The following is a 61255-nucleotide window of genomic DNA, read 5'->3' as shown; positions in this document are numbered from 1 at the left end:
GAAAGATCTCAGATGTACTTTTTTTTTTTTTTAACATAAGTCGTTGGAGTGCGTTAGAGTGCATAATGTTCCAATTTTTAATCAATCCAAATCAAGAGTACCATACACAGTCCACATGGCCCCATCAATAATTTAGTAGGCCCGTTGAGTATAGATATCTAATTTAACTCGAGTAACAAGCAAGTTGCGTGGGATATAAACCTCGCATTTACGCCTGACCACCTTCACATCGGATATATTGCTCCGTTTGACTTTACAATCGCGTTTTTAAAATTTTAACTTTAACTTTAACTTTACTCACTATATGAAAAAAATCAATAACACAATTATTATTTTTTCATTTTTCTTCAATATTTAATTCAATTTTTAATATTAAATTCTCTCAACTATCCATTACTTTTTTCACAATTCAACAATACAATTATTACTTTTCTCAACTATTCATTACTTTTTCACATTTTTTCTCATAATTTAACAATACAATCATTACAACCCAATTAAAATCAAAACTCAACTCTACTTAACTCTAAAACCAAACACATAGATATCATCTCCTCCTCCTGCTTCAGCTCCTTTTTTATACTTCTCCCCGGCTAGCTCTTATCATCCCGCTTGAACTCAAAATCTCTGGATCAAAGATGAATTCTCATGAATGTTGACCCGCTACATTAGGTGGAAGGAAGGACAAGGGATCCGGAAACACGATATAATACTGTTCCACCAACATGAATTTTTCTAACCACATGTCACCGTGTTTCTGGATTCCTCAACCTTCTCTCCACCCGAATGTGGCGAGGACACTCGTGAAGAAGTTACGTTTTGTATCCGAGCTGTGTTGGAGTTCTTGTGGGATGGATCAAAGGAAGTCGAGAAGGATCAAAGCCTCACCATCACTTGAAAATTCTGTTTCCTGCATTAAAAAAAAATTCCTACAATTGGTAAAAAGAAAATTTATTGAACACATCGGAGAATTCCCTCATTTATAGGCTACATAAAATTTTGGTAGATGCAAAATATATTAACTAAATCAAATCTAAAATATCTCAATGCTATGTAAGATTAATCAACGCGATTGGAAAAAATGAGAAAATTAAAGATTATTAATAAAAATAATAAGCGACTCAAGTGGGTTTGGCGTTTAAGCAAGGTCTCGGATTCAAATCTTTGTGAATGCAGAAAATTCACACCGGGAAAGTTTTACCTTTTAGTGAACCGACCCGACTCGACTAGATTAGTCGGGGATTTAATTGAGATTCTAGATATGAGGATTCACACGAAAGAACAAATTTCTATACAAACCTGCATATAGTGCAAGTTCTATAGTTTATATGTCCTATTCACAATTTGAAAGGTCCTCCTAATATCATTTTCAATAATAGTGGGATACATAATTTCATTAAATTTTAAGAACATAATATAGTTTTCTTCCTATAAGTACCATTAATAAGAATTTTCAGGCATGCGTTTATAGCTAGTGATTATTTTTTTCTTAATAATGTCGAGCAAACAAATATTTTTCTTAATTCAAAATATATGCTGCTTAGACTAAATTGTCATATCTTCTTTTCCTTAGAAAATAAAATGTATATCGTATCAGCACACCGGAAAAAAAATATATATATATATATATATATTTATGTATCGTTTTACTCGTTCTAGAAGAAAGCGCTGCAAGACAGGCAATGAGGAAAGATCTCACATGTACTTCTTCTGTATAAAAGTCGTTAGTGCATTGAGGTTCCATTTTCTTAATCAATCCAAATCAGGACCACATTCAATCCACATGGCCCCATCATTAATTTAGTGGGCCCCTTTTACTACGTGGAAGCTCCTCCTTGTCTTCCACATGCCGGAGCTTATTCAATAAAAATGTCCCGCATTGCATTGCATTTGCACTCCTTATTATACAATTTTGTATTAGAAAACGTATATTATTATAAAGAAATCGGATCTAGAAAATCAACTTCTTTCGAAAATATATTGCATGGATCAGTCCTTGAGGGTCAGACTTAAGGTAATTATACACAAGAAAAGAATAAAAAAATGAATTCCTCAACACAAATAAATTATGTATTTCTTATAAAAGAAAATGGAATAGAAAATTTCCAAAATATAGTACAATTTGGATCCGGGAGGTCAAATCTTAAATGAAAATATAGATGTCAATCTTTTAACCAAAAAATATGTATATATAAATAGACGTCAATATACAGTATATTCTATTCAATTGTCGCAAAAAAAATAAAAATACAATTTAATTACATCGGTTCATATTGTTCTTCTAGTGAAAAAAAATTATTTATTTAGAACAATATCGGATGACTCATATGAGTCCCGCACCACATAAAATATATCGGAAAACTTAACGTATAAGAAAGACTGCCCAATTTATACATCAAGCTATTGACTTCGTATGTGTCTTAATATATATATACATGAGCATTCTAATATTTCTGCTATGGATTGTTTCGAGATCTGAAGAAAATATAAAAACTATTGAGAAAGTATATTGTACATACGGATTTACAATGTACACTATAATATATTATAGTCATACATTCACCAAAAGAAAAGAAAAAAAAAAAAATTACGGATATGCTTTTCATGAAAAGTCACGCTTATTTATTATATTATATTTATTAAAATTAAAAAAAAAAAGGAAAAGTCGCAGGGCCTCTGTAATTTTCCCACCCGGCAAGCTGCGCTTTCGCATTTGGAAATTTCCGACTATTTAATTTTCTTGGTTTAAGTTAATTAAATGGCGCGTTTTGACTTTAAACAAGGGGGGCGGGGCCGCGTTCGCTTGGAGCTATTCGTCGTTTCAAAACGGCCAGGGCTTTGATATTTTCATGTTTTGTTCCAGAAAGCTTAACCAGAAAGCAATATTCCAAAAATATCTGAAAACGAAAGCCCCTCAAATTCATAGCAAAAATAGACCCCATTGTCACTTCTACAATTAGCAGAATTTTCTTATAATCTGTCCCTTTCCTTTATAGTTTTGGTATCCATGATCATATCTGAAAATTTAATGGATTCAAACTAACTTAGTTCGAACTTTTGATCCACTAAAAGGTTAAATTGACCCAATTAGGACTCGAACTCAGAACTTTATTTATTTAATAAGGAAATCAAAGATCGAATTCCCTAAACCCAATTTACATTGACTGTCCCTTTCATTTCATTAAAGAAGAAAACAAAAATCCTGACCTCTTCTGGACGTTGTTCTTCTTTTCATTTTACTTTGAAAATGTTTCCTAGAAGCAAGAATTCACGTCGGTCTACTTTGAATAGTATTTCGTAGGGCGTTAAGAATTTTTCAAGAAATTCATCAGATAACGGAGAGAGTTATTTTTATTGTCGATTCGTTTTATATAATTATAAGAATAACAACAGCATGTATAAACGTAGACAAGTCTTCTATATAATTATCGTAGACAAGTCTTCAGTTGAGACGTTTGGAACGATGATGGGGAGCTTGACATTGAACTCCACCCCATCAACTCTTTGCACGAGGTTGAATTGCAAATGGTGCGACCACTTCATTATTATAAAAAATTCACGCAGTGAGAGTTTTACACTTTAGTAAATTTTATATAGTCCGACTGAATTAGTCAAGAGTCAATTGGACTTTTCCGAATATCATGATTCACACCGAAAAAATTGACATAATTTATATTAGCATGCATCCTAACAAAATAATTAAGACGTGGATCGTTTTCTTGGTTTAGTTTAATATAAAAATTTAGTCTACAAATATCAAGACGATTTAGAAGCATATTCTCATCATTTAAATATACTTGAAAAATAGTAGCAATAACCTCTATCTCCATTTAAGTCGATCAATTTAGATCACCTAACATACAATAACAACAACAATCAAGTAGCCTTATATCACGAATCAAAAGTCTGACAAACGCAATGCCTATGTAAATATTATTAAATTAAACCTCTTCGATATTATCCTTCGTGGTATGAGAAAAAAAAATGAAAAAAATTAAGCACGAAAGTAAGTTTAGAGCATTTATCATATACTTCTCATCTTATTTTATACTTCTCATCTCATACTATTATTTATTCAAATAAGGTTTTTCCTTATTTATGAGATGTGATTAAAAAGTAAAAAATCCCTTATTTTAATTTTAAATATGACACAATTTATAATTTTTTCTTTTTTTTTCCATTCATCAACCTCTCATCATATTACTCTCTCCTCTAAACCTTCAAATTCCGTTGTATCACTTTATTTTGTTTCTTTTTCAAATTATATTTCTAATTTCTAATTTTTATTTTTCCAATTCTTAATTTTGTTCTTCATTTTTTAAATTAATACATCTATGAGTATATTGAAAGAAAATCATTATAGTCGAAATATGGTATGCGCAAATTAGACCATGCTATATATGGGTAAGTTTCTAGTAGAAAAAGAAAAAGGAAAAGGAAAAGTAAAAAGGAAAAAGGAAAAGAAAGAATCGGTTGACATGAACGACGTATTAGAGCAAGTCTAGTGGTCGGCACTCTCTTAGATGTCAAGTTGGGCTCCAAACGTACCACATCGATGCCACATCAAAAATATAAGGCACTAATACTCACCATTTCAACGATTGATGCCTGCATTAAACCCACCGCTTTAATATTTTTTTTCTCTCCGGTTGAGGCCCACCACTTTTTTTTCCCTCCTCCTCTCTCTCTCTCTCTCTCCCTAACTCATTTCTGATTTTTTTTTAAGAAATAAAAGTAATGGGAGCAACCGCATGGGCCCGGAGCAGGCCGCGCGGCCTGGCCTAATTGGCTCGGCACTCCCTCGAAAGTGCCACAAAGCTGGAGCAAGTCCAGCAACGGTGCCTGTACTGGCGCCGCCATGTGGGGGCACTGGCACCGGCACCGAATTTTGGCACTCGCTGGACTTGCTCTTAGAAAGAAAAAATACTATTATAAGTTGAGTCTGATCTAGTCAATCAAAAAAAAAAGAAATAAGAATTATCTTACAATTTATCACTTTTTATTGAAAACATGGAAAAGAAACTTTGGGATATTGATTGGAGGAAAGAAGTACAATTTGATATTAAAAAAAAGAAAACATGTATTTTGTCTCAAGTTTTGTTTATAATCTAATTTAAAGGATTTTTGTAAAATAAATCATTATTTTTGAAATTTACATACGATCTAGTCGGGAGTGGCTGCAGCAAAAATTGTCCTATGGTCATGTCTAATACAATTGACCAGTTCCTCATTAATCTAAAAAGATACGTGGCAGATGTACTCGGACATGGCCACTGGATGGTGGTTCGGTAACGTCAAATGGCTGGTTGGTTTGGTTGGGAATTAGTGGAAGAATAATAATTTTTTTTTAAGCTAGAATAAAAATTCTTAATTCCTGCAATAACAGAAACACTGGAACTAACAGAAAGGTTAACGACGTTAATTTTGTGATTAGATTTTGAGCAAATTTCAAATCTGTATATATTTTATAAAAATAACTTTTCAAATTTAGCTATAACCATAACTATATGCAAAGTGCATGTTTCATTGATTTAAATTAAAATAAAAAAGTGCATGTTTCTTTTTTCGAAGAGAAAAACTAAAATATAAATTGAAAAAGGAGAGAAGAGAAGAGAAGAGAAGAAAAGAAGACACATCAAGACCGATGGTGTCCAAAATAACGCGCCTGGGCCCCCACCCTCCCCTCCGCTGCCGTCTTCCTCCCTCCCCCCCAAATCTGCCTGCTTGTCTGCACGTTACTCTCTCACCCGTCCCTTTCTCTCTCTAAAACCATCACTCTCTCTCTCTCTCTCATCAGCAAATCCAGCCCTGAGCTGAGAAACCCACTAACCCTAAACTCTCCCTCCTCAATTTACTCAACCCCCCCTCCAAAACCTCCCATGCTATGACCACCCGTCACCGCCACCCCTCGTCGGCCCAGCACCGGCCCGACCCCGGCGGCGACGAGGAGCCCTACAACATTATTCCCATCCACAACCTCCTCGCTGACCACCCCTCCCTCCGCTTCCCCGAGGTCCGCGCCGCCGCCGCCGCCCTCCGCTCCGTCGGCGACCTCCGCAAGCCTCCCTACGCCCCATGGAAGCCCCACTACGACCTCCTCGATTGGCTCGCCCTCTTCTTCGGCTTCCAGGCCGACAGCGTCCGCAACCAGCGCGAGCACCTCGTCCTCCACCTCGCCAACCTCCAGATGCGCCTCACCCCTCCCCCCGACAACATCGACTCCCTCGAACCCGCCGTCCTTCGCCGCTTCCGCAAGAAGCTCCTCAGAAACTACACCGACTGGTGCTCGTACCTGGGCAAGAAATCCAACGTTTGGATCTCCGACCGCCGCCAATCAACCTCAGATCCCCGACGCGAGCTCCTCTATGTGTCCCTCTACCTCCTCATCTGGGGCGAGGCCGCCAACTTGCGATTCATTCCCGAGTGCATCTGCTACATTTTCCACAACATGGCGATGGAATTGAACAAGATCCTAGAGGACTATATAGATGAGAACACAGGGCAGCCTGTCCTGCCCTCGATATCGGGTGAGAACGCATTCCTCAACCACGTCGTCAGGCCCATCTACAACACCGTTAGGGCGGAGGTCGAGGGGAGCAAGAACGGGACTGCCCCGCACAGCGCATGGCGGAATTACGATGACCTTAACGAGTATTTCTGGAGCAGGAGGTGCTTTGAGAATCTGAAGTGGCCCCTCGAGCTGGGTAGCAACTTCTTTGTGACGAGCGGGAGGGGGAAGAAGGTTGGCAAGACGGGTTTTGTAGAGCAGAGATCGTTCTGGAACTTGTTCCGGAGCTTCGACCGCTTGTGGGTTATGTTGATCTTGTTTCTGCAGGCGGCTATCATCATTGCGTGGGAGGGGGATGAGTACCCATGGCAGGCATTGAAGAGCAGGGATGTCCAAGTTCGGGTATTGACTGTTTTCTTTACTTGGAGTGGCATGCGGTTTGTCCAGTCTTTGCTGGACATAGGAATGCAGTACAGTTTGGTGTCGAGGGAGACTAAGCGGCTGGGACTGAGGATGGTGATGAAGAGTGTAGTTGCAGCTGCCTGGATATTGGTTTTTGGGGTGTTTTATGGGCGGATTTGGTCGCGGAAGAACGCGGATCGGAGGTGGTCGGGAGCAGCAAACACTCGGATCGTGAACTTTCTTGAAGTTGCGTTAGTTTTCGTCATCCCGGAGCTGTTGGCACTAGCACTGTTTATCATCCCTTGGATTCAGAACTTCCTCGAGGAGACAAACTGGAGGATCTTCCACTTGCTAACTTGGTGGTTCCAGAGCCGAACTTTTGTCGGTCGGGGGCTGAGGGAAGGCCTGGTAGATAATGTGAAGTATAGTCTGTTCTGGATCGCGGTGCTTGCCACTAAGTTTGCCTTCAGTTACTTCCTGCAAATTAAGCCCATGGTTAAACCCACTAAGCTGTTGTTGAATATGGATAACGTGAAGTACGAGTGGCATGAGTTCTTCGATAACAGCAACAGGCTTGCAGTTGGGCTTCTTTGGGCTCCTGTGGTACTCATTTACATCATGGACTTGCAGATCTGGTATTCAATCTATTCATCCTTCGTGGGAGCGGCAGTCGGGCTGTTGAATCACTTGGGTGAGATCCGAAACCTCGAGCAGCTGAGGTTGAGGTTCCAGTTCTTTGCGAGTGCGATTCAGTTTAATCTGATGCCCGAGGAGCAGCTCCTGAGTGCCCGGGGTTCATTGAGGACCAAGTTCAATGATGCCATTCACCGGCTGAAGCTGAGGTATGGGCTCGGAAGGCCGTACAAGAAGCTCGAGTCCAATCAGATTGAGGCTCACAAGTTTGCTTTGATATGGAATGAGATAATCACAATCTTCAGAGAGGAGGATATCATTTCTGATAGAGAGGTTGAGCTTTTGGAGCTGGCTCCTAATACCTGGAATGTTCGGGTGATCCGCTGGCCCTGTTTTCTTCTGTGCAATGAGCTGCTTCTTGCCCTGAGCCAAGCTAAGGAATTGGTGGACGCCCCTGATAGATGGCTCTGGTACAAGATTTGTAAGAACGAATACCGTCGATGTGCTGTGATCGAAGCTTATGATAGCATAAAGCACTTGCTGCGCCAGATCATCAAGGTGAATTCGGAAGAACATTCTATTGTCACGGTTCTGTTTCAGGAAATTGACAATGCTATGCAGATCGAGAAGTTCACCAAGTCATTCAAGATGACCGCCCTGCCTTGGCTTCACGAGAAGTTGATTAAGCTTGTTCAGATACTGGCCAGGCCTAAGAAAGATGTAGGACAGGTGGTGAATACCCTACAGGCTCTCTATGAGATTGCTATCCGGGATTTCCTAAAGGAGAAGAAGAGTGCTGAGCAGCTGAAGGAGGACGGGTTGGCCCCACGCAATCCCTCTTCTAATGCTGGATTGCTGTTTGAGAATGCAGTCGTGTTACCTGATTCCAATGATGAGAAGTTCTATAGGCAGGTCCGGAGATTGCTCAGAATTCTTATTTCTCGTGATTCGATGCACAATGTCCCGGTGAACCTCGAAGCAAGGAGGCGCATTGCCTTCTTTAGTAATTCTCTGTTCATGAACATGCCCCATGCGCCTCAGGTAGAGAAAATGATGGCATTCAGTGTTTTGACTCCGTACTACAATGAGGAAGTTTGTTACAGCAAAGAACAACTGAGGACGGAGAATGAAGATGGCATCTCTATTTTGTACTACCTTCAGACGATTTATGACGATGAGTGGAAGAATTTCATGGAGAGGATGCGTCGAGAGGGAGTGGTGAAGGATGACGAGATTTGGACAGAGAAGCTGAGGGATCTCAGGCTGTGGGCCTCATGCAGAGGCCAGACTTTGGGTCGGACTGTGAGGGGAATGATGTACTACTATCGGGCCTTGAATATGCTGGCATTTCTTGATTCTGCGTCTGAAATGGACATCAGGGAAGGAGCAAGAGAACTGGGCTCAATGAGGAGAGACGGGAGTGTGGTGGATGGTCTTAATTCTGAAAATTCTCTTTCTTCGAAGAGTTTGAGCAGGAACGCTAGTTCAGTCAGCACTCTCTTTAAAGGCCACGAGTATGGTACTGCCCTGATGAAGTATACCTATGTTGTTGCCTGTCAGATATACGGGAACCAAAAGGCGAAAAAGGATCCCCATGCCGAGGAGATCTTGTATTTAATGAAGAATAATGAAGCCATGCGTGTAGCTTACGTTGATGAAGTAACTACAGACAGGGAGGAGAAGGAGTACTACTCTGTTCTCGTGAAGTTTGACCAAGTATTACAGAGGGAGGTGGAGATTTACCGGGTCAAGTTGCCTGGTCCGCTGAAGCTTGGAGAGGGAAAGCCTGAGAACCAGAACCATGCTCTAATCTTCACCCGCGGAGACGCAGTTCAAACAATCGACATGAACCAGGACAACTACTTTGAAGAAGCACTCAAGATGCGGAATCTGCTGGAAGAGTATCGTGCCTATTATGGTATTCGCAAGCCCACTATCCTGGGAGTCCGTGAACACATATTTACTGGATCAGTTTCTTCATTAGCATGGTTCATGTCTGCCCAGGAAACGAGCTTTGTCACCCTCGGGCAGCGGGTATTGGCAAACCCTTTGAAGATTCGAATGCACTACGGTCATCCTGATGTGTTTGACCGGTTTTGGTTCCTGACCCGTGGTGGGATCAGCAAAGCTTCCCGGGTTATCAACATCAGCGAGGATATTTTTGCTGGGTTTAATTGCACGCTCCGAGGTGGAAATGTTACTCATCATGAGTACATTCAAGTGGGCAAGGGACGGGATGTTGGATTGAATCAGATCTCCATGTTCGAAGCAAAGGTTGCCAGCGGGAACGGCGAGCAGGTCCTCAGCAGAGACGTGTACAGGCTTGGGCACAGGCTCGACTTCTTCCGTATGCTGTCCTTCTTCTACACCACTGTCGGGTTTTTCTTTAACACGATGATGGTAATCTTGACTGTGTATGCATTCCTGTGGGGCCGACTTTATCTGGCTCTGAGTGGGATTGAGGGTGCTGTAAGCAGTAGCAACAATAACAAGGCACTAGGTGCGATTCTGAGCCAGCAGTTCATCATTCAGCTTGGACTATTCACTGCTCTTCCCATGATAGTTGAGAACTCCCTCGAGCACGGTTTCCTTCAAGCTGTGTGGGACTTCATAACAATGCAGCTCCAGCTTTCGTCTGTTTTCTACACGTTCTCGATGGGAACTCGAACTCACTTCTTCGGCAGGACCGTTCTCCATGGTGGGGCTAAGTACCGTGCAACAGGTCGTGGTTTCGTCGTGCAGCACAAGAGCTTCGCAGAGAACTACAGGCTCTATGCTCGTAGCCATTTCGTGAAGGCAATTGAGCTCGGCCTCATTCTCATTGTTTATGCAACCCACAGCCCTATAGCTAAAAGCACTTTTGTCTACATAGCCATGACGATATTTAGTTGGTTTCTTGTGTTGTCATTTATAATGGCTCCATTTGTGTTCAATCCTTCCGGGTTTGATTGGCTTAAGACAGTATATGACTTTGATGATTTCATGAACTGGATTTGGTACCGGGGTGGCGTCTTTTCAAAAGCGGAGCAGAGCTGGGAGAGGTGGTGGTATGAGGAGCAGGATCATTTGAGAACGACTGGTCTGTGGGGAAAGGTTGCGGAGATAATTTTGGATCTTCGATTCTTCTTCTTTCAGTACGGTATTGTATACCAGCTGAATATTGCTGGTGGAAGCACCAATATTGCTGTCTACTTGCTATCATGGATTTACATCTTTGTAGCTCTCGGACTCTACCTGATCATCTCATATGCTCGGGACAAGTATGCGGCAAGGGAACACATTTACTATAGGATGGTGCAGTTTCTTGTGATAATTCTTGCCATCCTCGTGATAATCGCGCTGCTGGAGTTCACCTCATTTGTGTTCGTGGACCTATTCACCAGTCTCTTGGCGTTCATTCCTACTGGGTGGGGTGCCATATTGATTGCTCAAGTGTTTGGGCCGCTTTTGCAGAGGACTAAGCTCTGGGACCTTGTCGTCTCTGTGGCCCGGCTATATGATATCATGTTTGGAGTCATCGTGATGATCCCGGTGGCTTTCCTTTCTTGGATGCCTGGATTCCAGTCCATGCAGACAAGAATTCTATTTAACGATGCTTTCAGTCGGGGCCTGCGCATATTCCAGATTGTTACCGGGAAAAAGCCTAAGAGTGAAGTATGATTTGAGGTATTGACATGAAAAGCTTTGGTGCTTTTGTTGAAGTGTGATTTGTTTTTCATGTACATTTTTTTTTAATCTTTACGGAATGGTCACTTTTCAGTCTCTGATAGAAGCGTACATATATTTTGACTTGCAGCCGTGAATATCATCACTGTTGTACAATTACCATGAAGAGGTTGCATTTCCTGATTGGTGACTGAAAGAGTGAGTTGAAGGAGGTTTTCATTCGACACCGGTGCTTGCTATTCTTTTGTTCGTTGCGGTTGCACCTTGGAGGGTATTCTGTCTTTTGTCTCTGTTTATAAATCCATCCATTTCACTGATGTAATTAGTCTTTGGACAGAGTCTATTCATACATAGTCCGAGAGCTTCCTTTTGATATTCCTTCTTCCTCTATATATGTAAAACGCGTGCATCTGATTTAGCGTAGCTTCTCCATATCTCAGATTTTGCTGTTTCTCTTGCCTTGAAAGATACAATATAAGATTTTGCCCGGACTTACCCGTAGCAGATAGTATTCTCAGCATAGATGTCAATGGTACAGATTCATTCCTTATTCGATCTTGTTTGGTCTTCTTTTTGTTCCTTCGAACAATACCATATATGGCCCCGAATCTTTTTTCATATCAAGGATCGGGATAGATCCCGCAACAGAATCTTAGGATAGAAGGAATGAATTGTGGGCCTTATGTTGGTGCTAGTCGGAGTACATGCTAGGATGTTGGAGTGTGGTTGGGAGACATTGAAGGAGGAGAGCACAATAATCTCTTTTGCCTTTTTCATGCACTCGGCTTGGCTCGTACAAGGACATTTCCGTCTTTTCCCTTGTGTATCTGTTAGCTCGAATGAGAATCAGAACATTCGTGGGTCGGTCGAACACTTTCCACACCACGGGGCTCAGTTGAGATTGTCGTCATTTGGTTCGGTTGATCCGAGGATAACTTTTTCTCCGTACAGTTGAACTTGTATTATAGATTATACCCCAATTCCGTTCTATCTGCTGGCGACGATCACGCCACTCATGACAGTGACTTCAAACTGTCGCCTGCGTATGCCCGCTTTTTATTGCACGCTACCCTTTTGCATCTCTTCGAACTGAAATACGATTACAGTGTGTCGGAGCTCATCACCAGGCAAGCGAGGAAGTCATAATTGCGTCGACATCATAGCCCGGGGCTTAATTCTTTGGCTGCCATCTCGTCCCAGGGATTAGTGGATATGATAATAACGTGGCTGGGGCGTTACTTGCACCCAAAAGAAAGGATAATAATGCGAAGAGAAGATTAGGGTGGTCTGCTGAGTTGTAGATTGTCCATCAACGACAGTTCTGTCCGTTCTGTAAAGGTATGGACGGACACGTACAGTCTCTCTCTCTCTCTGTGAAAGAACATGTCGGCAGATAAAAAATAAAAAGTTGGCTGGACATATATTAATTTCTCTTTTATCTCTTTTACATCATTGATTTGTATATTTTTTTTTGCTACTTATTAACGGTCTGATCTGATCTGATCTGATCTGATCTGATTTAAACTGCTTTATTCATTTTTCGTTTCTTTACTTTTTTTGGTCTCTCTAACATTCATTCATCAAATCACATCTGGCAATTTAATATACCGAAAATGAAGTTGGTCCCTGTCCCGTCGTCGTGTTCAGTAACCTTTCCTCCCTTTAACCAGTCGACTGACTTCATGCATAGATACACCGCTCATCACTCAGACAGACGCCACGTTTCATCCTCCCTTCCTTCCTCAACCGTTGCAGAAGTCCTCGGATCATTGATCAGCTTCACGCGCTCCCGGACACGGCACGCGCACACACCCCTCTCCCTGTCGGTCTCTCTTTCTCTCTCTCTCTCTCTCTCTCTCTCTCTCATTTATTACATCCCATCAATCATCCCAAGGTCAAGAATCCCCCTTGAATCTTCCTATCTTCCTCTGTTTCTCTCTTCTCCATCCATCCATCCAACCATGAAATGAAATGAAATGATACACATTCTCATTTGTTTCTCCCTTTCTTAAGTTGCTGGAAGCTTTGTCTGCCTTCCTGCCTGCCTGATACATGCATGTTTCTATAAAGAAAAACACCTTGCCTTTTCCATTCCCCTGTTCTGCTCTGTCATCCTCTTCTTCCTGATCTGGAACCGTGATGGAGGACCCTTTGCTGCTTGGAGAGACCAGCCGAGGATCAGGCGGCCGCGTTCGCTTCAAACGCCGCTCCGATGCCATCGCCTACGGCTCTCCTTACCAGAAGGCAGCCGCTCTCGTCGACTTGGTCTGTTTCACTCTTGCTCCTGCAACCATTCCTAGCCTCATTTCTTTCGTCGTGATCAGCTCAGCTGCTGTCCTTATCTCGGAGTGATCCGCCTCCTAATTCTCATTTGAACTTCGATCTGTTCCAGTGTCAGATTGTCTGCTTCAGATTTGATCTTTGTTTTATCGTATAACAGCATACTTATGGCACATTTTTTGTTCCATCCTCTAAATCCTTTTCATTTTGATCGACTAAGTCTATTCTACTTTGCTGGGGTTGATGCCGGTTTATTTTTTTTGCTGTTAATGTAAAAGTATGACTGCTGTTCTACTTCTTCTTGCCGACTTAATTATGCACGCTGCAGGCTGAAGATGGTAGTGGGTTACCGGAGGAAATTCTCGAGCAACCCCACTTCGACAGGGCTGCCAAGTACTACTTCATCTTCATCAAATTCGATATCCTCTGGTCCCTTAACTACTTCGCCCTCATAGTGTTAAATTTCTTCGAGGTTGGTTCCGTTCTAAAACCTTCCCATTCAATAGAACGCGATAGCTGCTTCTTAGGTGAAGTTGGACTTAGACTCCGGTTCTTCTGCAGAAACCTCTCTGGTGTTCGGAATACTCCACAGATGCTTGCAGTCAGAGGGACTACTTTTACCTCGGGGAGCTGCCCTATTTAACTGGTGCCGAGTCCCTTATATACGAGGTAAGCGCGAGACTTGTCCAACACAATGGAAGAACATTAGTTTCATTCGCCATTTCTTCATTATTGAAGTTCAAGAAATGGACAAAAGCTTAATGTTCTCGTGCTGTTGATTAACCCGGGGACATATTTGTCTTGTTCACCGTGTTATAGGCTTAACTAATAAAATTTGTATGGCATATCCTTTTTTTTTCCCCCTGCTATTTATATTATTGTGGATAAAATGGAATAACTACTTAGGTAGGTATTCATGCAAATGCTTTCTCTTGCAGGGCATAACGCTGATCATACTTGCTATGCATATCTTTTTTCCAATTGCGTATGAAGGGAAGCATATCTTTTCGGTAAATCCTCTCAACCGACTCAAGGTGCGTAACTTCAGGCATTTTCTGCCATCTTCCCAATAATACCTTTTCTGCTGTCTAAGTTCGGATTTTAAAAAAAATAAATATATTTAGTGCTTTCGCTTATATTTGCATGCTGAGGCTGATGACGTGATTTTATTTTTTGGGTTGAATTTTCAGGTGATTTGCCTTTTGATTTTGGTCGTTGATCTACTGGTTTATGCCCTCTTCTTATCTCCAGTGGCCCTCGAATCTCTTCCATTCAGGCTTGCTCCATATATTAGGGTCGTGTTTTTTATTCTTAGCATAAGGTATAGCTGAATTCTCGCAAGCACTTATCAATAACATTCAAGCTATATGAATTGTTGGCACAGCAGATTTAGCCTTGTAAAAGTTTTGACATGTGCCATTCAACGAATTCTCATTTCTGTTCTAGGGAACTGAGGAATAGCATCGTCATTTTAGCCGGCATGCTTGGGACATACTTCAATATTCTGGTATATTTACTCCCTAGGACCTTTCATAATTGCTTCCAACTTATGCGACGGAAATTTTCCTCTTAGTTTTGATTCAATTAATTATATAGCATCTCATTTATGGAACTTACACAGTGCATGTTGTTTGTTCTTGCTTCTGGTCGCTTGCAGGCTCTATTGCTTCTTTTCCTTCTGCTCTCCAGTTGGGTGGCATATGTCATGTTTGAAGATACCCAACAGGGCAAAACCGAGTTTACTTCATATGGAGCTACATTATATCAGATTTTTGTCTTGTTCACCACATCCAACAACCCAGATGTTTGGATACCAGCATACAAGTAAGTGTCTTGTGGCGAGTATTTTACGAGAAAAGAAAGAATTTCAATTAAAAGAGTTTCAATGTACACCCCTCCATTACTTGAGATTATAACTGCTCTGTGGTGGAACATGCAAGTATTTTGATTCTTGCTGAGTCAAGAATCTGTTCTCGAGTTTCCATTGTACGCTGATGTATTGAGATGCTAAGGTTAATATTCGTTCTCTTTTGCAGATTGTCCCGTTGGTACGCCCTTTTCTTTGTTCTGTTTGTGTTGTTGGGTGTCTACTTCGTCACGAACTTGATTCTTGCCGTTGTATACGACAGCTTCAAGGGTGAGGTACGGTCTCTTTCTACGGCCTGTACGGCTTTCATGTTCTATCTATTTACCCCTTTAGGAAATAAACGATATTCGTGTTTCATTTCATTTATAGCTCGCAAAACAAGTGTCTGAAATGGATCACTCGAGGAAGCGCATATTGGCGAAAGCATTTAGTCTCATTGATGAGGATGTAAGTGCCTTTGTTTCCCCCACCCACCAATACCCTAGTTAATTTTTTCTTGTTTTCTTGCACATAAGTAACGGGCTTTTTCTGCTGCAACAGAGTGCAGGATCTTTAAACAAAAAGCAGTGTATTTCTCTTTTTGAAGAGCTGAACAAGTACCGGTAAGGAACACATTTGTATCTTGAACAGGCTTTGAGCTTCTTGAATTTCTTCAATTCTTTAATACCTTTCACTCTTTCAGTCCTAAATTTGATTTGGTTATTTTTCAGTAGAAAGCAAAGCTCTTGAAAAATATAGAATATTGAGATTATCGAAGCTCCGCGATATGTTCTCCCATCTATATCTGCTTGATGAATCTTTACCCCTTTAAGCAACAAAGGGTGATAGTATCCGTGTACATGAATATGTATGGTCTAGAAATTGTGTTTAGATCTTTCTAAATATCATTGCAAGCATACGATACTGATCTCATGGAAATTCTTCTCCAATAGGACACTGCCAAAGATATCAAGAGAAGAATTTGAACTGATATTTGATGAGCTAGATGATAGCCATGACTTCAAGGTACAACTAATTTGACTCAAGACTTTGTTTTGTGATAGTCAACAATGCTGAGGCTTAGGAGTGGATAAATTTTAAGCAGCTAGTCTTCTGTTTTATGTTATCTATGTATGCTGAAAAATTATTGTCCTGCCATAGACGTCCTAATTAGATAATCACAATCCTTCTTCTCTAGATCAACTTGGATGAATTTGATGATCTGTGCAATGCCATTGCTCTGAGGTTCCAGAAGGAAGATACCGTAAGTGGGATATTCTCCTGATCCAAAGTTGATATTTTATGGAAAGAGCTGTGGTGCCATGTTATCTTTGTTGAAGTGAGTGGTTTGTTGCAGCCTTCTTTGTTCGAAAGATGCCCGAGAGTGTACAATTCCCTGATTTCCAAGAAATTGAAAGACTTTGTACGAAGTCCAAAATTTGGATACATCATATCCTTTGTTCTCTTGCTGAATCTGGTTGCTGTGATAATAGAAACAACGGTATGGGCCTCGAATCTGCCTAGATTCACTGTTTCAGATACATGTATGAAGTTTGACGGACTGCAATATATCTTGTTGCAGATTAAACGACAAGTTCATCTAGTGCTAGTTTATACATTTTGCATGGGAATCATTTTTGACTTTTTAACATCCTCATTTCAAGTATTTGCTTGGTTTCAGCTTGATATAGAAAACAGCTCTGGCCAAAAGGTGTGGCAAACTGTCGAATTTGTCTTTGGTAAGTTCTTGCTCAGGCCCTGCAGTATTATTAATGTCATAATAGGAGCTATAATTACAATTTTATTAAAAGAAGTGACATGATTGGATATGCTAAGCCAGTGTTTTTTTGTATGCTAAGCCAGTGTTATAGGAAATCAACCTGCTGCAAACCTGTATAAGGCTACAGAAGCACTTATTTTTGGTGGAAACAACTTGATATGAACCTGAGATTGGGACAACTCTGACATGATAATCGACTTCAACACGTTATTTTGGTTAATTTTTTTAGCTGATTCACTCAGTCTATGCCTGAATATTCATTTGGGAAGCTCCACAGCATGTGTAGTTAGGTGTTCTTTTGATTTTGTTTTGACTACTTTCCGATATAGCCATGATTTGCCCCCATCAAATCCAAGCATCTTTGTGATGTCTACATCTGTTTAGATTTTCTATTTAAAAGTTTATTGTGACACACCAGTGGCTTGAGAATCAATGAGGTGCTCTGTGATGTGCAGGTTGGCTTTACGTGCTGGAAATGGCCTTAAAAGTTTATTCCTTTGGATTTGAAAATTATTGGAGGGATGGCCAAAATCGCTTTGATTTTGTGATTACATTGATCATAGGTAATCCGTTATTGGCTGTGTTTTTATGGTCCCTGCTACATGCTGGATAAATAACTGCATCTTCAGTAAGAAAATACGTGGTGTTTATTTGGCAGTTATTGGAGAAACAATCACCTTTATATCTCCTAATGGACTGCATTTCCTCTCGAATGGAGAATGGTATGGACACTTTCCGTATTTAATTTCCCAGGCACTGCTGTTTTTATTCATGATACACCGGAGAATTCTGTCTACTTCAACTTTTTGTTCTTTTATCACGACAGGATCCGCTATCTTCTTCTTGCTAGACTGTTGCGATTGATAAGGCTGCTGATGTATGTTAAACGCTACCGAGCTTTTGTCGCCACATTCCTGACCCTCATACCAAGTCTGATGCCCTACCTTGGAATTATATTTTGTATCTTGTGCATTTATTGCTCTCTTGGGGAACAGGTGAGCCTATGAATTCAATTTCTCGATCTTGAGTGTTGCCAGTGAACTTATTTTTAGATGTTTAGATGTGAATTCATCTTTAACGCTGCTACTGGAACTCTTTTTCTGAAGATCTTCGGTGGTATTGTCAATGCTGGGAACATTAAGTTGAACAGTACTGCTCTGTATGATGATGAGTATCCTTTTCCGTAATTCAGGTTGGAATATTCTGATTTATAAGCATATGCAGGTTCTCACCGAGTAGCTACTAGCTAGTATAGTTGTACTTCCTGAAATCGTTTTTCTTGACAAAAATCAGTTACTTGCTTTTCAATTTCAATGATTATCCAAATGGAATGGTGACACTCTTCTGCCTGATGGTCATGAATAACTGGCAAGACTGGATGCAGGTATGTCACTTAGCTACCGTACTCTAATCTCGACGTCTTATAGATTGGTGCAGGTAATAGCGCAGATTGTTTCTCCTTTTAAAGGACACAATGCTTGGTATTTCAGAGCTACAAGGTATTGACGGGAAGTTCTTGGACACTCATATACTTCGTCAGCTTCTACCTAATAACTGTGCTATTGCTCTTGAATCTGGTAAGTCTAATTTGATAAAATTGAAGTTGAGTGCCTAAGCTTGTGCTGTCATATTACGAGTCGTCTTGTCGATGGTTGAAATTAAAACCAATTATTTAACGTTTCAAAATTTGGTGAATACAGGTCGTTGCCTTTGTCCTGGAGGCATTCTTCGCTGAAATGGATATGGAAACATCAGAGAGCTGTGGAGAGCAAGATAAGGTCACTGCACACTATAACTTAGCAAAGATCCAAATCATATGATAATCTATTTTGTGCCTCTGTCGAGGGCGATTGCAATTTATATTTTACATTAGTACTGAGTCCAACAACCTATGTAGCACTAAGGATCGTTTCATTCTCTCAGGAATCTGGATCTGGAAAGGACCAGCGCAGATCTATCGGGTATGTAAATTGCAGTGGTTTTGCTTTTTGATAGGGTACAGCTAGGAAGTACTCCCAAAATTAACCTGTGAAAAATATTTAGGATTATGTATTGCAATTAACTCCTTTCCCAATTGTGGTTGCAGCACAAAGTCAAGGAGCCAGAGAGTTGACATGCTGCTCCATCATATGCTAAGTGCAGAGCTAGACAAAGAGAACTGCTCCAACCCCCAGCCCGACTTATAATTTCCAGTAACAAAACTTTTGTACTTTACTTGAATTTTTTTTTTCCGAAACCAGTGTTTCCTTAGGACCTGTTGCCAGCTCAAACAGGGAAACACTTTCAGGTTCTTGGCTTACTTTATAACGCGTATCAAACATTTTGGCGGGGGGAACGGAAATGAGAAATTTCAGAGGCCTCCATCAGAAGCCAATTCGCATACATGAATACAACAGCACTCAATTTGAGGGAAAGGCTCGTGTCGAGTTCCACGATGGTGCAGTTGGAGGTCCATTTTTGCGCCTTGGCCTAGATCTAGCATGCACTTGTTTATGCAAACAATCCCTATTCATTTGCTGGTATATTTGTACTGTTTGTCGCTTGTCTCCATGTGAATTCCGAGGTGGTGCAATTGAGTTACATGCTATATAGTTAGGTTTTTGCCCGTCACATTGGACGAACATATATGTAATCGATTTTGTGGTGGTTGCTGGAGTGTAATATCTTTTGAAGATGCAGGAGGACTAGATTATCGTTGCAACAGATCTTTCCTTTCATTGTGTCCGCGTTATATTTCACCAAATGAAGCAAAGAAAAGAACCGTAATATAAGCATCCTCTAACGTCTGAATGAATTATGAACTCCCAGGCAGCTCAACTACGTCGACATCGCCGTATACAGACCAAGAGCGTTCTCGGACAATCGCACAAGTGTATACGAAAGATATCGTGTTGTCATGAGAAGTAACTTGTTACGTGGGCTTTCAGTCACCCTTGTCCCTATCACATAAATAAACCAACCACCACCTGTATGTTTGTAGCATAAAGACTAGTTAAGACATCTACGCCTTTCTCTTCGCCATTGCTGAACCCAAGGTTCGGTTCTGCTGAACTTGTAGAGACAGCGCGATGCAGAGTCTGAGAGGAGAGGTGGTGCTGAACATGTCAGCAGACAAGGCATGGGAGATGTACAGAGACAACGATATTATCAGCAAAATCAACCCTCAGATGCTGTCTTCTGCTGAATATGTTCACGGCAATGGCAACCCTGGCAGTCTCCGTCTCTTCAGGCTCGGCCCCGGTACTCTCTCGTTCTGCAATTTTTGCGGATAAAAATTCCCCATAGGTTATTCGACCCTGAATCATCGACAGTAATATTGCTGGAGAAGCAGAACATCCTCTGTTATCTTTATTGGTTTGCCGTATTGAACTAATCCGGCAAAGCACTTTGATCTTATTTTTATTGAAATTTTCGTTGACCATTTGGTATCATCAAAACCTTTGCTCTGTACGCAGCTGTGAGCAACTACGTGAAGGAGTCGACTGAACAGATAGAGAGTGTTGAGACAGGACGATCCATTACATATCGTGTAGTTGGAGGCGACCTGAGCAACATGTATGATCCCTACAGAGTCACCTTCAACTTCACTCCTGTTAAAGGAAAGGAGGATGAGAAATGTATTGCAGAGTGGAAAGCTGAGTTTGAGCCGTTGGATCCATCAACACCTCCCCCAGAGAAGGCACGGGATGCCGCTCTGGGATTTCTCAAGTCGTTCGAGAAGTTCCAGTTCAGCTACTAATTTGTTATGTATGGTGTCAATGGTCTAAAAATAAAAGTTGACATGTAATGGCATACACAAAGAAGACTATATATGACGAGGAGGTCAGAATGTCCCTTTTTTCGGGAGAGTAAACAGATTCGTGCAATTAAATTTATGGTTCATAATCTGAAAGTACAAAAGAATTCACAAAACTGAAGTACCAACTGATCACGAAATCCCCTAATCACAACATAAAGCTCTATAAATGATCCATTTTGATGTAGATTCACAAGTGGATCAGCTGAGTCCGATGCGACTTACGGGGAAAGCAGCCTGTCATCACTCCGAAAACGAATGCCTTCTCAAATCCTTAGCACCGTTTCCATGAACCTATCCTGAGCTTCCAAAACCATATTTCCCTTAACAGATCCTGTAATTTACCCTTAAAGTTTAATCAATCACGCTTTCTCCCAGGAATTTAAATTGGTGCTTTCTCGAGCAAAGGATGTGATTCTACCGTCTGTGCAAGCATAAGTCCTTGATATCGCCCTTCATATGAGCCGACCCTCCGAGACTAGCCAATCTGCAAGAATGCTCTGTTATGATACGATACATAGATGGTCTCTCCCACGGGACCATACCAAAATCATCGTTGTAGTCCTCCATTCCTGCCACCAATAACTGCCACAGGAAAGTACCGGCTCCTGAACCGTTTTTCTTGGCAGACCCATAAATAACATCAAACACGACTTTGAAGAACCGGTCCCGCTGAGATGGTTCATAGTCCTTGTTCAGGTTAGAGTACCCAAACTCAGTGAACATGACAGGCTTCTTCAGTTCTTTGTCCCCGTCTTCAATGTGAGACTGCATCCACAGTGAGGTGTATTCCAGCTTATCCTCAAATTGTATATTACCTTTCAACCTGCCAATAGTCAAAATCTTAACTCGATAAATCCACCATTTTCGGGACTCCAGGATGTGTTTTGATGTGGAGAAATGTTAAGAGTTTTTTCCTTTCCTCAAAATATGGTAATAAAATGTGTAATTCAAAAAGAAGTGTTCTTGAGCCAAAACATGAAAACGTGCCTTTGTTTTCTAGAAGAAGGATGGAAGTTATTAAGATGCATATCACCATAAAGACAGGGTGTTTCCTCCAAAACTACTAGTATTGGAGGGCATAAAGTTCATTTTGCACAGAGATTCTTACCAATGGTCTGGGTAGATATGAGCAGAGGCAAAATCGATAGTTGACAGCTTGGAGTTTCGAATGAAATCAGACCCGAGTAAGGCAGCCCACTCTCCTAGTTCAGGTTGTGGATTCACAGTCAGTCTCTTGGGGCTAGTGGGACCATAGAAGCCTTCAAGTCCCACAGTCAATAAATGGTTCTTGTCAATCGATTTCATGAAAGTTGCCATCTCTTCAATCCAATCCTGCAATTCCATCCCATTCGATCAATGCAGTTTTCATGGCAACAATTAATGATTTGGACCAACGAACAAATCATGGCCAAAATGAACTTAGACGATCTTCCTCCAACAAATAACAAGAAAATCAAGACAATCTTGACGCTAACTAACAAAGCCATATTAGCTCAGAGACATAGGGAACGATAAGTCAGTATCTTACATGAAGAGTATCTCCTGAAGAATCTGTCATGCATCTTGGCTCGTTGATCAATTCCCAACCAAAGATGGTTGGGTCATCCCTATATTCAACCCCAGTGACAGTGTTCTTCCGTGTTAGGATTGTCTGCAAAAGCAAAGATGGATATGTTTACCATTTTTAGCACAATGCATGTTGGAGCTTGCACCTTCCATATCGAAGGTCAAGTTGTAAGAATACCAATAGAAACAAGAACTATACCTTGACGTAACTCTTGAAATATCGCCTGATGGAAGGATCATAGAAGAAGGAATCATTGGAAGAGCTCAAACCGACGCCTTCCTCCATCGCCCACTGGACATACTGAGATTTCCCACCATATGCTTGCAGGTTATTAACTAAGCACAGAAGCAATCTGATCCCTTGTTGGTTTGCTTCTGCAATAACTTGATCCAAAGCCTGCAAGTTATAACATGAACATCAAAAACAGCTAAAAACCAAGCTGCTAACAGGAGGGTAAATCTCGACAAGTCGATATAGAAAGAATCTCCCCTAGCTTCGATGATTCTTGCTCAGTAATTGTCCGGAGAAGTTCATGCTCATCACCGAATCGGATATGATGGAAAAATCAGAGCTTTAAGTATTAATTAATTGCTGGGAATCAAGTGAACTGCAACTAAATCTTGTATTTGGAATCAAGGGCGATTCTTGAAACACTGAAATTCATTTTATCAGATCCAACCAGATCTTAGTACATGCCCGGTTCTTGTGTTAATGAAGAGTCTGTCATTTAATTCCCTTAGTCCATACCTGGAAGATTCTCTCATCAAAACGACCAGGGGATGTCTGCAGAGCATAGTATCCACCATCATTGAATGCCCAAGTTCGGCACACGGTGAGGCCCATCTTCGAGCCGGCGCGCATCATAGCTCGGACCTTGCCGGTCCCCCGGTCTCGAGCCACTTGATCCATGAGCCAGTAAGAGTTCCACCCATTCACATAGAAAGGCCTGCCCTCCACCACAAACTGTGACCCCACTACTCTGACAAAATCAAGCTCAGGCCTTGGGGTGTTATAGTTGATGCTAAAGTCACCAAATGAGAAGTAGATGAAGACCAAGCATGAAGCGAAGGCAACGATTGGGTAGAATAGGCTGTTCCACCCCACCATCTTTGATTTAGGGTGCTGAAGCATCCTTGAGGAAGTAGTGGGGCAGCTAGTGACGGTGGAAGCTGTTCAATTTCCTCCGAATCAGAAGATTCTTTCTTGACTCCCCTTCCCTTTGGGCTCCTTTACCAAGAAATCATTGCACTCTCCATTTGAGGAAGCCTTGGATGAGATGGACTGAACCTTCAACAGAACAAAAAGGGCATCATCCGAGGAGATATCTACTGCTGGACAACGGCTGAGGTAGCAGTGTTACTAAAGTAGAATGCAACAAAAGGGAAAAAGAACAGAGCTTGATGATTGTACTGAGCCCAGTTGAGTGGGGAGGAGGTGAAAGACAGCCGAGGCTGCAGTGCAGATATCAGCCGAAGGAAGGAAGGTAATAAGACAGGGTCAGCTGGTACCTTACTGAGTGGGGACTGGCGAAGTGTGTGGAGTAAACTGTAATTCTTTCCCTTATTTTGGGGGGCAAATAGTAACTAAATGGATTGTCAACTCTCGAAATTCATTAAAGAATATCTTGCGGTCGGGACAAACACGAAACCTCTCTTTCAATAAACTTTGAAAATATTCGTGTCGGGGTCTCGCAGAAAATGGAAAAATGACTTTAGCATCAAGGTGGATTTTGCTGTCAAATCATTGTGTTCCTTCACAGCTATTTAGCGCCCATTATTAAGCTTTTTTTTTTTTATTTTTTTTCCCGGTAGGACTTTATCAATCTATTTGATGCTGATAATATCAACCAGTGCTATATGTGGACAAAAGCTTGATTTAATGTCATTAGGTCTGATAATTATATGAAATGGCCATTTGGGAAATGAAAATAATAGATAATCAGATTATTAGGTTGAATTCGGACTCACCAGTGGCCTAATCTAAGGTCTGGGCAAAATCTAAGGGTCAGCGACGCGATGTCCCTGTCGGCTGTCACTCACAAATTAAGTAAAAAAAAAAGAGGATGAAAGTATGGGGTAGTCGAAAGGAAATTAGGGGAAATCTTGTCCTTACGTGCTAATTTACTATTTCAGTTCACAAGCGATGCTCTGCCATTTAAATATATATATATATATATATATACACATATTTCTTTTGATTAACTTCTCGGGGGTATCGACCAAAACTCGGGCCATCGTTTGTAAGCCGACACAGAGATACCCTTCATGATCTATTGATGGGTGGATGAATGTCATCGTTTTCAGGGATCTCGTCCCTTTCAGTTAGATCGATATTGCGAAATAATTGATTTATCGAGAGATCGTTAAATAAATCGTTGCTCATTTCAGAACTGGGTTGAGCAAACGTTCACGCATACTAACATGACCTCGATTTAGATAATTGAATAGAAAAATATATATATACCCAAGAATTTCTCAGAACTATCATATGAGACCTATCTACCAATCTTATGAGTGCATCAACTTCATATATAGTCACATATATATACATATAATAACAGTGCAGTGCATATTATTATATTTGGAGGATTAAGTTAAAAATAAGATGTCGTCCTTTTCCTTCTGGGGAAAGGGAGACCACGTGACCTGTGCTTGGATTTGGTGACCAAATCCATCTGTGCGAGCATCTGTGGTGGACCTTGTTTGTGTAAGCCTTTCAGCACACGACACATGCAATACGAATGCAATGCGACCTCCCCCTCTCTCTTCTTCCCTTTTTTTTTTTTTTCTATATGTACCATAGTATTAAGAAGTTTCATGGGATCTGACTAATCCAGTCAAAAGATCGAGCATTAAAAGTTATTCTCCCTCTCAACAAATGCGTTTCTCGATATTCGAACTTCTGTTCTCCTCCTTATAAGGGTGAGCTACTTGCCACCCACCCACCCAATATTTTTGTCGATTCTCTCTTCTTCCCTTTGCCTTGTCTTGTATTTTATATATTTATTCGTTAATCAGAGTGGTGCAGCCCATGAAGCCCAATATTCAGCAAAAGCGTCCCCAGGTCTGTTCCGGTCCTCCTTCATTACCAGCAAAAACATACCCCTTAAGAACCGCTCTCAATCATAGCAGAACGTATTAAAATGTAGTGGAACGTATGTGAATATATACAACTTATGCCCCTGCGACGGCAGAAACTTGCCGGTATAAGAACGATAATTTCTCTCGGCAGATCACTAACTAAAGTTTATACACTGAACTTATCTACTCATGTAGCCTAGACTACATTAAAAGCCCTATTACTATGCTGAATCCATCCGGAAGTCCCATACTCTGTCGAGACAATCGCTGATCAGTGGCTGATCGAGTCAATAGTCAGAGCTCCTCTTGACGAGGGCAAAGTACCCTAACACGGCAACTACGGCCGCCACGGTCTGCCCTTCCTTCAGCAGAGCACCGCCCATGTGCCCGGCGATCTCCTTCGTCGCCTTCCCTGCTTCGACCACCAGGTGCTCCAGCGGCTTCCCGGAGAAAGCCAGCAAGATCACCACCGTGATCACGCCCACCAGGATGGCCGGCACCGCGATCGCCAGGGCTGCCACCATCGAGACCGCCCCCACCACAGCCCCGATAATAACGGACTCATAGGCTGCCGAGGCGGGGTCGAGCTTGTGCCAGGAGATCAGCTTGAACTTCAGGGAGTTCCATGCCGAGTACAAGAGGACTAAAAGCAGAACCACAAAGAGGCCCACCCATGTTCTTCTCCTTCTGGTCATCGTAGTTTTATGTTGCTCTGTTGGATATATCCCTTCGAGAGCTTCAAGCTGGGAAATTTGGAACTTTAAGCTCTGAAGCATTGACTTTTATTCAAAATAAATACACAGAGGGAGGAGGAGGAAGTCCTGAGCTGAGACCGGTCGATAATGGCGACGACAAAAGCAGCGTGCGAAAAGTGGACGATACTTCATAAAATTTCTATCATTATCCCCTCTGCTTTTTTGTCAACTCAGTAGAAGGATTCCATGCTTTGAAAATGTATTGGGTAATTTCTTTTCTTTCCTTTTTTTTTAAGAAAGAATTATTTGGCGCGACCAATTAACAAAATTTTTGAACATTAAAAAAAAAATCGTGAAGGAAACTCTTGAGCAGATTGGCTAGCTAGGTGAGCTGTCTCTCCTTCCTTTGGTGTCCATGTTTTATTTGCAGTTCCTAACGACTTAGATAATTTGTTATTAGGCGAGGTCACTAGGATTGTATACCCCGTCTTCGTTCTCTTCAACTTTTGCTAGGGCTTGGCCTCATTACCTTACAAAAAAAAAAAATGAACATAATGTGATCGATCTCTTACATTGAAATGTAGCAAGTGATCAAAAGAGGGTGTAGCACAGTAACGCATTCTTTCGTCGGGTGACGAAAAGGTTTCAAATTTGATACTCACTTTTCATTATTAGGTTCGATACCCATTACGGGACTATCCATGCCTCTTTGTTAATGATTATGATTTCTATTTTATTGTATTAGACCATAGCCCTCTTTTGTTAAATAATAATAATAATAATAATAATAATAGCAGGTGAGAATCGGTTGTCATCTTGGTACAATGTTAGTAATGCTCCCATTGACTCAAAATCAAAATGAAAGAATTATCAAGTACGGGCATCTGGAGTTTAAAAATTAGACGAAAAAACCAAGCGTTCATCTTGATTGATGATAGATGATCCATGTCTTATGTTTATCTTTTTAATCAACACTTTTTGGAGTCCATGTATCCAAAAAACAAGGAGTAATGAAACTGCAGAATTTTCTATCTTCGATGGGCCAATGCAATTGGGCTGAATCGGGTTACGGCCCATCTCCATTTTGGGCCAAGATGAGCTCTTGAGGTGTTGGTCTGGATCTCAAATATGGGCCAAATCCAAGCAAATCTCTCATTCAGGCTCGAGCATAATAAGTTAACAGTAACAAAGGATTCGATCGTATTCCTTCTGAGCATTGCCTTGCCCCGTGGGACCAAGAACCTGACGTAGCCGAAGCCTGGAATAGGGAAGAGGACGACGGAGAAGCGGCGGAGCTCCGGCCGGGGACGAAGAGAGAGACTAATATGGAAATGTAGTTAATTGTCTTGCCATATGCGGAAGAAGGCTATGTATGGCTTTCTTCTCTTAGCTGGCCTAATCAGTTGTGGGCTTAATTTTAGCTTCTATTCTTAATGGGCCGGGTCATAAAGCCCAAATTTTCATGTTTATAGGTTCAGCCCGGCCTATTTTGTAAGCCCAGTCTATATCAGACCCCATCCAAATTACTTGTGGAGCTAGCTTCACACAAAGAACAACTCTTCATATTGCCATGTTGATCATATCACTAGCCATTGTTTCGGTCCCATCCCAAGGATACGCGAGCGTAAAACAACTTTAGTGCGTTCAATCTGATACCTGACACGGATTTCCTTGAGAATGGCACGTTACTCTCATTCTTACGATCGTTGAGTCTTCATTGATGATAAATCAGGAAAATATCGAGTTATATGATAGGTACTTTCAACTTAATTGCTCTGAACAAGAGGTCAGACACCACAATGTTGAAAAAAAAAGAATATATTAACTCATGGAAAGACAAAGGACGTGTCCCCGTCGGTTGACTTCATTGTTCAAAATAAACTTCTACTGGCCATCTTGTGGTGGTCTCGAAACAATTTTAAATGTCCATGATCAATTCTAAGCCTCGGCTGAATTGTCGAGGTCGATAATTTCGAAGATATCAATATCATCTCGATGGAACCTTAAGATATTTGGCACTTGCTAGATGACCAGAGAAACACCCTTCGGCTTCCATTTACAATTAAGTCGTCGAATGTGTTCGCATTCAAGTCATGGTAGTTGTGTGGTTGAAGGAAACCTTAGACATAACTACAGATCGAGTACACCGTTTAATTTCGTGAGCCAAGAAGTCTCTAATCTTGTATTTGATTCCATGGAGAGATAAACCAGTGCCTCTTTCCATTGCACAAGCAAGATTGGTTGGATTCTTCCTAGAACTGCTTCCTTACTTAGATCGTTCGTCTTGAAAGGAGTAACATGAAGCTCAGAAGCTCAGTGGTCAGTCCCCATTCGAGTTATGTTAGGGGGTCTTTCATTTTTGCCAGGCGAAAATGGCAAAGTTCATCATTTAGTGGCGATGGCGCTCAACAGATCTTTTTTTTATCTTATAAAAACTTTTGTGGGTGTTCTTTTCTGTCCTATAGAAATTTTTATTTAGGATTTAGTAGACCAATTAAACTTCGATCTATATCTTCGGTAGTCAGTCTATTTCCATCGGCCGGCAGGTGGGAGCGAGAAGTTTGGGTTGAAAAGAAGTGTCACAAGAGCTTTTTCAAACCATAATATATATATATATATATATATTATTTAAATATTTTTAACTTTGAATTCTCTCAATAGTCGTTGAAATGTCTTGAATGATGTTCGAAATCGCTGATGCTCGTCCATTCTATCGAAAGTGAAGATAGGAGTTTTTCGCTAGGTATTTGACCAAATAGGATCGTCCAGTTCCATCCCCCGAAGTTGTAAGGCCCCGTTAGCCTGGGGTAAAGATGGGGATAAGGAAATTGGATTGAAGCCCCCTTAGCTCTGCCAGACCCTGGACAGGATCAGGCCTCCTAGCACGGGACAGGAACACGTTCGCTTGCATCACATACACAAGTGCACTCACTGAGTTACTTACGGAATAACATCTCTCTTCTCTCGAAAATCAGTACACACGATACCTGTCTTTGAAAAAACATCTATATCTTTTTCGTCATGAGAAGTATTGTTTGTTTTTCAGACTTTCTTTTATGCCAGCTTAGTTATGAAAGCGGAACAACCCATCCTTCTCCCCCCCAATTGACGATTTTAGTAAATAACCAAATATAGCGCCCTCCTTGAGATAAAAGACAGGTTCCGGGCACACAAGGCGATAACTAAAAGGAATTACTTAAAAAGTTAGTAAAATGGATATAACTGCTATGCTGTTCGATCTCCTCTCCAACCAGTCGAGCTGCTTTCGAAAGCTACCCTACCTACTAGATCACCCTTCACATAAAAATAAGGGTAAATTTTGGGAGGTGCCAAATAAATGACTAATTGAATGGGGGTTTTGGGCATAAAGATTATCTTGATATATTTTGAGGTGTCCCTTCCTAGGACTTGACTTAGAACCCATTGAGGGGGGGCCTCCGCCCAGGAAGGGGAGAGCGTCAAGTTCAGATCATGGCCTTTCCTATCTGCCAGCAATGGATTGGTTATTCGTGGGCACTGGTTTAGGGTACGATGGATAGTCAACAAGTGCGTTCTAGTGCGTATCCAAGACTTGTATCATTTGATGATATTGGGGAATAAAAGGGGGGGGGGGGGGGGGGGGGGGGGGGGGGGTTGGACTTCGTAACTCATACACTTATTTGGCACTATGCAGGAAACAAAATTAACATCGGTGTGACATATATATATATATCTATCTATTATTAATTTAACGAACTTAACCTTGCTAGAAATATCTCGTATTTCGCCCGTTCAAATCACAGGCATAATTGCACATCAAGTACGTCATTTTTCATAATCTTAACTAGCATCTAACTCCGTGGCCATTCCACCATGACAAAGTCCTCTAATTAATGGATCGTCTCATTGAGAAATCAAGAAAAACAGTTCTCGACCTAGAACATACACGTGTTCACCCCGCGAAATTCGCGTAATTTGCCGGAGGGGCTCATACGATCTGTACATGCTATCAATTTGGTGCGATAGCGACGGAGCAGCATATATATAATAGCGGGTTAAATGACGACGGGGCAGTTGAACCATAAAACTTTGTCCAGATGTGGAAGAGAAATCAGTTATAGGATGGATGGGTCTTGGTCTTTAACTGGCTGGGGCTATCTTCTAATATTAATAAAGCCATTGAAGCGCTTGTCCAATTTTAGGTGGATTCAGTCACCCTCCCAACAAAGGCAAATCGTTAAAGAACCCGTCAGAGCAATTGAATTGAAAAATCCGTCCATTTACCATTCAACCAAAAATCAAAAATCAAAAATCAAAAATCAAAAATTCGTATTTGAATAAGTGAGTTTCAAAAAGGAAATAAGTCTGCAGATTGATTCGCGAATTATGCGCTTTCGTTTCCATTAAGAGTTCATACACAAATTAATTGGCCTTGTGGACTCGATTTATTCTTATTTGGGGATATTGCTGGAGCCTCCGTTCCCCATCTTTGAATATTTTGGATCGTTATTTTAATGCAATTAACCTCCCAAAAAGAGAATTTGAATTTGACGCAGCCGTCTCTGTCCTTTTGGAGCCGGGACTCGTCGTTTGTACGGCAGCTAGAAACACCGTCGTTTGGTTTGGACGTGTGGTGGTCTATCTCGTCTCGTATGGTATGGTTCGGGGGTAAATTGAGAACCTCTGATTGGTGGACTTTCCTTCTTTGACTGGATCCATGATTGGCTACGTATTTCCTTTGCCGCAATTCGGAAACAAAATTAACGACGAATGCCATATATCTACCTATTGTCATAATCCTCATTCAATTTTAAAAATATATGAAAATGATGCGAGTAAATTAAAATGTCTTTTTTATAATTTTGTTTATGGGAATTTATTTAAATTTCATAGGAATCAATATAGATGTCTTAGATTTCTCTTACCATCAAGTCCTTTTTCTTTCTTTTTTTCTTTTTTCTTTTTGGGTATGAAATTAAACTAAACAAAGCCAAAGTAAGTAATCCAGTATTAAAATTGATGCACCATTCAGTGGAGTATGATAGACATGTTGACCAGGTAAGTTCAGTAGCAATCTCGGCATCCCGTATAGTATTATTTTCCTTCTTTTCAGGTGTAATTTTCCACATTCACTCCGAGAAGAAGAATTTTTATTGAATATGAATCAAACTATCGTTATAGCTCGTGTAAATATGAGAACAAATCGTTCTTTAGACTCCAGCTCGATGGCGTGTTTTGAGCCAAATTATTTCATTAAGTTTTATCTTAATTTTCAACGTACAAAACTCATAATAAGTATGTTCAAAATACATTAAATTTACCGGAAAGCGGTCATAAAAAGACGTCTATACATGGAAATCGTGTCCGGAACTTCTCACTCCTAGTTTTATAAGGCATCGCTCGTCACCATGGCAGAAGGGGTAGAAGGGCCCTTTTCCTTTCTGCAAGCATTGAAAGGCCAAAACAAACAGAACCCAACGACCTTCATCGGATAGATTGAGCACCAAATCCGACATCTTCTCCATAGCTCTACTGTTTTTACTCTTTCCCTTCTTTAAGACCGAGACAAAGAGCAGAACAGAACCACACGGACCCGACACGGATGGAAGCACTGTTCTGTTAGAAGTCTGTCATTGTAGGAGATAAAGAGCGAAGAAAAAGATGATCCTTTTCTGTTGACTAGGTAACCTGCCGGCAAAGCCGTCTGACACACACTCATATAATATATATATATATATATATACACTATATGTGTGTTTAATTTTTTATATACACATATAAATACAAAAAAGATGTTTGGTTATGTAACACTATATGAATCCGCGTTGAACGATCAAACCGCCCACCCATCATCCTTTCTCGGTAATTAAGTCCCCTCTCTCAATCCCTATCTTCCCTCATTTCCAGCTGCGGCTTCTTCTTTCCGTCGTATTTATTATAGTCAAAATTCTGTATTCAAATACCCGTTTATCATCATCCATCACCACGGGCCCTTTTAGGAGCTTGAGCATATCCTCTCTCTCTCTCTCTCTCTCTATCTATCTATATTTATCTGTCTGGGATAGTAGTTGGTGAATTGGGTGTTTGGTGGCTTCAACTTTGAATAGTTCTTCTGCTGAATTTTCTATACCGGGTTATCATTGCCCAATAAGTGGGCTTCAAGGTTTCATTTTCCGTTGATGGATGCTCTTCTGCTGTACAGATAAGAGTTTGATTCTTTCTTGCGAAATTTTTGGTGGCAATAGACTGTGGGGCTTCATGGGTGTTCAGAAAGTTGGGAACTTTGATGGGTGATTTCAGTCTGTGATAAAAGCAAAGGTGGGAATTTTGTGCTGCTGATTTCTTGCTGATCAGGGTCAGGGATGGGTTGTATATACTCAAAGTCCTCGGCCGTGGATGATAGCCGTGAGAGTCCGAAAGACCGGGTCTCAGCGAGCAAGCGGTCCTCCGAGCTGAAGGATCCCATCCCCCGATTGGATTCGGCGAGAAGGGGAAGTGGATTCAGGGGCAAAGACAAGAGTGGGGATGTGAGCGTTGTACTGATCGATAAGAAGGTGAATGGCTCCAGGCGGCTGTATGATGATGACGGTGAGATTGAGAAGAAGATCAGTCTAATTGAGAAGCAGAGGACGGAGAGAGCGGAGTCTTTGGCTGCAGATAGTAACCTGGTCTCGGTCCCCTGTCGTGTCCCAAAGGCTGCAGAAGGCGAGCAGGTGGCTGCAGGATGGCCCGCTTGGTTCTCTGCAGTGGCTGGTGAGGCCATCAATGGATGGCTGCCTCGGCGAGCTGATACATTCGAGAAGCTAGACAAAGTATGTGCCTCTCTTCTTCACAGTTTTGCTCACTTATTGCTGTATTTCCTCTGAATAGGATTATTTGCAATGGAATTTCATTTTGGTCAATGGAAATGTAAGTTGGTTATGCTCGACCATGATGTGTACTGAACATATGAGGCATCGCTCGAGATCGAGAAAGCAGAAGGGTGGCCTTCCTTTGGACTATGAAAATCATAATTATGTGAATCGTTTTTCATAAGTCGTGCTTATTCAATTTAAATGTGTCTTGAGCTATGAATCGAGGCCGACTTCACATACCTTGAGTGGGAAGATCTTTCTGCGTTTCTCATCTTTTTTCTTGTGGATAGTTGGTTGATAATCACAGTCCTTCCATATGCTTCTGTTTCAGATTGGCCAAGGAACTTATAGCAGCGTATATAGAGCCAGAGATGTTGTTAGCAATAAGATCGTTGCTCTCAAAAGAGTTAGATTCGACAATCTAGATCCCGAGAGTGTCAAGTTCATGTGCCGGGAAATCATCATGCTGCGCAGGCTCGACCACGAGAACATAATAAAGCTGGAGGGCTTGATTACATCCCGTATGTCCTGTAGCTTATATTTAGTATTCGAATACATGGAGCATGACCTTACAGGGCTTGCAGCACGCCCTGGAGTAAAATTCACGGAACCTCAGGTACTCATCCGATGTTCTCTATGCATCATTTTGTGCCCATGAACACCGCATGAGCAATGGATCCACCGTCTGTCCATTCCCCATCGTTGTTGCTATAGCTCTTTCTTAGATAGTCAATGTCTTTGAGCAAATGCCTGATTCAAGTGTTCAACCATATGCAGATCAAGTGTTACATGCAGCAGCTCTTGAGTGGGCTTGACCACTGTCACAGGCGCGGCATCCTTCATCGTGATATTAAGGGCTCGAACCTTCTCATTGACAACAATGGAATCTTGAAAATTGCAGATTTCGGGTTAGCGAGTTTCTTCGATCCCAATCGTTCCGTTCCATTAACAAGCCGAGTGGTGACTCTATGGTATCGGCCTCCAGAACTTCTCCTTGGGGCATCTCAGTATGGAGTCGAAGTTGATTTATGGAGCACTGGGTGCATACTCGGTGAACTGTACACTGGGAAGCCTATCTTGCCAGGAAAAACAGAGGTATCTCATTACAAATTCTGCACTTTATGTTCTGTAAAGAAACGATGTTCCAGTAAAAACTTTGCTACATTTTCCCATTTCCATTTAGAACACAAAGTCAGATGGGAATCATTTTCCAGTCAACTGAGACACCTTCATTCTTAATGATGGATTGATGATAATGGTTTAGGTGGAGCAGTTGCATAAGATTTTCAAGCTCTGCGGTTCACCTTCTGACGACTACTGGAGAAAGTTGCACTTGCCTCATTCGGCTGTTTTCAGGCCTCCACAACATTATCGAAGATGTATTACGGACATATTCAAGGAACTTCCTCCTGTTGCCATCGGCCTTATAGAAACGCTTCTTTCGGTAGACCCATCGCAGAGAGGGACTGCCACTCTCGCTCTTAGGAATGAGGTACTCACTTTGATTTCTCTATTTAATAATTAGGGACGTGAAAGGTTTTTGGGTTCTTGTGCTGATCTTCTCTGGTGGTTATTAACTTTCTCTATTTTTCTTATTTTCTTTTCTTTACAGTTCTTTACGGCAAGTCCTATTGCTTGTGATCCTTCAAGTTTGCCGAAGTATCCACCTAGTAAAGAGATTGATGCCAAATTGCGGGAGGAGGAAGCCAGGAGGTATGAACTCATCAATCGTTTTTTTTTTTTTCTCTCTCTCCCACCCTCCCCTTTCATATTTGGATGTAATTTGATCCTTGAGAAAACGTCCTTTGGGAGGAATTCATCACATAATTTGATACTGAGTTATTGTGAATGAGTGAGGGTGGTTGGATTTTTTATTATTGTGCTTGGAGCAGCACATTTAATATTTATATCAACTGATTGCCTTTTACAGAAAGGGAACAACGGGAGACAAGAACCAGGCTTCAGAAAAGAAGCTTCCCCGAGATTTTCGGTCTAATGCCGAACAAATGCCAGTAAGTCCTAATGAAATTTTCTCCATCTGTTGAACGTTGTAAGATATCCTAATTCTATCCTGTGCCTTACAATCATTTGTTGTTCCTCTAAATATATCTCTGCATACTGTATTCTACAGACGAGGCAGCCCCGTTCAATTTCAAGGAGCCGAGGTGAAATGTTCAGCTCTCAACAAGAGAAGACGATCTCAGGATTCCTGGTTGGTCCGCCTAAAGAACCGCGGGGCTCGAGGGAACCAAGGAAAGACCAGGGCGAACATTGTCAGAACCGAGCGTCGTACTCTGGCCCACTGGTCCCTGGTTACGGACTCGGAAAGGTCCCCAAAGACCTGGACCATTCAAATACCATCTCGTCAAGATCCAACTTATCGACACTCTCAGGGCTAGTAGCCAGTAGGACTGGAGACTGTAACCAAGAAAAGTCTGGTCCTTCAATGCCCGACTCAATGAACAAAGTTGGCAGGTTCTCTGGACCAATAAATGGAATGGAGCCTATTGTCAGGAGGCAGGATAGTAAATATCAGTCCAGGCGAAACGCTGATGCTCGTTCAACAGAAGAAGGCAAAGCCAGTATCAAAGAATCGACCATGGTGTGTTGTCTCCTCCCTTTTTCATTTTTTTCTTCCTATCAGCTTGGATTATGAGCTTGATCTGTTTTCTCATGGTTCCTAGTTTTGACTGCTCTGTTTCTTGCTTTTCTTTTCAGCGTTCCCGTGAATCTGGAGGAAACAAGATTTACCTCTCGGGCCCACTTCTTGTCCCGTCGAACAATGTCGATAAGATGCTCAAGGACCATGATCGGAGGATCCAAGAATTTGCGAGGCGGGCCCGGGTCGATAAGTCAAGGATCAACAAGGATCAGACAGCAAGTAAGTACCTGTCCAGGCAAGTACCAGGGTAGATGGCCAACAACGCCATTGCACATAATCCTCGTTACATTTGTGCCGTAAAACGGGCACAACCTAGGAGCTAGAGGAAGTTCATCTTCATTGTAAAATTATTTTTCCGTGCATAGCAGGAACTCGACGTTATAGCTCCTTACGTTCCCCATTCGTTGGTAGCAATGCGGGAGCTCTTGCCAGGAAGAGTCTTAATAGAATTTTAGTAATATATATATATATATATATATACACTCCAGAGAAAGTTATAGCAGACACAGAAATTGGGCAATGTGGAAGCAGATCTCATGGACACTAAGCCGCTGCCCCGTGTATTTGGAAAATTTATGCAACGGAATTTGAGAGTGAAAATTCATCGCATCTTTTCTTTAACATAACGTGCATTTCCACCTTGTCCAGAGATATCATTGACAACACTCGTAAAATTCGATCCACTCGGTGGCTTCCCAATTAGGGCATTTTTCTTATGTACAGTGACGGTCTTCTGACCCTGAAAATTCTAGAATTGATATATCACATCACGCGCACAAAATCAAATGATATATGGTATAAATTTCTCTATTTCTTGGAGAAGTAGTAGGATATTTTGAGAATATCCGACAACTTGCTAGTACATAAATAAGAAAGGGAAAATGCCCGAAAGATCAATCTATCTCTGATATATGTGTGAAAATGGATGACTTTAGACAAAGACGTATGTGTTCATTGATTTTCAAAGCAGTAATGGTGGAGGGATTAGCTGGGAAGAACTTAAAGAGTGGAGACCCAATAATGGCAGTCTCTCGAGTCTTTGTAGAGAGAGACGCATACAGAGAGGATGGTGCTCCACACGTCACCGGCATTTTGGGATGGACAATGAAAGGAAGAAAACATTTATCATCCAAATTATTATTTTTTTAAGAAAAATATTCTGATTTTGTATAGTTAGTTGGTGCCCCCACTTTAATCAATAATCACCATGCACATATAATTGCTATATATCTATTATGTATAGTTTTCATGATTTCTAGAAGAGGTCAATTCTAACTATATATGTCATGTCCGGGGATGGCTTCATTCATATTGTTTTTGGTCAGAAAGATTAGGCCTTGAACTGGTAAACCTAATTCCTTCATATTTTTCCGTGGGCCTGATAACAATACCCTTTGACTCGGAAATTTTAATTTTATTTGTCTATTTTCTTTCTATTTTTTAATATATTAAAATTTTTTTTTGGGGAAGAAAAAGGGGGGGAAGCAAAGACTTTTAGCACCCACGATGGCAATGGCTTCAAGATTTTCAAACTGTCAGCTACAGCTATCCATGTGAATTGGACTATCTCAATTTTTTATTTTTTATTTTTTTTTATAAACAAGTGATGATTGATTGCATTGCAACAAGAAGCTCGGGTCAATATCAGTTTAAAAGTTCAAAGTAGATCGGTTGTATTAAATACCGGGTATTTCTCGATGAATCTTAGCTTGGGTCATGGCAGGATATCGTTTTGGATCGACAAAAAAGAGACTATAATTAGAGAGCGTCATATATCATTTTGGATCGACAAAAAGGAGCCTGTAATTAGAGAGCGTCTTATATTTCAGTAGATTTGGACATAGGTCAAGTGCAACTTTAACACCCCGGGACTCGACCTACAGCATTTCCGCGAACAACTACACATCGACCGGATGACGACAACTACATATCGGGTCATTGCACCATCAAGCCCGAGCCTAACTTCTCTTTTCTCAGCCAGCCCAGTTCGTTCCAAAAAATTGAACAATGGCCCGTTAAAGAAATCTGCCTAATGGTGGCCCAATATTTCATTTCTAACAGCAACTTTCTAACCAGGCCTCCATTCAGTGGCCCAGGCCCAATACGTCACCTAACAATTTTCCAGCGACTTTCATTTTCCAATAACTCTAGAGTTTACTTTTAAATTTTTTCGAGTTTACGCTTTTAGGTTATGCAATCCAGTCAAGACGTTAAGGAAATGGAAATTACCATAAACTCGGTAGACTCCCGAGTTAACTCTTACGAGTTTACGCATTTAAATCATGCGATCAAATTTATCGAGTCCATGCACATTGGTTTGTTTTGCTGATTTCTAAGACAAAATAGACGATTTCACAAATTTAGCCCTCATTCTAAGTCAAACTCTATTAAGGTGAATAAATTTCTAATATTCAAAATTTTTTCTATTAATAGCATGGAAAATATTTCTAAACTTAAGGGTCTTTTTTTTTTCAGTTATAATAGGAGGCTCATGGCCTAGTACAAGGAAATGGAAACGAAATCTAAATAAAGGGGCACGGGTAGTCCATTGATGAGAATTGAACCCAGAACCTCTAGGTTACCATGTGAGGGTGTTAACTACTGCACTACATCCCCTTTCTCAAGGGTCCTTTTTGTCTCGTTTATTCAACTTGCTATTTTGCCTTCTCCATCTGCTCCCTGTGAAACTTCCAAGTTTAACTTCTTCTTCTTTTTTTCCCTTGATTTGTATCATGAATTTGATGTGTATCTGATTCGAGATGTAATTTTTCTTTTATTTTATTTGATTATGACGTATATATAGTTATAGGTTAAATTTGGACTTTAGACTATATGTCATTGTGGAAAAACTACATATTTGTAGTATTCTCATATATTAGTGTCTTACTAAAAAGAGATTTATTTTATATTAAAACTGTATTAATTATTTACCACTAAAAAAATACATAGTACAGAGTTTATGATACGAGAGCTTAGGTTTCGAGTTTATGAAACCTCCATCGTAATAATTAATTATATAAACTCGAATTTGACAATTTTGGCGCCAAGAGTTGATCACTCAAAGTTTGATTCATCTTTGCCACTTTATTTTTATGCAAAAGCTACATACCGGCATGTAGGGTACCGGTAGGGTATGTAGGGTCGTTCACGATCATATCAACTTCCTATATGACAAGAGATATGGGATGCATGGGAGTGTCCATAAGGTTGAACCGACGATATTTTGTTTCTAGGAATTAACCTAGCCATGGATTCTTAACTCCACTTCGAAGATAAGTAAATAAAACATGTATATTCATCGAAAGAAAAATATTCAACGAAAAAAAATAAACATTAAATTTAATCGGAGCGAACTTGTTGTTCCTCCAATTTATTTCGTGGTGATTTGTTTTCTACAGTAAAATCTTGTAAATGGGCTTTGCCTACCTCCTTTATCAATTTGTGATCATGAGATGATATATGTTAAAAAAATGCAATTACGTGCATCTGATGAACGAAAATGGGCCAAAAGAGCGAAGACGTGGGTTTCTAATTAGGTGTTCCAAAACCAAAATAAAAGTGCAAAGACTTCGTCATTAAAAAGTCGCATGAAGTCAATTTCTGGTACTTTGTAATTGTGAATGCCATGTTCAATTACTGCCTTTTCACCTTTTAATCGTTTTTCACTTCTCAAATCATGCAGGGGTCATTCTCGTACGCACTTTCTTTAATTTCCCCTTTGGAATTATTATATAAATGTTATTTGTGACAAGAAAGCAACGCCTCGTATAATCAAAGCATTATTGTCCTTTTACATTGTCGAGATGAGGTACATGAAACAATTATATATATCGATGAGTTATTGACCTGCAAATCTTATCTCTTCCGGGAGCTTTATAATTCTTCTTCTAAAATGAAGAACTCGATGACTCAAAATATAATCTGATCGATGTTAATTAGCTTAATTACAAGCATTCAAGATTGCAGAGAAGTTAAGAAAAGCCTAAGAAAATATCTAATTAACACGATTCCTCTATCAACTAATCAATCATATCATCCATATCGATATATATATATATCACAGAGTTGATTAACGATTCTATACCTATGCGCGTCGTCATGCATGGTACCTATTGTAAAAATATATTGTGTATTTACGTAATTAAAGAAATAATCCCTCAATTAGCGGTCATCGTGTCACAATATATTCCGTGATTTGAGTGAGATATTCTATATCTTATGGATTGCAATTAATATACTTTTGATGGGAGACTATATAAGGAAATAATATTCTGAAGAATTCCTATTCCGCCTATTTAAAAGGGTCAGTATCTCCATCAAGATATCTCATATGGAGAAGTTAGGAGCTAGAAGACACTCTCGGTTTCGTTTCTCTTTCAGATTCCTCGTGACACATGAAATATCATCAATTTCATCAAAGTAATGACTAGATGTCAGTTTATTTCGTTGCGTAATATATTATTAATATATTTAAAATTAAACTTACACCTACCTCGTGGCATCGAAATGAGTTATAATACCCCTCACATGAAAATGAGATACAATAATATTATAACTACATGTGCCACCGTTAGTGGTTCTCAAAATAATTTCATGTTAATTCCAAAAATTCGAAGGAGTTTTCATTGCGATTTCTTAATTTTTATGAAAAAAGTAATGAAAAATCAAATAGTACAATAAAAGGAACAAAAAATAAGATAAGATATTGGCCGAGAAAACTAGAGAGCAATTTAAACAACAGAGCATGAAAAAAGAAAACGAAAAATTATGAACTTTGCATTTTGTATTATTTTTAGCTCGATTTTGCAATTTGTATTTTATTAGGAAACCCAATAGTCAGCCAGTAAAATTCATAATATCAATTATTGCACCATTTAATATTTCTTGCAAATTATCTTTTTTTTTTGTGATAAGAAGGTTTTTTTTTCCTGCTGAATGGTAAATATTTTGGTGATAAAGAGTGATCTTTCATTAATAAACATAACAAGAATTTTAACCCCGTTTGGATTCAAAGTCAATTGATTTTAACTTTAACTTTAACTCAACACACTACACGACAAAAACACACGTTTCTCAAGTCAAATTTATAATCACATCTCATTTGTTATTTTTCACAATCAAAATCAAAATCAAAATCAAATCAACTTTAATTCTGAATCCAAACGGTTCAAAAATTAAGATTCTCCACTCATCTTCTAAAACAGTACCTTATCACTATGCAAATTGCTCATCTTTGTCTATATGTAAGTGTCTATATTCGATCGAGTTTGTATATGGCACTTAACAATTTACGTCGTATCTTCTGGGTTAATTTTTTAATAGTAATAAAAAGATAATATTAATTAGAAAGATAACTTTTTAGTCACTACAAGCTAGTTGCTTTTAATTATACATAAAGTTACCCATCAAAAAAATAAAAATAGAAAACTATACATAAAGTTCCATTTTACTTTTGACATAATTGAGAAACGTATGTAAGAAAAATAATAAAGAAACAAGCAAGGTGCATTTCATTATTATTAATTAAGATCCACTAACTCAAAAGGTTTTACTTTGAGAAGAAAAAGTAAGAAAGCGTGAGAAATATATAATAATTTACCAACAAAGGGAGGACAAAAGTGCAAAAGGTTATTATGGATGCATTCTCGGATGTCATCGAAAGGAGGATTGCTCCAAAGCATATCCTTTCAAACAGTATTATCGCATTACAAGCAATTTATTAATGTATTTTTTGTTAATTCTTAATATTTCTTATAGTGCGTTGATGTGATTTATTAATTTATTTCTAATGATCCACATGACATCATCAATCCAAATCCATATATATATGCGGCGAGAGCTTGAATGAGAATATTGATTTAAAACCTAGGAAAAACCAAAACACTGCCTAATTAACAAATTTCACCTTGATCGTGTCCCTTTTATGCATGCCGTATATATCCACCGAGAAAGAGAAAAAAGAAAAGTTCACATATAAAAATCTTAATATATTGCTGATGATTGAAGACATAACATTATTGTATTGAATGAAGCCATCCCATGAAACAAGATATTAATTAATGTCTTTAATTGAAAAGACGAAACTCTTGCTCAGTAATGTGGACTCCAAGTAATCGACCCTACGCGGGAAAATTATATATAAAACATTCAAAATCAAATAAGTATTAAATGACTCTATAGTTTTTTTTGTAATTACTTTAATGAGGCTGTGAATGAATAATTTTAGCGGAAAATAAAACAATTATTAGTGAAAATGATTGATATTGCTCAGTATGCATTTTTTTTCTCGATAGTTGCTCATTATACATGCATAGAAGGAAGAATAGAGGAAAAATAGTTTCCACTAAAATTAGCTGCCCAGAGAAGACGTCCAAAGGTGGGATTGCGAGAAAGAATGAAGAGAAAAAACAGGAGAAGAAAAAGTGGATGGTTAATAATATAAGTTTTACTATTTTATTCTAAATTTTATGATTCTCATTAATTAAAGTATATGAAGCATGGGCAATTTCGAAAAATAAAAGTTATACCAAAAGGATTCTTTTCTCTTTATCTATACCATTATAACTGAGAGAAGAAAATTAGTTAGTGTAACTTTCTGTTTTTACCTATCAAAAAAAAATTCTAATTTTAAAATGCCCTTTGAAAAATAAATGGTATATTGTGAACCATAAGATGAGGAGGTAGCTAAAAATAAATATATAAATTTATATATTGTTAATCACCTTTACACCCACTTCTCCTATTGTCTTTTCTCACTCCTCTACAGGGGCCACGGTGCTTCACTTTTTTTTAAATAAACCTCTTTATTAAATATTGTTATTTGATAATTTTAAAACTAATTATTTTTTAGTAAAATATTTATTAATTTTAACCTTTATCACTATACTTAAAAATCACAAAATATACCATTTTCTGAGAAAAACTAGCATTGTCGCAATTATATTATAAATTAATTTTATAATGTAATATCAAGCCTAGCACAATCAAAAGTTGCAAATTAAATTTAAGTTTGACACCGCGTGTAAATTATATCACACTCTAGCAATAACATAGATAAAAAAAAGAAATACAATGTAATATCTTTACTTATTACAATAATTCAGAGTTGTATGTAATATGGATATATGTATATATAATATGTAAATCAAGACACTGGCTAAAAAAAATAGTTTTATTACTATTTTACGTTGTTACAGTGATAGATCTACTTGTGATATTATTCCTCTGATCCTATATCTCATGGAAGGATTTCAAAGATCTGGATAATATGTAAATGTTTAGTTGATGAACAAATACATATATATTATCCGAAATCATCAAAATATATAGTTTTTTTTTATAAGTGAAAACTGAAAAGGAAGAGATTCTGCCACCTTTTACCATGTGCTTCTCCCTGAATAATTTGCATAAACAGTTTCTGCCATGCATATAATAACACATTAATTAGCAGACTGCACTGTGTCAAGTAAAATAGTACCCCGAAAAAAGAAAAGTAAAAGGGGATCGAGGACAGAAAGAGAGAGCTTTTGGTTTATGATTCGGTCCGTTTTTACACGGGTTGATATATCTTTTCTTTTTCTTTTTTCGGTGAAATACGGGTTGATTATTAATGCTAACAAGCTGTAATTATCCATTTATATGTCTTATATATAGAGTTATTTTTTCGATTACAATTATATATACAATTATTACTTGGCTAATGTACGACGCCGAGATTGGAATATCAAAGGATTTCGCTGAGAAAGTATTTTAAACTGAAATGACATTATTAAGTAATAATTTATTATATAGCCAGCAATGCTTTCAGAGAAATCTAATTATATATGTGTCTGGATATGAATATGAACATATATATGCAACTCATCAAATATATCTATATATATATATGGGTGTGTGTGTGTTATGTGTAGTTTAATCTCGTTCTGCATGCGAATACTGGAATTAGCCTAACATAGATGCTAAATTCTTTGATGCCACAGCAGATATTCCATCAATTATTGCACGCACATATATACGTGGGAATATGCCTCAAGGAACATACAAGAGTAAACTGACATGACATGTAACTTATCTCAATGGACCAAATCGCGAATGTGTCCACACTCCCGTTCAAGTGCCAAATTAAGTATGGATCGAGGTGGCAACGGAAAAAGTTGATTGAACTCAAAAGCGTCACAACAATCACAATATATATTGGAAGTCTGATCCCATAAAATGTATGGAGGACCGGGGGACGCGTCCCTTTGCAGTATAAATTAGTCAAGCGGTTCCATGATTTTGCAAGAGTACATTATTGGAAGAGAGGGCCATGGAATTCATGATTGAGATTTTGAAACAGAAGCTATGGATTGCCACTGCAATCAGTTGACGGATAAGTCAGTCAAGAAAACGAGTTTCATATTTAGAATGTGATTTTAATTAATCCGGATTAATTAAGGGAGATGAGATGAGACGACTTAACTAATTGGAAGTGGTTGGATCCAACGCGGATCAAGTTGCAGCTACAGCCACCGCCACCGCGCGAAGATCAATGATGAGCCGACCGTTGACTCCGGTGGTTTGACTCGATCAGTTAGCAGCTCAGTGCATCAGAAGCAGGTCTGCTTGGCGGATCTTCGACTGTGACGCGGCAACTTGAACTCGTCGCCGCTAAACTGCTTTTCCCTCTCCAAACCAGCCTTTTCCGGCCCATTGGATCGGCTGTTCCTGGGATACCAGACATCTTGAAAAGACACATTTACCCCTTATCCTCTGTTCATTTTTATTTTTCTTTTGGGACCAGTGATGATGATCCCATTGCAACTTGCACTATTGGTCTTTGCAGTAGCAATTAAATATATATATATATAATTTTACTTTTTTTTATCATGAAGAAGGATTGAGAGAGTGATACAAAGATAAAAAAAATAAGTGAAATAAAGCGAATATAAATCCTATTTGCAAGAATCGAACTTCGAATCTCTTCATTTCGAATTGACGTCTTATGTCCCTGCACTAAAATTCATTAATGTAAGGACATTAATTTGGTATGGTATATCCTGTATGTATGTGGTGATTATTCCTTAGGTCATCAGCAGAATCTAATAAAATCGAGAGGAATATACTCTCTTGGCGGAGAAGAATCAATTTCACAACAAGGATATTCATTTTCGTGACTCTTATATATTCCATATAGAATAATGTAAAATCACGGACGAAAAAATTGATGCCAATTAGCATGCATTGCATGAGTTGTAAAACTAATGGTCTGTTTATTTTTGGAGTTAAAATCACTTTAATTTTAACTTTAATTTTAATTCAATACACTACACAATAAAAATACACATTTTTCAAATCAAAAATTTTAACTTTAACTTTAACTCAACACACTATATCCATAATTAAAATCAAAGTTACTTTAACTCTGAAATCAAATACATCATAAAAGTTTCCATGCTTCATGTTAGAAGTATGTAATTTCTTACCATACGTGCGTTCAGTGAGAGATATTAGTGGTGTAATAATTGCCCCGTCGATCACTTGATAAATCAAATCCTTGGATTCCCTTTTTCAACATGAACGTCAGGTTTTATGTGTATTAAAATTCGAACAACATTGTGCATATAATTGCATGATACACGAGTCCACTGAGCACGGAAGCCATAATGACGGAGTGAAAACGTAATTTATTTTTTACACGAACAAGGAAACAACTGAGGATAAGTTACCCGTCCACGTCCGAATACAGTCATCCGGCGAAATAATAAAAGTAACACTTAATTAAGAGTACCAACTAGTTGCAAGCTCAGTGATGCAGGTCGAGTTTGGTTTCGTCATTGGAGTGGTCCCCTCAAAGTATATTTTTCCAGATCCCCCCCAACTTTATTCCCATTAACTAAACGAGGATAAACCACTTTAGTTTTTTTATTATTCAATAATTGCTGTCGGCCAAATTATAGGTTAAAAATAATACCTAAAAAACAAATCCAGCATATTCGAGCATATCCACAATAACTCCCCTGCCCAAATCCATTGGTCGAGTCGACGTGGAGCAGAGCTGTCTACTGCCCCTGTGAAAATCTGCTAGTCCCTACCCCAATAGGTCCCCGCCACGTCAGCCCGGAACAGACACCTGTTCGCGGCGGCCTGTTCGTCCACCTGGGACTGGTGGGTCTGGCCCCTGCCCTCAGGATCAGACATCCTTCGGACTATAAATACGGCACCAAATCTTATGGGAGTTGCTCAGGACACGTGATAAAAAGCAAAAATATAAAAATAAAAAAATCCCATGGGTTTACGACCGGCAAAGACTCCGGCAGCCCGCTGGAATTACGAGAACATGGTCGAATTCTCCGGTGAATCGGAGAGTCTCTCGGATTATTTCTTCGGGTTCTCCGATGGCGCTCTAGAGTCGCTGGAGAGCTCGAGTGGCTCGAGCAATGGATACGATGATTATTTAGAGGAGGAGGAGGAGGAATCTGGCAATGCGGAGGAGAAGAAGGCCTTCTGGGACTCCCAAGAACAACTCCTCCAGGTAATTTCACGATTTATTTATTGGGTAATTAAATTTGTGAATTACGATTTGGGCAGTTAATTGATTGATGTCTTTTTGGCTTCGATTTCTTGCAGGCGACATTGTGTAGGACAAGTTCGACCGAGTCCAAAATCAGACAGGCGACCAAACAATGCCTACGACAATCGAAATTAGCTACTTTCGAATGTAAATGCCGGGAGAACGTGACCGGAGAATATTGCCGGATCTGCTTGAGAAGAGAAGTCTGCAATGGGCTTCTGCAGAACGGTTTCAACAGCGCCATATGCAAATCCAAATGGAGGAGCTCGCACGAGATCCCAGCAGGTAATTGAATCGATCCGGTGTTTTAGGAGACTCAGATATCTTATTTAGAGAAGCAAGAAATGGATTCCGGAATGAAAGGATCGCTGATTCGAGGATGAATTGATTCGTCTTTCAGGGGAACACACGTATTTGGAAGTCGTCGACAAATCAAACCCGAAGAGAGGGGCAGTGAGGGTGATAGTCGAGCTAAATTTCCGGGCCGAGTTTGAGATGGCGAGGGCTAGCGGTGAATACAACCAGCTGATCAGCCGGCTGCCCGAGGTCTTTGTGGGCAAGGACGAGCGGCTGAGGGCCGCGATCAAGATCCTGTGCAGGGCCGCCAAGAGGTGCATGAAGGAGAGAAACATCCACATGGGCCCGTGGAGAAAGCAGAAGTACATGTTGGCTAAATGGCTAGGGAATTGCCAGAGTTCCGCCCCGGCACCACCGGAGACCCTTCCGGCGGAAGTCTCCTCCCGGCTGCCCAAGCCCAGAGCCTCGATGCTGACATTTGATTTGTCTGGGAGCTTGCCGGACATGCGTTATACTGCAGTGGAGGTTTTGTGACGACGGACTAAGCATAATGAGTTTTGTTCGATAAATTTGAGGAACAATTAATATGAGTCTGAGAGCACCCAAAATAAGGGAGGATATCAAGGTTAATATTTAGTTTAGCATGAGTAATGTAAAATATATATATATATATATATATATATATATATATATATACACATATGTATGGAGAGGATTAAAACGAGAGTAAGGGTGGTGCTGGTGATTGAGCTTTAGATTATTTTTTTTTCCCCTTTTTGGATAGATTGAGGTTTGGAGGTAGATTTGTATCGACGAAGAAGATGTTTAATTTGCTGGGTTGGGTTGAGTGAAGACAGAAAAATTACATAATTATTTACCCAAAAAAATAAAAAGCATAATTAACTGTGCGGTCCATGTGACAAATGGATTTGGTCGATGCACCCATGACTATGGTGGAATATTAAATTCGATGACAGATAGACGGAGCAATAACTTTAACCAGCAAATCTTAAAGTTACTGCCCTTGCAGATCTGACATCAAAGGTGCTGGCGGGTCCTATTAATGATTTTTCGTAGCATCTAATTCGGATGGTTATAGGAAATAGGGTACATGAGAGACATCTGATCGAGAAGTTGTCTAAACTACGAAACAGTTATTGGGAAAAAAAATAGAAAAGCGACGGGTCATGCAACGAGGAAGAACAACAAATATAGGTAAAACAAAGGAATTAAATGAGAGCAAGATTGTCCCAAGCATAGTGATGTTAGATATTATTGAGCTGCTGGCAATTCGTCATTACAGATGCATAGAAGGATCAAAGGGACAGAATTTAACAGTTAATTTTCTTGTTATAGAAAAAAAAGTTTTAAATTATCTATCTATAAAGCAGATAACGTTTCATACTTTTAAACCTTTACAAAGACAATATGAAAAAAATTTCAACCCAAAAAAAAAGAGAGTTTGAATTTGTTTCATAGGCTTACAATTTTTATTGATTTTGCTTTATCTTAACAATTATTTTTCATTTTTTCGGTGAATAACAATTAATTTTATTACATCGTATAGTTTACTCAATTTTAATGAATAACAAATAGAAAAAGAGAGGAAGTTTATTTTGGCAGGCAACTTAAAAGTATTTTCTTACTTTACTTTGCATTAATAATTTAATTCATTATTATAACTAGTGTTAACCTAGTATTAATTATATTCCTAGTTAATACTATTTAACTGAAACTAATTTTCTTATGAAAATAAATTATAATTTTCCTTGTTCCTTTTGCTTTTGCAGCAGAATAGTGTAGGAGCATTCGTGTCGCAATTAGGCCTGCTACTGGGCTACATCTGATATCAGGCCCAAGAATTGACTAGCTCTTGCATGCACAATATATTAAAATGGGCAGGCCAGTTCGAGCGATTGACATTTCAAGTCACCTTCAGGTATCAGCAAGCTCAAGCTTGGCTGACGCTGACGTATCCCGGGATTTAATCATGTCGTGGAGCACACGCGATGCGTACTCAGTATTGAGCTTCAGTTCGAAAAGAAGCTCCATATATATATATATGTGTGTGTGTGTGATTGGAAGACTTGTATCCATCATTCAGTTGATTCCTTCCGACCATATAACATGCGCCAAAAGAGGAGTACAAATTTAAGTGGGGCTTAGGAGGAGAATAAAGACGGACATTGAGCCGCAATTTCTTCAGTTATAGCATTGTTAATGTTGCCGGAGACTTTACTGTGGGAATAGAGCTAGCCGGCTATTTTATTTCTAGTACTAGAAATCAATCTATAGAAAGTATTATTTTCATAAAACATGGAACACGCACGATCCGGGGACGAAATGATCATATTTGAGATCGTTTCTCTTCGATCACAACAACCAAGATATTATGTACAACAATGGTACGAACATAGAAACCTTTGGTTCCCCACTTAGAAATATATAGGTTCGGATTTGCTTCATTACTGAAACACATGTTTCTCCAATTCGCCACTACGACTGAAGTCGATACGCTCGACCGCCGATTTTGAGGAATTATTTAATACTTATGACAAATGTAATAGGGGACCATTGCCCCATGCTGGTCAATCAAGGAATATATGTACGAAGATGTTTATTCAGGGGGTCCTCCGCCGATTGTGGGCTAGAAACCCGGTTAGTTATTTTATGACTTGCATGCATATATTGTAGACACGCATGCGGCATACACACACATTCATATACAGTAATGGTTAGTCCAGTTAATACGACTCAGTAGCTTGTTCCTCAGCAGGATGATTAACCACAATTTATATGTTCCGAGTCTAATTACTTACTTTTGAGCAACAATAAATGTTTCTGTTTCAATAAAAAAATTGCCCACGTGCCTGTTCCACGGCAGGATGATTAACCACAATTTATATGTTTCGAGTCTAATCACTTACTTTTGAGCAACAATATTCTAAATGTTTCTGTTTCAATAAAAAATTGCCCACGCGAACAATTATTGTCTTGTTATGACAAATTTGATGGTGTAACGTCCACGTCAGTAGCATTTTGATGGCCAATCATGGAGATGATCAAGAGTGTGAGTGCCACGAAACAAATGTTATAGGGCTAAAAATGATTAATTGTATCGGTGATTCAAAATATTTCATAAATATTTTAGATTGGTCTAAAATATTTTTTTAATAACTTGTTGGTACATTAAGTTTCAAAACCGTTTCGATGTTATGCATTTCGTCATCTGTGTTTGATGCCGTTCTACTCTAAACTCTTTAAAATTGCAAAACGACTCATAGTGTATTTGATTTTAGAGTTAAGTAGAGTTGAATTTTGATTTTTAATTGGATTATAATGATTGTGTTGTTGAATTATGAGAAAAAAATGTGAAAAAGTAATTAATAGTTAAGATAATTTAGTATTAAAAATTTTAAATTGAGTGGTTAAAAAAATTGAAAAAAATGGAAAAAGTAATAATTGTATTGTTGATTTTTGTTGTATAGTGAGTATAGTTAAAGTTAGAATTAAAATTTTAAAAATCGATCCTAAAACCATTGTTATCAGAACCGAATCGGACCACCGGTCGGTTTGACCGATTGGATCGGGAACCGGCACCATGTCCGGTCCAGTTCGCCTAAAAACCGAAATGGTAGCTTTGAACCGTCAGACCCATTGAACCGACCAATTCTATGAGTTTCCTATTTAATGTAAAAATTGGTTGGTTGTGTAAGGATTTGAACTCATGACCTCTTGTTTTTCATATTAGCATACTACCAACCAAGCCACCACCACTTTTTTGTTCTTTTAACTCTACTTTTAAGTACTTATTAAAATAAAATATTTATTTTGAAGTAAGAAATATTAAATATAGATATTTTCTTATACTATTGTTATATTTCTTTAAAATCATCATACTTTTATCTTAATTATCATAATTTTTTTTAATAATATGAATATTTATTTTATTTTAAAGCGGTCCGACCCATCGAACTCCCGGTTGAACCCATAAACCCATGACCCCGTACCCCTTTCGGTTCATCATCCGATCCGGTTCTGATAACACTGCCTAAAACCAAATGGGTTGTTTAAAAATTTTTAAATGTAAAACTCCAAGCTCTTTAAAATTTCAAAACGATCTAAATTTTTTGAACTTTTTCAATTTTGCCCTAACCCCTCTCTCTCATCCACTATTCATCGTCTTCCTCCCCCCCTTCCCCCCCATTCCACTGTTCATCATCCCCAGACCCGCCCTCTCCTTCGACCCGGCGAGTTCCCGTTCAACGTCCCATGAAATTCACCCCTCTAATCCGACGGCTCTGCAAACCCTCCCTTCTGTCTCCGGTTCTCTGCTGTCTCACCAAGCAGGACGGTGGGGGCAATCAAACTAGCGGTCATGGACGGGGTAACAACCTTTCTGGTGGGTGTTCTGCGCTTCGACGCTCAAGGCGGCGACAATGGTCATCGCCTCCCTACTCGGGCTCAACTAGGACGTCCTGCCGTGGGCCTCCTTGGCCATCACCATCGCCCTCGTCTTTGTCCTCATCACCGTCTTCAAGGTCATCGGTGGAGCGCTCGGCGGGACGAGCTTCAACCCCACTCCCACGGAGTCGTTCTACGCGGATTTCCGGGAGCCATTGGACGGAAACTCGCCGGGTCAAAGGAGATGGCGGGTCTGGGGACGATGAACAGTGAAGGGAGAGGAGAAAGACGATGAATAGTGGAGGAGAGAGAGGAGTTGGGGTAAAATTGAAAAAGTTCAAAACATTTAGGTCGTTTTGAAATTTTAAAAAGTTTGGAGTTTTAATTAAAATTAAAAATATTTTTATTATAATATTCTTGGCACATCAGCATTTTGCTAATAACGTCAATCATGAATTTATGAAATGTACTATATCGAAACGGTTTTGAAATTTAATATACCAACAAGTTACTAAAAAAAAATTTCGGATCAACTTGTAATATTATGAAAATTTTTGGACTATTAGTGCAATTAATTCGGATTGAAAAATCTAAAGGAAAAAAAAAAAAGAAAAAGTCCATCCTCATAATTATAGGATTTATGCTGGATTTCTCAAAAGAAAGAAAAAAACAACTTACGATGGATGAGGGAAGGTGGGTCGTTCATACTTGTCTGATGCTTCGAGATGTCTTTTCCCTTTTTGCGCCACGGGGATGGAAAGATGCCCCATATAACCTTGCAATACAAATTTGCAGCTTTGAGTAAGTCAATTATGCTTTGTTCGAGCCAAAAAAAAGAGAGAGCTAATTATGCTTCGCTTTAGATGGTAAAAGAGAAGATATATAGATGGATTAATTGATCATATGGGGACAAATAGAGGTGGGCACAGGAAGGAATGGTTCGGTTATCAGTGCTAATCGTAAACATCTCAAATTTTTGGGAAGGAAATTTTCTTAATCAAAACCGATTCCGAAATCATATTGCAATCATAAAACCGTTTCAAAATAAATCGGTCCCAAATTAAGAAAATTAATGTTAGAATTAAATTTATATTGTTTGAGTTCTACAAGACTCGAGAGTCCAATCAAGATAAAAAGAAGTATAAACAAATAGATACATTTGATTACATATTTATCAATTTTTTACTATTTTCAATTAAATATATATATGTATATTTACATATATTATATATATTCGAGATGAGACGGTTAATCAAGTTTTTTGAAATTAAAAATTGTAATAGTCCCGAAACCGAATTAGTCGAGAATTTAGAAACCGTATTTTAAAAAAAACAAAAAAATTCGGTTATTTATTGTTATGGGATAGAACGGTTCGGTTATTTATTTTTTTGCACATCCCCAGGGACGGGACGGCCAAGAAGACACGTACGACAGGTCACTATATCCGGGGGTTGACTCAACGGGACGACGATTGTGGTCAGGGCATGGCTCAGAGTTCAGAGCTAGGTTTAACTCATCTGTACGTGAATGGTCACTATCGTCACTGTCAACACGCCAATATTTGGTTCTGATTCCCTCTCTCTCTCTCTCTAAGCCGCAATTTATACAGTAGTGAGAATACATATGCTGCTCTGGTGAGAGAGGCTAGGAGTAGTGACCTTCGTAGCAAGCTTCCTACTGGACAAAGAGTCAATGAAATATCCAACCGGCGGGCCCTTCATGCTGCTGTCCACGCACTTATTGTTGCGGGCATCATCGGATAGGTGCCGCCTCACCTGCTGAGAAGTTGCCTAGGTTACAACTACTGGATTTTGAACAGTTGCTATCCGAGGTTTCTTATTTTATTTATCTACGTCCACAACCTTTTCTATAATCGAAAAAAAGTAATAAAAAAAAAGTTTACTACTTAAGGATAAATTAACATCGTCCAGTTTAATTTAGTTCCTATCTGTATATCCATGTGTATGGCTTAGATTTCTGATTTGTGAATTATTAGTACTGGAATGCGAATGAGAACATATTCGATATACCTTTGAGCAACTAGTAAATTAGAATCGCTCCTTTCCACCACGATGAATAACTAATATAGTGTTTGATAACGAAATTAAATTTGATTTGAGGAGACGAATGTAAAAATAATTGAAAAAGGTATGCGAGAGAATTTTAAAAAGAAAATAAAAAAGTAATGATTGTGTTGTTAAATTGAAGAAAAAATATTGACATTAAAGAAAAGTGTTGAACAATGGAGAAAAATTAATATTAAAAATTAATTATAATAATGGATAAGAAAAAGTATAAGAGAGAATTTGAAGAAAAAAATAAAAAAAGTAATGACCGTGTTATTAAATTGAGATAAAAGTAAAATTAAGATAAGTATAAACAAACAAAGCAATTGGATGGGATAAATGAAATTGCTTCTTTTCCATAATGATGGAGGAAACGGTTTCTTTTTTCCCCTTTTTCTTTTCCCTTGTCTGTCTTCAACTTTTGTGAATTCTTTGATAGGTTAATAGATAAAAAGCAGGAAAATTTTTAATATCAGTTGGTATCACTATGATGTGCTTAATATCTTTATTTAAATATTTAGTATTATAGTTAAATTATTTAGTACTTTTACTATTTATGATGAATTATATAAAATACTAAATATTTCAATTATAATACTAAATATTTAAATTTAAAGTAAAATTAAAAAACACTTGAACCAATCATGATTACTAAAAATATTAAACACTTATACTGAAGTACTAAACGCTTAAATTAAAAGTATTAAATACGTCACTGTGATACGGAGTCATGTTAGTAAAAGTTAAAAAGTCGATCTTGATTGTATTCGGAAAAAATATATTCCAAAAAAAAAAAGGTAGAGCTTGACTTTGACGTAGTGGGTTAGAAGAGTAACGAGTGCACGCACGAAATCGTATATTATATATTAAGGATAATGATCTGAGATCATGTCCCAAGTCTACGAAGTCTTTAAATTTATACCAAAACTACAAAGAATTAGAAAGGAAGTCAATCGGCGTGGAAGTGGAAATTGACACCTCGAATGGTTCATAATTGATTTTCCATTTCACTCCGAACTAGCGATTTATATAAGTTTTCCGACATCTTAGGGAACCCATCGCTCCTCCACCGTCGAATGGGAAGGTATATCCGTCGTAGCATGAGGCTATAATACTTTCATCGATTCTCATATCTTCTTGATTAATCAGTGGGACTTGTTTTGTGATGGAGAGGCCACGCGTGTAAACAGCACGACACGACAATTGATTCCAACCTGGCGGCTAATGGGAAAAGGGAACTGGACCTGACGATGCGAGAATGCTGACGCCAATACCCCCAACGACATTGACGACGACTATGCGACCGACCCTGCCCTGGCAGTCTTACGTTGTTTTCTTCGTCCCCATGATATCACTCTCTTTTATGGCTTCTCTTATACTTTTGTGCTTTTCCACGACCTTTCAGATCTGCTGCTTATGTATAAATACCGCCCGCTTTTCAAAAACCGAGACATGATTCGTCGCCACATCGGGTTCACATTAGTACCATAACGTACCGTGTTTCTCTCATATATCATATGGGCCAAGTTCCTCATTGCTGAGAACACCCCGGGAATCAACATGGATCAGAGGCCGGGAAAGAGGAGCGGACCACCTCAGGCTGCGGGTGCCTCTTCTTCTTCGACCCGAGTGGAGAGGAAGACCATGGAGAAGAACCGGAGGAACAAGATGAAGTACCTCTACTCCATGCTCAACTCTCTCGTCCCCCGTAACTACAACAATCAGGACCCAAAGGTTGTCTCTCTCTCTCTCTCTCGATGATCATATCTTTTCTCTCTTCAACGCTCGTATTATGTGTTTACTTAGTTGAGTTATCATAGAGATTGATACCGATTTTGTTGGACTTAATTAAGAGGCTTTGGTTCGATTTAGTGAAATATGTACATAATCTGAGCGAGAATGATGACGGGAAATCGGGTCCCCTACAAAATGAAAGAACGAAGAGACCTATGAGGTACCGATTGCAACATCACTCCTTATCAGTCCCAATATATCATGGTTCATATGGATCGTCATTCGTTACTGCAGTTGCACATGCAATGCCCTAGCTAGTCCCAGAAACTCGTTCCCTCCTTATCATTCCCCCCACATAAATTAACTATACCTGCTTATTATTATCGCTCGATTATTCATATAAGGGTTTAACGAGCAGAAAGAACTTATTAAATATGTGGATATATGCAGGAAGCGAAATCACTACCGGATCAGATAGATGAAGCTGCAAAGTACATAAAACGCCTGGAGGCGAGGGTGAATGAAGCGCAGGAGAAGAGGAATACTTTAGCTGGCAGGAAAAGATTGCATAGTTCCACCGCACCGGATAGCAGTGCTAGCAAGAGTGCTGTTCAGACCTTTAAATCACCTAAAATGGACATTCAAGTCCATTGGCCAGCCTTAGAGGTGACACTGATCAGCGAGATGTGCAATCATTTCATCTTCTTGGATGCTGTACGTGTCCTCCGTGAAGAGCGAGCTGAAGTCCTGAATGTGAACTTCTCTGTTGTTGGAAGCTCTGTCTACCACTTGATTCGTGCTGAGGTAATTATTTAATACATGTTTTAGGTTTATAAGGGAAACTGAACGTTTGATCTAATGGAGCTCAGCTCAAGCTGATGATCCCCGCCTTTCTCTTCAGAACCATAATAAGAAAAACTCAACCTGCAGGCAACACTGGCTAGTCATTCAACTTACCATAGCTTTGGGACGCTTAATTATCCATACAATAATATAAGATGTATTTGCCGGTCATATGGATTGGCAACCGGACTGATGTTTCGAACTTTTTTCTTCTCTATAGATTGGCGAAGGGACTGAAGCTGCAACGATAACTCAGAGAATGAGAAATTTGGTGAATGGATCATCTTCTAATGATTCACATCAGTCCCAGCAGCAGCTACAACAACAACAACTACATCATCCATGGGACTTTCAAATTAGCCCTAACATATGGGAGTTTGATATGTTTCATGCGTGGCATTCAACCTAAGCACTTAATCGGATGGTTTGATGGAAAAGAAATTTCAAGTTAATTGAAGGATCGATAGAGCTAGCTCCATATATAACTTAAAAGTCTGTATTCCTGTTGTGATGAAAGAAGAGATGCAGAGATTATATCATGCTCGAATATAGGAGCTTGTTCTTATGTTTGCATGGAAACAATTTCTATTTAGATTAGAATTGCCGTCTCGTAACTGTAAGAGAATGCTAGCTAGCTAGTAGCTTGTTGAGCTCAGTGAGACCAGATTAGGCTCAAATAAGGCAGATTAACTAGGCCTGATTGAGCTTGGTCTGCCAGGTCCGGCTTGGCGAAGGGACTGAAGCTGCAACAATAACTGAGAGAGTGAGAAATTTGGTGAATGTATCATCTTCTAATGATTCACATCAGTCCCAGCAACAACAACATCATCAAATTTGGGACTTTCAAATTAGCCCTAACACATGGGAGTTTGATATGTTTCATGCGTGGCATTCAACCTAAGCACTCAATCGGATGGTTTGATGGAAAAGAAATTCCAAGTTAATTGAAGGATCGATAGAGCTAGCTCCATATATAAATTAAAAGTCTGTATTGCTGTTGTGATGAAAGATGAGATGTAGGAAAGAAGAGATGTAGGGAATTATATCAAGCTCGAATATAGGAGCTTGTTCTTATGTTAGCATGGAAACAATTTCTATTTAGATTACAGTTGCCGTCTTGTAACTGTAAGAGAGTGCTAGCTAGCTAGTAGCTTGTTGAGCTCAATGAGACCAGATTAGGCTCAAATAAGGCAAATTAACTAGGCCTGATTGAGCTTGGCCTGCCAGGTCCGGCTTCGTTAAGCACGTCCAAGACAGACCTGCGAGTATACTTGCTTGGTCGGCCCTGGCAAGCTGCACTCGATCTCAGCCTAAAAAAACCCCTAACACCGTGGGCCCTCAGCAAGAATATGGGCAGAATAGCTGGGAGTGGAGAAGAAGGCAGCTTCCGGGACTTGAAAACTGTAGATGTAAAGAGCACCATCGATAATATGATGAGATGGACATATATATATATATCGCTCTCATAACATTAACGCGTGGTTCAAAAATAAATGCTAATGAAAAAAGTAGTTGATCGAATGACATGTAACGTGTATATATATATATAGGGTTAATTGCACCGGTGGTTCAAAAGATTTTATGAATGTTTCAAGTTGGTCCAAAATATTTTTTTAGTAATTTTTTGGTACAAAAAATTTCAAAACCGTTTCAATATAGTACATTCCGTCAATTGCCTCTGACGCCGTTAATATTTTGCTGACGTGGCGCGTCCTATGTGTCACTTTTGTTAGGTGGAACCAATCATAACGCGCCACGTCATTTAAAAAAAAATAAAATTTGAAAAAGTCCAATAAAAATACAAAAAATAGTAAAAATTTAGAAAAAAAATAAAAACATTTTTTTAAAATATTTTAAAACTTTTAAAAATAATTCTAAAAATAATTTTAAATTTTAAAAACATTTAAAAATAATTTTAAACTTTTAATTTTAAATTTTAAAATAATTTTTATAATTTTTAATTAAAAATTATTTTTAAAAAATTTAAAAAATAATTTTTTTAAATCTTTTTTATTTTTTAAAAAAAATTTAAATTTTTTTTCTAAATTTTTATTATTTTTTGTATTTTAATTTATTTTTTGTATTTTTATTGGACTTTTTAAAATTTTATTTTATCTTAAATGACGTGGCCCACTATGATTTGTTCCACATAACAAAAGTGACACATATGACGCGCCACGCAGCAAAATATTAACGGTGTTAGGGGTAATTGACGGAATGTACTACATTGAAACAGTTTTGAAACTTTTTGTATCAACAAGTTACCTAAAAAACATTTTGGACCAACTTGAAAGATTCATGAAACCTTTTGGATCACCGGTGCAATTTACCCATAAATATAAGATGATGGTTAATTAAGGATTTCATCCCAGTGTAGCTGATACTAAGCAGGCATAAAACAGTATTTAGCATCACAATATGCAGGGAAATTCAAAAAGCTGAAAATAGATAATTAATCTAATCACTTGTCGATATGGGAATTCGATATGATGCTGCTCCATATATATAAATTGCAGTCTGCTTTGTTGTTGCAATATTTCGGAAATAATCATTTACATTTTTGTATCCTTAAGTAGGCAAATAATTTAGATCCTTTGATGTAACTAATTAATATCTATATTAATTAGTCCAGAATTTCTAATGTTAACATTTTTGGGTGTGCTCCCAATAATAGTCGGTCAGATTGTTCCTATATTTTGTGCCGTTGTCCTAAAGTTACCCACGTATACGTGATCGGAATATCGAAGTTTTTTGGGACTTCTTTTCAAACTCTATTTTTACAAAATTTCATGAAGCAATAGTCTTGCGATGGGCTTGCAGGTCCATGGGCCGAAAGGGCCTAACCTGTGATCGTTCTGGCAATGTCACGCGGGTCGCCGGCCCCCTGCCGCCGAAGAGCTCGCACGGGAGAGTGTTGGCGGCCAGTGACAGTGATGGTCCCACTCTTTTTACCTTTCCCCGATTTCGATTATGCTTTGTCCTCTTTTTCTAATTTCTTTTTTATTTTCACCACCAGGTGATAGCCCAGTAGAAGAGGTTTTGTCTTTCAAATGAGAAATTAAAAAGTCGAATCTCGACTTAAACACGAAAACTCTTGCGCTAGTAAATCATTGTCATCTACCATAGTATGCAAAGGCACATGGTCATGCAGAACCCGAAATTTCGAGTGCAGGGGTTCTATTACATGCGGGCTTATATCATGCACGTCCTTTCAGTCCTATACTTGTCTAAAACTTACCCTTTTTATTTTTATTTACCACTTTGATTAGGGTGCACTTATCACACTCTTTTTGACATTGTAAACTCGTGGAACCGATCGGTTCAGTTAAAGAGACCGAAAGAAAAGCAGTAACTTAGGTCAAGGGATCGGTCCACCGTCCTCGCACTTTGGTTGATATGATCGTGATGATCGGTTCACCATGTGGACCAGACCCCTGACTCACGTGGTTTTGCTTGACCCTAGGGCCATAGACCGACTCGAACGGTTTGTCTCTCAAACCATCTGCTCACCAACCGGAATCCTTATATTAGTAAAAATAAAATAGCCTTACAATGTTCTCTTGAAATACAAAATTACAATAACTGAATCCTGGTCAGTTTGCATTCAGCCAATATCCTTCTCGAGCTCATCGTGAATTTTGAAAGACCGAAACAGAAAATAAAAATGACGTGAGTCGTACGCATTCAAATGTATATAGGAGCATTGGACCTCGTGATCGATGGTTAGGAGGCATTGGACCCCGTGCAAGATGCATTCTATGGGCTCGAGCTTGCACAACGATAAAACAACGAAAAACAGACAAAAACAGAAGAATACAGATGAATGCAGACAAGTGGTATATTAAACGTCTTGTGTACGTGATTCGCCAATTATGGGCCGAGGTTGTTTGGCATACAATTTCCTATTCTAAATAGACAAGAGCGTGTGCTTACATACAATGCTAATCCAACTAGAAGTGTGTGGGTTTATTTTAACTTGTTATATATGGTGATAATGCGAGCTTTATAGATTATGACAATAATGCATGTTTTGGCTCGAGACCTAGAACCTAGGATTCCGCCTAACTATTTTATAATGCTCGTTTAAGTCGATTGAGTGATTAGTCATATTGCATGTTTTATGACAAAGATGTCAAATCTAAGTGTCTAAGTCTACGTTAGAATGACGGAAACACTTAAATTAGGTGAAGAGGGTTAGGCAGATGAAACCTGCGCCCGAATAGATTGCCTCTCCTCACCCGTGACTAGAAGTGTTTCGCCCACCCTACTGCCTAGGGTGTCGGCGGATTACAAACTGGCGGTTATACCCTTGAACAAGAAAAATGTGCAAAGTGCTTGTGAAAAATTAAGATCGCGTGACACGGACTATCCAAAGTTGGTAACTGGTGTCGATCGATTCCTTGGGCCTATCGGGATCGTGATGACCCTGAAGGAACCGAGGAAACGGTCACTCCGCCTAGGAGTGGTATAAGAAGAACTCGTGCACCCCGACTTGAGCCGCCTCAAATCGGGCCTACACTCTAGTCAAGATGCACGAGTGCTCCTTAAATGCCCATGCTACGCGTGTCACGTATTGGGATACTTTTAAAATCGTGGGTTTGAAAAGGGCATACCCGACTGTTCATGGTTCGTCGACGCGATTACCGGTTAGTGACAAATTTTTGCAATTTATTTAAAAGTCAAGTGGTTTATTTAGCTGAATGTCGTGTCCCATCTCCCCATATGTGGCATTATTGATGTGATTATTGCCGAATGCCTTAAACTTGTGGGTTGTCAGGACGATTTGCGACATGAGGACCAAAACGGATCCTCGAGGCCAAGAACATCCGATCAATGATGGTCGATACGCTCTTGGACCTTTGTGGGCCCGAGATGGTCCTCGATACTCAAATACATGCAAATTACTTAAACTAACGTGTTTAACATGTGGTTTATCGCTTAATTAACGACGGGATGAAAAATGTGATTATACACCATCCGAGAACCAATTTCACACCAAAAGTAGGAGGCCACCTTTGACCCGACTTGGATCAAGGAATGTCTCGACCATTCCTATGCATATAAAAAAAATATCTGTGTATGGGAGGAGTCGATCTACCTTAATCAACAAGCTAAATCATCTCGGCCTGTTAATTTTCTACACCTATTTTTATTTCTAGCAATGTTTTATGACTTTTAAAGATACTGTTGGACCAAGTATCCATGGTCGGCTACTTGACTGCACTGCTCCTTTTACTAGTAGATTGGATGCAGCTTAATTGAATGTTACCACCAAAGATTTCTGGGTGAGGAACGAAATTTTTTTTCCAACAATTTCGTGTACTTGTCCAACCAAAATTTGAGAAAGAAATCGACCTCTTTCTAAAATAAATTTGACTAGCTAGATCTCGATCAACAATCCTTGCTAATCAAGTCGTAGAGGATCAGGATACATCAACTTCATTGAAATCTATCATCTTGTTTCAAAAATATATCGAGGATGCGTTTTAAAAGACTTCAAAGTTCTTTTTGAACGAGTCGTGAAGACAATCTAATAATAAGACTTCCAAGTGCGGAGATGGGCTCCAAAGGACGAAAGCGGGCCTTTGACCCGATTCCCCTCCATTTT

General features: G+C 39.3%; 8 protein-coding genes and 1 non-coding gene across 9 annotated transcripts; 7 read left to right on the top strand and 2 right to left on the bottom strand.

The window, feature by feature from the left end:
• Positions 1-5724: 5724 nt before the first annotated feature.
• LOC116198124 (callose synthase 12) lies at positions 5725-11759 on the top strand. The gene is made up of 2 exons (XM_031528468.1): positions 5725-11209; positions 11340-11759. Exon 1 carries the CDS (start codon positions 5885-5887, stop codon positions 11201-11203), a length of 5319 nt encoding a protein of 1772 aa, XP_031384328.1. The 5' UTR covers positions 5725-5884; the 3' UTR covers positions 11204-11209; positions 11340-11759.
• LOC116198331 lies at positions 8844-8924 on the top strand. Its single transcript, XR_004155267.1, has one exon. It is a non-coding gene; the product is annotated as a small nucleolar RNA J33 (small nucleolar RNA).
• A 1327-nt stretch (positions 11760-13086) lies between the features above and the next one.
• LOC116195050 (two pore calcium channel protein 1) lies at positions 13087-19818 on the top strand. Its single transcript, XM_031524017.1, has 23 exons — positions 13087-13474; positions 13818-13961; positions 14051-14158; positions 14428-14523; positions 14680-14810; positions 14936-14996; positions 15147-15313; positions 15526-15631; positions 15726-15803; positions 15897-15958; positions 16289-16361; positions 16534-16599; positions 16693-16836; positions 17017-17074; positions 17571-17678; positions 17774-17837; positions 17942-18110; positions 18222-18286; positions 18409-18499; positions 18606-18692; positions 18816-18893; positions 19039-19076; positions 19202-19818. Exons 1-23 carry the CDS (start codon positions 13349-13351, stop codon positions 19299-19301), a joined length of 2220 nt encoding a protein of 739 aa, XP_031379877.1. The 5' UTR covers positions 13087-13348; the 3' UTR covers positions 19302-19818.
• Positions 19819-20100: 282 nt separating this feature from the next.
• On the top strand, positions 20101-20968 carry LOC116195052. Its single transcript, XM_031524019.1, has 2 exons — positions 20101-20355; positions 20571-20968. The coding sequence occupies exons 1-2, from the start codon at positions 20184-20186 to the stop codon at positions 20852-20854; spliced, it is 456 nt and encodes a 151-aa protein (XP_031379879.1). The 5' UTR covers positions 20101-20183; the 3' UTR covers positions 20855-20968.
• Positions 20943-23985, bottom strand: LOC116195051 (mannan endo-1,4-beta-mannosidase 2-like). Its single transcript, XM_031524018.1, has 6 exons — positions 23229-23985; positions 22680-22877; positions 22443-22565; positions 22023-22246; positions 21333-21737; positions 20943-21245 (listed from the first exon to the last, which is right to left on the bottom strand). Exons 1-6 carry the CDS (start codon positions 23610-23612, stop codon positions 21236-21238), a joined length of 1344 nt encoding a protein of 447 aa, XP_031379878.1. The 5' UTR covers positions 23613-23985; the 3' UTR covers positions 20943-21235.
• Positions 23986-25848: 1863 nt separating this feature from the next.
• On the bottom strand, positions 25849-26256 carry LOC116194017. The gene has a single exon (XM_031522749.1). The coding sequence runs from the start codon at positions 26254-26256 to the stop codon at positions 25849-25851; it is 408 nt and encodes a 135-aa protein (XP_031378609.1).
• A 5717-nt stretch (positions 26257-31973) lies between these two features.
• Positions 31974-36360, top strand: LOC116196148 (probable serine/threonine-protein kinase At1g54610). Its single transcript, XM_031525730.1, has 9 exons — positions 31974-32097; positions 32438-33047; positions 33421-33705; positions 33867-34184; positions 34354-34581; positions 34702-34802; positions 35020-35101; positions 35221-35691; positions 35808-36360. The coding sequence occupies exons 2-9, from the start codon at positions 32598-32600 to the stop codon at positions 36000-36002; spliced, it is 2130 nt and encodes a 709-aa protein (XP_031381590.1). The 5' UTR covers positions 31974-32097; positions 32438-32597; the 3' UTR covers positions 36003-36360.
• Positions 36361-45959: 9599 nt separating this feature from the next.
• Positions 45960-47524, top strand: LOC116194093. The gene is made up of 3 exons (XM_031522808.1): positions 45960-46264; positions 46360-46588; positions 46704-47524. Exons 1-3 carry the CDS (start codon positions 46019-46021, stop codon positions 47132-47134), a joined length of 906 nt encoding a protein of 301 aa, XP_031378668.1. The 5' UTR covers positions 45960-46018; the 3' UTR covers positions 47135-47524.
• Positions 47525-54502: 6978 nt separating this feature from the next.
• On the top strand, positions 54503-56522 carry LOC116194487 (transcription factor bHLH162-like). Its single transcript, XM_031523294.1, has 3 exons — positions 54503-54804; positions 55255-55608; positions 55868-56522. The coding sequence occupies exons 1-3, from the start codon at positions 54631-54633 to the stop codon at positions 56054-56056; spliced, it is 717 nt and encodes a 238-aa protein (XP_031379154.1). The 5' UTR covers positions 54503-54630; the 3' UTR covers positions 56057-56522.
• Positions 56523-61255: the final 4733 nt, after the last annotated feature.

This window comes from Punica granatum, chromosome 2 (assembly GCF_007655135.1).
Source record: "Punica granatum isolate Tunisia-2019 chromosome 2, ASM765513v2, whole genome shotgun sequence".
Classification (NCBI taxonomy): domain Eukaryota; kingdom Viridiplantae; phylum Streptophyta; class Magnoliopsida; order Myrtales; family Lythraceae; genus Punica; species Punica granatum.
Note: the sequence above shows the minus strand (reverse complement) of the source record. Positions and strands in the feature narration are given on the sequence as shown.

Coding starts and splice junctions, on each gene's coding strand:
- LOC116198124 (XM_031528468.1), top strand. CDS start 5,885: ATGACCACCCGTCACCGCCACCCCTCGTCGGCCCAGCACCGGCCCGAC.
- LOC116195050 (XM_031524017.1), top strand. CDS start 13,349: ATGGAGGACCCTTTGCTGCTTGGAGAGACCAGCCGAGGATCAGGCGGC. Junction 17,679..17,773: donor TGTGATTACATTGATCATAG/GTAATCCGTTAT, acceptor TTTATTTGGCAG/TTATTGGAGAAACAATCACC. Junction 18,693..18,815: donor TGCTATTGCTCTTGAATCTG/GTAAGTCTAATT, acceptor TGGTGAATACAG/GTCGTTGCCTTTGTCCTGGA.
- LOC116195052 (XM_031524019.1), top strand. CDS start 20,184: ATGCAGAGTCTGAGAGGAGAGGTGGTGCTGAACATGTCAGCAGACAAG. Junction 20,356..20,570: donor TCTCTTCAGGCTCGGCCCCG/GTACTCTCTCGT, acceptor CTCTGTACGCAG/CTGTGAGCAACTACGTGAAG.
- LOC116195051 (XM_031524018.1), bottom strand. CDS start 23,612: ATGCTTCAGCACCCTAAATCAAAGATGGTGGGGTGGAACAGCCTATTC. Junction 22,566..22,679: donor ATTTCAAGAGTTACGTCAAG/GTATAGTTCTTG, acceptor TTGCTTTTGCAG/ACAATCCTAACACGGAAGAA. Junction 21,738..22,022: donor CATATCTACCCAGACCATTG/GTAAGAATCTCT, acceptor GACTATTGGCAG/GTTGAAAGGTAATATACAAT.
- LOC116194017 (XM_031522749.1), bottom strand. CDS start 26,256: ATGACCAGAAGGAGAAGAACATGGGTGGGCCTCTTTGTGGTTCTGCTT.
- LOC116196148 (XM_031525730.1), top strand. CDS start 32,598: ATGGGTTGTATATACTCAAAGTCCTCGGCCGTGGATGATAGCCGTGAG. Junction 35,102..35,220: donor CTAATGCCGAACAAATGCCA/GTAAGTCCTAAT, acceptor TGTATTCTACAG/ACGAGGCAGCCCCGTTCAAT. Junction 35,692..35,807: donor GTATCAAAGAATCGACCATG/GTGTGTTGTCTC, acceptor TTTTCTTTTCAG/CGTTCCCGTGAATCTGGAGG.
- LOC116194093 (XM_031522808.1), top strand. CDS start 46,019: ATGGGTTTACGACCGGCAAAGACTCCGGCAGCCCGCTGGAATTACGAG. Junction 46,265..46,359: donor CCCAAGAACAACTCCTCCAG/GTAATTTCACGA, acceptor GATTTCTTGCAG/GCGACATTGTGTAGGACAAG. Junction 46,589..46,703: donor CTCGCACGAGATCCCAGCAG/GTAATTGAATCG, acceptor TTCGTCTTTCAG/GGGAACACACGTATTTGGAA.
- LOC116194487 (XM_031523294.1), top strand. CDS start 54,631: ATGGATCAGAGGCCGGGAAAGAGGAGCGGACCACCTCAGGCTGCGGGT. Junction 54,805..55,254: donor ACAACAATCAGGACCCAAAG/GTTGTCTCTCTC, acceptor GGATATATGCAG/GAAGCGAAATCACTACCGGA. Junction 55,609..55,867: donor ACCACTTGATTCGTGCTGAG/GTAATTATTTAA, acceptor TCTTCTCTATAG/ATTGGCGAAGGGACTGAAGC.